The sequence below is a fragment of the Bos indicus genome, chromosome 5 (genome assembly GCF_029378745.1).
Source record: "Bos indicus isolate NIAB-ARS_2022 breed Sahiwal x Tharparkar chromosome 5, NIAB-ARS_B.indTharparkar_mat_pri_1.0, whole genome shotgun sequence".
Classification (NCBI taxonomy): domain Eukaryota; kingdom Metazoa; phylum Chordata; class Mammalia; order Artiodactyla; family Bovidae; genus Bos; species Bos indicus.
Genome location: NC_091764.1, coordinates 53273802 through 53345890, shown reverse-complemented (window position 1 = coordinate 53345890; position 72089 = coordinate 53273802). Strand labels below are relative to the sequence as shown.

General features: G+C 37.2%; 1 protein-coding gene across 1 annotated transcript; it reads right to left on the bottom strand.

The window, feature by feature from the left end:
- Positions 1-37799: 37799 nt before the first annotated feature.
- LOC139183132 (ras-related protein Rab-32) lies at positions 37800-38876 on the bottom strand. The gene has a single exon (XM_070789371.1). It carries the CDS (start codon positions 38859-38861, stop codon positions 38184-38186), a length of 678 nt encoding a protein of 225 aa, XP_070645472.1. The 5' UTR covers positions 38862-38876; the 3' UTR covers positions 37800-38183.
- Positions 38877-72089: the final 33213 nt, after the last annotated feature.

Below are 72089 nucleotides of genomic sequence, written 5' to 3'. Positions count from 1 at the left end.
TGATCACACTATTGTGGTTATCTGGGTCATGAAGATCTTTTTTTGTACAGTTCTTCTGTGTATTCTTGCCATCTCTTCTTAATATCTTCTGCTTCTGTTAGGTCCATACCATTTCTGTCCTTTATCGAGCCCATCTTTGCATGAAATGTTCCCTTGGTATCTCTAATTATCTTGAGGAGATCTCTAGTCATTCACATTCTATTGTTTTCCTCTATCTTTGCACTGATCACTGAGGAAGGCTTTCTTATTCCTTGCTATTCTTTGGAACTCTGCTTTCAAATGGGTATATCTTTCCTTTTCTCCTTTGCTTTTGCTTCCCTTCTTTTCACAGCTATTTGTAAGGCCTCCTCAGACAGCCATTTTGCTTTTTTGCTCTTATTTTTCCTGGGGATGGTCTTGATCCCTGTCTCCTGTACAATGTCACAAACCTCTGCCCATAGTTCATCAGGCACTCTGTTTAGTCCCTTAAGTCTATTTCTCACTTCCACTGTATAATCGTTAGGGATTTAATTTGTCATACCTGCATGATCTAGTGGTTTTCCCTACTTTCTTCAATTTCAGTATGAATTTAGCAATAAGAAGTTCATGATCTGAGCCACAGTCAACTCCTGGTCTTGTTTTTGCTTACTGTATAGAGTTTCTCCATCTTTGGCTGCAAAGAATATAAACAATCTGATTTCAGTATTGACCATCTGAGATGTCCATGTGTAGTCTTCTCTTGTGTTGTTGGAAGATGGTATTTGCTATGGCCAGTGCATTCTCTTGACAAAACTCTTAAACTTTACCCTGCTTAATTCTGTACTCCAAGGCCAAATTTGCCTGTTACTCCAGGTATTTCTTCACTTTCTACTTTTGCATTTTAATCCCCTGTAATGAAAAGGACATCTTTTTGGGGTGTTAGTTCTAGAAGGTCTTGTAGGTCTTCATAGAACTGTTCAACTTCACCTTCTTTAGTATTACTGGTCAGGGCATATACTTGGATTACTGTGATATTGAATGGTTTGCCTTAGAAATGAATAGAGATCATTCTGCCTTGTCTAACTCAATGAAACAATGAGCCATGCTGTGTAGGGCCCTCCAAGATGGACAGGTTGTGGTGGAGAGTTCTGACAATATGTGGTCCACTGGAGAAAGGAATGGCAAACCACTTCAGTATTCTTGCCTTGAGAACCCCATGATCAGTATTAAAAGGCAAAAAGATAGAACACTGAAAGATGAACTCCCCTGGTTGGTAGGTGCCCAATATGCTACTGGAGATCAGTGGAGAAACAACTCCAGAATGAATGAAGAGATGGAGCCAAAGCAAAAACAGCACCCAGTTGTAGATGTGACTAGTTATGGAAACAAGGTCTGATGCTATAAAGAGTAATATTGCATAGGAACCTGGAATGTTAGGTCCATGAATCAAGGTAAATTGGAAGTGGACAAACAGGAGATGGCAAGGGTGAACATCGACATTTTAGGTATCAGCAAACTAAAATGGACTAGAATGGATGAATTTAACTCAGATGACCATTATGTCTACTACTGTTGGCAAAAATCCCTTAGAAAAAATGGTGTGGCCATCATAGTCAACAAAAGAATCTGAAATGCAGTACTTGGATGCAATCTCAAAAACGACAGAATGATCTCTGTTCGTTTCCAAGGCAAACCATTCAATATCATGGTAATCCAAGTCTATGCCCCAGCACAGTCCATAGGCTCGCAAAGAATTGGACATGACTGAAGCAACTGGCCTTTCCACTTCTGCTGAACCATGTGTAGACCTATTTGCTTCATTATCTGATAAGAGCAAGTTTTCCAACTTACTGGATACATGTTCTCTTCTTTTTTCCTATTTCTTCCATAAAGATTTTAGTCTAGGTTCCCCTTGGAATATCTTACCATCTTTTTTGTTTTTCAATTAAAATTTTAGTAAGAAAAAGTGCTAAAATTCTGCTATGACCCTTTATGTGAATTTGTAGCATTGTCTAGGGGCATTTGAATACTTACCCAATTCAATAGGTGATGTCCTTAGGATATATGGACAAGAGTAGAAATTGTCCAAAAGTCTGGAAAATGCAACATTACCATTATTATTCCAACAACTCTGGAGGAACGTAGATTTTTGACATATTCAGGGATTTCTATCCTCCCTCTTATGACCATTTAACATGTTCAACAGAAATTATATTAGTAACTTTGCCTGTGAAAGTGTTAGTTGTTCAGTTATATCTGACTCTTTGCAACCCCACGAGCTGTAGCCTGCCAGGTTCCTCTGTCCATGGGATTCTCCAGGCAAGATTACTGGAGTGGGTTGCACTGCCCTTCTCCAGGGGATCTTCCTGACCCAGGATGAACCCAGGTCTCTGGCGTTGCAGGCAGATTCTCTAGGATATGAGCCACCAGGGAAGCCACGAGGGAGCCACACATATGTTCTATGTGTGAACATATGTGCATATGCACATTTATGTATGAGAAGAACAGAATAACCAAAGTGAGAGATATCAAGTTTAGTATGTGTAAAGAATACACATATGAGGTCATATATGAAAGGAGAAGCTATTTCAAAGACATTAAGGGGGCAGGGAGAGAAGATGAAAAGAAACTTTCATTTCTTAGCAAATAAGGAAGTTTTAAAATTTAAAACTACAGCCTCATTTGCAAAGAGAAAGAGTAAAAACTGCACAGAGGAAAAAGCAATTCATCAAAATGTAGCCAGCATATACATTTTCTGCAGCATACTTGCTTAAATTTTATTTCTTCTGACTGTATTTTCCTTCAAAACAATCCTCCTGTTCACTACAGTTAGAAATTTGAGGTTTGCTCATCTTATTCTTATAGTTCCAAAATTTAGTTCCTGCTAGGAGTGAATTATGTATATCTACATGTTGAGCTTCAGGCACAATATCAAGAAAAAGCAATTGGTATTTCAATTTATTAAATGTATTGCAAGCAAATTTCTGACTATAGGACACCTCTGTCAAGAAAATTAGAGTTTTAGAAGTGGAAACTTTCAACTCTCACACATTTAGACTTAGCTTGTTCTTCACTTGGAAAAAAGAACATGGTGAGGGTACCAGAATACAGTATTTAGTTTTAGGTGGTAGATTAAAAAAAAAAAAAAAAACAGAACATTATTTCATTCAAATTTGACTTTTCTCATATTATATTAAAGTTATCATTTTTGTCTATGAGAAAAACAAAAGTTTTTGCATTTTTGTTTATGAGAAAAACAAAAGTTTTTACATTTCACATAAAAACTCTTATTACAAGTCTAGTATGGATAGCTAACACATTTATATGTCTAGAAATATAATCTGTAAGACTAATTTTCCATGTGTATGGAAAAAGAGTTAGGGTTCGGAGGAATTATGTAGATAAATTGGGCTTCCCTGGTGGCTCAGTGGTAAAGAATCTGCCTGCCAATGCAGATGTGTGCTTGATCCCTGGGTCAGGAAGATTCCTGCGGAGAAGGAAATGGCAACCCATCCCAATATTCTTACCTGGGAAATCCCATGGATATAGGAGTCTGGTGGGCTACAGTCCATGAGGTCACAAAAGAGCCGGACATGACTTAGTGACTAAAACAACAACCACATGTACATATATTATACCTTCAAAGTGAAAAAGTGAAAGTCACTCAGTCATGTCCGACTCTTTGTGACCCCATGGAATATACAGTCCATGGAATTCTCCAGGCCAGAACACTGGAGTGGGTAGTCTTTCTCTTCTCCAGTGGATCTTCCCAACCCAGGTCTCTCACATTGCAGGCAAATTCTGTACCAGCTGAGCCACAAGAAAAGCCCAAGAATATTGGAGTGGGTAGTGGTATCCCTTCTCCAGTGAATCTTCCTGACCAAAGGGGTGAACTAATAAAGAAATCAAAGATTTCTAGGGAAATTTACTAAAACTATATACAACTGGTTATCATATATATGTGTATAAAGTCTGGTCCAAACAGTATATTAGAGTGCATGGAAAGACTCTTTAGTTTTTCAGATGGTATAGTCAGAATAAAGGAAAGAAAAGGTTTGCTTTGAGGAGTTTTTGTTGGTTCTTAAACAGGGCAGGATAATTCTGTGCTTCAGCACTTTAGAACCAACTTTGTCCTGCAGATTATCACAGCTAGAAAAGAGAACACATTGGAAAAGTTAAGATAAGACGTAAAGCTTCTCTCCAAGAAGAGGGAAAACAATTCAGATCTTTTTTTTTTCCCTAAGAGTAGAGTTTTATTAATAATAGTGGAATGGCAGTAGGGGTAGGAGATGAAGGCTTGAGTAACTTAGGCTGGGGAAACCTCATTCAGCAAAAAGAAGGGCACATATCAGCTGAGGTTCAGGAAGTAACATATCCAAGACTATTCATGTTATAAAAATAAGTTTTTAAGTTTCAAACTTTCCTAAAAATTCATGGCCTAAGATCATTATGTTTTCATTAAAATAATATACACTGAACCAAAAGTTGGCATTTAATTTGGAGGATCATTTATATAAAATTGTTACCACCTAAAACCTAGAAAATGTTTATTCAGAATTAAACATTATTTCAGTAAGAAATACCTTTACATTGCTGAGGGTTTGAACACAACATAGTTTTAGAGAAAAAGATGAATATTGCTGAATCTTTTGGAGTTAAGCCTCCAAAGTAGAGGGTGGTAGAGCAGTTCGACAGTTAGAGAGACAATCAAAATTAACTTCATACCAACATATATGTGATAATAGAATATGTACTGTTTGCTTTGTTGTGTTTTTAAAAAATTATATATACCACAGGTGTACATTGTAGTACACTGTATTAAAAACTTGATATCCATATACATTACACATGATTGACACCACAAACCTAGTTACCATCCACCACTAAAGACTTGGCCCCCTTCACCCATTTTGCAGATCCCCCAAACCCTTTCTCCTCTGGTAACCACAATTCTGATTTCAATATCAGGTTTTTTTTTGTTGTTGTTGTTTGTTTGTTTAATTTTTTAATTGAAGGATAACTGCTTTACAGAATTTTGTGGTTTTCTGTCATCCATCAAAAAGAATCAGCCATAGGTACACCCATATCCCCTCTCTCCCAGACTCCCCTCCCTTCTTTCTCCCCTCCCCACCCATCAGCCTGTCACAGAGCCCCTCTTTGAGTTCTCTTGCATACAGAAAATCCCCATGGGCTATCCGTTTTACACATGGTATTGTAAATTTCTATGTTACTCTCTCCATACATCTCCCCTTCTCCCTCTTCTCCTCCCACCTTGTCCATGGGTCAGGTCTCTATGTCTGTTTCTCTTTTGCTGCCCTGAAAATAAATTCATCAGTGCCATCTCTTCAGATCCTATATATATGTGTCAGTATACTCTATTTATATTTCTCTTTCTGACTTACTTCACTCTGTATAATGGGCTCTAGTTTTGTCCACCTCATTAGAACAGATTCAAATGTATTCCTTTCTATGGCTGAGTAGTATTCCATTGTATATATGTACCACAGCTTCTTTATCTATTCCTCTATCAATGGACATCTAGGTTGCTTCCATGTTCCAGCTATTGTAAATAGTGCTTCAATGAATATTGGGGTATAGGCATCTTTTTCAGTTTTGATTTCTTCAGGGTATATGCCTAGGAGTAGGATTGCTGGGTCATATGGTAGTTTTATTCCTAGCTTTTTAAGGAGTCTCTGTACCATCTTCTATAGTGGCTGTATCAGTTTACATTACCACCAGCAATGCAAGAGTATCAGTTTGTTTTTATTTTGTTTTGCTTTTATAAATTTAATGTATCAGTGGGAACATACAACATTAGTCTAAATATTAGTCTCTGTCCAAAATATTTCACTTAGCATAATACTTTCAAGGTCCATATGAATTGTTTCAAATAACAGGATTTATTCATTTTTATGGCTGTGCACTGTTCCACTGTGTATATATCTTCTATATTCATTCATCCACTGATGGACACTTAGGTTGTTTCCATATCTTGATCATTGTAAATAATGCTACAGTGAATATAAGGGTGCATATATCTTTTAACATTTGTGTTTTTGTGTTCTTTGAATAAATACTGATAAAGAAGTACTGGATAAGTCGGTAGCTCTATTCTTAATTTTTTGAGGAATTTACATACTTTACATGCAACAATTCATGATTCATGAACAGTGCAAAAGGGTTTCCTTTTCTCTTTTTTGATAACAGCCATTCTAACAGATGTGAGGTGATATCTCATTGTTATTTTGATTTGCATTTCCCTAATAATCAGTGATGCTGAATATCTTTTCATATGTCTGTTGGTTATCTATAAATCTTTTGAAAAATATCTATTCGGACCACCTGCACATTAATTGGGTTGTTTGTTTTATCTCGGTTAAGTTCTTTATATATTTTGGATATTAACCTCTTAATGGATATATGCTTTGCAAATATTTTTCTCCTTTCAGTAGATTGCCTTTATGCTGTGATGATGGTTTGTTTCACTGTGCAGGAACTTTTTAGTTTGATATAGTCCCATCTGTTTATTTTTGCTTTTATTTCCCTTGCCTTTGAAGTCAAATCCACAATGCTAAGACTGATGTCAAGAAGCTATTACCTAAATTTTCTTCTAGGAATTTTATGGTATCAGGTCTTACATTCAAGTGTTTAATCTAATTTGAGTTAATTTTGTGTGTGATGTAAGATAGTGGTCTAGTTTCATTTTTTTTGCATGTGAGTGTCTAGTTTTTCCAACAACATTTATTGAAAACACTATCCTTTCTTAGCTGTGTGTTTTTAGCTACTTTGTATAAATTAATTGTCTGTACATGTGTGGGTTTATTTCTGGGCTCTCAGTTCTGTTCCTTTCATCTGTATTTCTGTTTTGTGTGTGTGTGTGTGTGTGTGAGTACCATATTGTTTTGATTGTTGTAGTTTTGTAGTATAGTTTTTAATCAAGGAGCATGATACCTCCAAATTTGTTCTTCCTTCTCAAGGCTGATTTGGCTATTTGAAGTCTTTTGTGGTTCCCTACAAATTTTAGGGTTATTTGAGCTTGCTGTGTGAAATATGCCATTAAAATTTTGATAGGGATTGCATTGAATCTGTAGATTGTTTCATGCAGTATTGCCATCTTAACAATGCTAATTTGTCCAATCCATAAAAATGGATTATTATTCCATTTATTCATATCTTCTTTAATTTCTTTCATCTGTATCTTGTAGTTTTCAGTGTATACTTCTTTTCCCTCTGTGGTTAAAATTATTCCTTGGTATTTTTTTTCCTTTTTTTTGCAGTTGTATATGAGATTGTTTTATTAATTTGTCTTTCTTAGAGCCCAGTATAACTGTATAGAAAGACTACAGATTTCTGTATATATGGTGTTAGCTGTGGGTCTGTCATTTATGACCTTTGTTATGTTGAGGTGTTTCCTCTATACCCAGTTTGCTGACAGTTTTCACCATAAATAGCTGTCAAACTTTGTCAAAATCTTTTTCTGCATCTACTGAGATGATCGTATAGTTTTTTTCTTCATTTTTTTTAGTGGGATGTAACAGGTTGATTGACTTGTGATTGTTTAACCATTCTTAAATCCCTGGAATAAAATTCATTTGATCACAGTGTATGATCCTTTTTAATGTATAATTGGATTTGGTTTGCTAATACTTTGTTGAAGATGTCTGCATCTATGTTCATTAGTAATACTGGCCTGTAATTTTCTTTTTTGTTGGTGTTTTTGTCTGGATTTGGTATCCAATTAATGCTGGATTAATAAAATGTATTTGGAAGGTTTCCCTTATTTTCAATTTTCTGAAATAGTTTGAGAAAAGCAGATGCTAAATCTTCATTGAATTCATCATAGATTTTGCCAGTGAAACCAACTGGTGCTAGGATTTTGCTTTTTAGGAGATTTTCTTGATTACTGTTTCAATCTCCTTACTAGTAATCAACTTATTCAGATTTTCTATTTATTCCTGATTCAGTCTTAGAAGATTGCATGTTTCTAGGAATTTATCCATTTCTTATAGGCTGTCCAATTTGTTGGCATCTGAATATTCATAATAGTCTCTTATGATCCTTTGTGTTTCTGTTGTAACTTCTCCTCTTTAATTTTCACTTTATTTATTTGAATGTTCTCTTTTTCTTTGTTAGTCTGATTAAAGGTTTGCTAATTTTGTAAATCTTTCAAAGAACAAATTCTTCATTTCATTGATCTTTTCTATTTTTTTAAATTTTAGTCTCCATTTCATTTATTTCTTCTCTGAACTTTATGAGTTCTTTCAATCTACTAAATTGGGCTTTGTTCTTATTTTTCTAATTCTTTTAGTAGTAAAGCTTGGTTTTGTATTTGGGATTTTTCTTGTTTATTGAGGTAGGCCTATATTGCTATGAACTTCCCTCTTAGAACCACTTGCTGCATCCTGAAGATTTGGCTATGTTGTATTTCTGTTTTTCATTTGTCTCTTAGTGTTTTTCTGTTTCTCCTTTGGTATCTTCAATGACCCATTTGATGTTCAGTACCATATTGTTTAATCTTCCTGTTTTTGCACTTTTGCCAGTTTTTCCTTGAGACTGGTTTCTAGTTTCATACTATTTTTGTTGTAAAAACTGCTTGATATGAGTCCAATCTTCTTGAATTTATTGGTACTTGCTTTGTAAACTAAATGTGACCTACCATAGAGAATGTTTCATGTGCACTTGAGAAGAATGTGTATTCTGATTCATTTCAATATATGAAGAACTGCATTGATATATATATATAATCTGTTGTATCTCTGGTGTAATGCATCATTTAATTCACTGTACCTCACTGATTTTCTTTCTGGATGGTCTATCCATCAATGTAAATGGTATGTTAAAGTCCCCTACTATGTCTCACTGACATTAATAAGTTAAAGGGAGAATTCTAAAATGGTGCCTACCAGCACCAGCATTAGCAAGGTAGGCTGACGACATAAAAATGGTTTCTACCAGTGTCTCACTTTCCGGGGAGCATCCCAACTGGTTCCTGCATCTGGTAAAGTCTATGAGATTAGTAACTACACTGGCTTTTGGATCAAGTGAGCCTGTGTGAAAGCCATTTTAAGAGTGAATTTTCCATTTCTTATAATTCTATATTTTTTCTCCATTGGTTTTTAAAATTAGTTGTTTCGGGGACTTGTAGCAGAATTTTACTGTGGATTGCCACAGCTAGGGTGTAGTTTGTTCCTGTATCTCTGCCTCTCTTGCCTGCATCATTGCTCTCCTTTTATCCTTTGTTTCAAAGGCTCTGTTCATCCCTTTCCAAGGAAATTATTTAATAGGTAGTTGAATTAATAAGTTTGTTGTGTCTATGGGAGGAGGTGAGTTTAGGATATATTATCTTGAACTCTCCTCTTCCACTGCTGTTAAATAACTTATTCCTAAACTGGAAAAAAAAATAATGTAACAAAATTACTTCAAGAGGAAAGTGTTAACTGGCTTGGACAATAGAATGCTTAAACTTCAGAGTTTAATAGTGGTATCATTATGTGAACTGCATTTCCAAAACATGTCAAAATAGAAAACTTATTTCTTTGAAATGTTTATTTCTAAACAATTTAATTATTATTGAAAGTTTTTCCTAAGGAAAATGCAATTGAACTTTGATTACCGACTTCAAGAATCTAATAACTTTCATTTTAGATGAAGCATGGTGTATGCTGTCACAAAACACCGTCATACTATTCTTGTTATTCTCCCTAGCATCCAAAAACAGATTTAAACACAAATCAAACATTTCCTGAGAAAGAAAGACTAATTTAATGAATATTCAGCTGAAAACAAAGAGCATTTTTTCTTGACTATAATACAAGAATTCCCCATAAATTGAGCAAGATAAGGAGCACAGTGGTACATGGTAATATTGTGCATGGTACTGCTGCTGCTGCTACTGCTAAGTTGCTTCAGTCGTGTCTGACTCTGTGCGACCCCATAGATGGCAGCCCACCAGGCTCCCCCATCCCTGGGATTCTCCAGGCAAGAACACTGGAGTGGGTTGCCATTTCCTTCTCCAATGCAGGAAAGTGAAAAGTGAAAGTGAAGTTGCTCAGTCATGTCCGACCATCAGCGACCCCATGGACTGCAGCCTACCAGGCTCTTCCATCCGTGGGATTCTCTAGGCAGGAGTACTGGAGTGGGGTGCCATTGCCTTCTCCATGCATGGCTACTATAGAACAATATTTTAAACTATTTTTCAAAATCCAGTGACATTTAGTAGAAATACTCTCATAAATATGTTATTTCCTATTAAATTACTTAGTGATATCCATGGTTGTATGGCTAACAGTTAAAATTTTACGTGGCTGTAGTTGCTCTAAATTATACATAATTCACTGCAGAATATTTCAACCTGAGCTAAAGAACAGATACTTGGCACAAAATGTGAACTTGTGGGTTCAAATTTGATGAATACTAGGGAAACATATTTACTGCCACTGTGCATATCTATTAAAAAACTGAAATAGATCAATATTCTTAAGAGTTATCCATTACTGTACAACAAATTGCCACAAACTTAGACCCTTAAAGCAATATACTTTAGTATCTCACAATAATTGTGGGCAATGAATCAGAACTTAGTCTTGTTCCCTGGTGGAAAAGTCAAGACTAACTTCTCATCTAAAGATGCAGCTGAGGAAGGATTTGTTTTCAAGCTCACATGGCTGTTGCTTATATTTAGTTCCTTGTAAACTCACCTGGATCACAATAAACTGTGGAAAATTCTGAAAGAGATGGGAATACCAGACCACCCGACCTGCCTCTTAAAACACCTATATGCAGGTCAGGAAGCAACAGTTAGAACTGGACATGGAACAACAGACTGCTTCCAAATAGGAAAAGGAGTATACGTCAAGGCTGTATATTGTCACCCTGTTTATTTAACTTCTATGCAGAGTACATCATGAAAACGCTGGGCTGGAAGAAGCACAAGCTGGAATCAAGATTGCTGGGAGAAATATCAATCACCTCAGATATGCAGATGACACCACCCTTATGGCAGAAAGTGAAGAGAAACTAAAAAGCCTCCTGACGAAAGTGAAAGAGGGGAGGGAAAAAGTTGGCTTAAAGCTCAACATTCAGAAAACGAAGATCTTGGCATCTGGTGCCATCACTTCATGGCAAATACATGGGGAAACAATGGACACTGTGGCTGACTTTATTTTCTTGGGCTCCAAAATCACTGCAGATGGTGATTGCAGCCATGAAATTAAAAGACACTTACTCCTTGGAAGGAAAGTTATGACCAACCTAGATAGCATTACAAAGCAGAGACATTACTTTGCCAATAAAGGTCCGTCTAGTCAAGGCTATGGTTTTTCCAGTGGTCATGTATGGATGTGAGAGTTGGACTGTGAAGAAAGCTGAGCGCTGAAGAATTGATGCTTTTGAACTGTGGTGTTGGAGAAGACTTGATTCATTGGACTGCAAGGAGGTCCAACCAGTCCATCTTAGAGGAGATCAGTCCTGGGTGTTCATTGGAAGGACTGATGCTGAAGCTGAAACTCCAATACTTTGGCCACCTCATGCGAAGAGTTGACTCATTGGAAAAGACCCTGATGCTGGGAGGGATTGGGGGTAGGAGGAGAAAGGGACAACAGAGGATGAGATGGCTGGATGGCATCACCAACTCGTTGCACATGAGTTTGGGTAAACTCCAGGAATTGCTGATGGACAGGGAGGCCTGGGTTGCTGCGATTCATGGGGTCACAAAGTGTCGGACACGACTGAGCAACTGAACTGAATCATTATTTAAATTTATTTATGAATCCTTTTAGCAAAAGTAATATTAGCATTTGGTTATTTTCTACATGATTTGCTTTTAGACTCTACATCCTTCTAACATTACAGTGCCATGTTTTTGAGAGGGTACCTAGAAGTTCTGGATAATTCACTTTTTTCAGTTAATATATTAAAAATTCTTTTATCAAATGAATATAGCCTGGGGGAGTTAAAAGTATTCATTAACATCCATATATGCTAGCATGAAACAGCTTGGAATACAAATCCAGTAACCTCACAAAACCCAGAAGTTTCAGACAATCATCATGCTTGCCTCCAGAAAATGTGCAGGAATATTTGATGCTCAGGACACTCCTTGAAAGAAAAGTTCTAGACATGATATGAGATGACCCTTATTTTTATTAATTTACTAGTTATTCAATATTATAACATATTCTTTAATAATTTTCCTGATGGATGAAATCCTTAGGGTTAAACAGCCCCGATAGGATTTTCAAGCCTGTATTTTAACCCAACAATCACTTCTTGAAGTTTACTGAAACGATGAAGGCTATTCTCTTCTCTTATGAATTTATGGGCTAGAGAAGCTTTTTGGTGTCTACTCCTTGGCAGCTTCAGCTGAAATCTATATTCAGTCCAAAAGCTAAGAGTAATATACAGCACAGAAAAACAAAATTAAAGCACCCTATTCCACAAATACCCCTCAAATATTTAAGGGCATATATCTATATATTTATATCTATATCTATCTCTCTGTAAAATAGCATGATATATGTGTTTTAAAGTGTCTGTTGGAAAACACTCCTCACTCTTTAGCAGAGTTGGCCAATACATGTCATCTTTAGATGGATGTGTGTCTTAAACTAAGGTTTTTGTTTTCGGTATCTAAAGATAAGTAAATTGAAGCAGCGAGCCAGGAGCCATGGGCAAGGCAATTAATGAGAGAGCTAAGCATGAAAATCAAGAAGGTGGAAGGATATCACTTACTCACAGGAAAATACAAGTGCATCCCCTTCCTATTTTGACCTTAACCCAGGTTATAAATTGGATCAGAAATACTAACTTCTAAGAAGACTGAGAAGTAACTTCTCCTTTTTACTCTAAGACATTGACCCAGCATTGATGGACTGAAAAATAGACACAAATGAAACAGGAAGAAGAGAATGGAAAAATAAAAATAAAAAACATTCTTACTATAGTAATGAGAGACTTTCTAATTGAATGACTGATTTACTCATGTTCTCTTCCTTAATTTTTGTACAATCATCTTAGACACATACTGTTATCTCTGTTTTTCTTGTCATTCAGTCGCTGTCATGTCCAGCTTTTTGCGACCCCATGAGCTGTAGCCCACCAGGCTCCTTTCTCCATGGGATTTCTCAGGCAAGAATACTTACTGGAGTGGGTTGCCATTTCCTGCTCCAGGGGATCTTCCCAACCCAGGGATCAAACCCACATCTTCTGCATTGGCAGCTGGATTCTTTACCACTGAGCCACCAGAGAAGCCCCTATCTCTGTTTTACAATAGAGGAAACTAAGCTGCAGAGTTGAGTGACTTCACAAGGGTTCACAGCTGGGAAATGGTTAATACAAAAATTACATAAAGGTCTGTTTAACTCCAAAAACTATGGTCTTAGTTTAATGTGTCTTATTCAGAGATAAATTAAGCACAGACCTTGTTAAGTGACAGTCCACTAAGAACATTTATACACATAATTCTACTAGAAATCTTGAATAATACAAAGGAGATCTCTACAATGTCACAGCAATTTCAGAACTTTTGTGTAGCTGAAGGACATGGATTTGAAGAGAAAACTCCCATGTTTACATATTTTTATAACTTCTTTAGAAAACCCACAAAATACTCTTGAATTTAAGAAGAAATTTCAAGGATATCATTGATAGCCTCTCAGGAGGGTATTGCTTGCTCCTTTGGTAGGGAATTAAAGATGTTGTAATATAAAAGTCAGGCAGCAATTAAGAAGCATGTTAGTAGAAATTCAGATTGAAAATAGCCACCCAGTAGAGAATATGTGAAGCTTTCAAAGAAAATCCATAATATCCTTGGAGAAATTGTAAAAGCTACTCAATGAGTTTTGTTTCAAGGATATTTAGACTCTATTTAGTGTTCTTGTTTATCACATTACATATAAAAGCCTCATAGTAAATGATAGTGGTTTAATATTTTGGACTTCAAATATCATACAGATTAGACAGCAATGGAAAAGCATACAACTTGGCTCCTAGGAGCTCATTTGTTCATAGTTTACTCCTACCTAAGTACTGATATTGTAGAAGTTACCACTTTTGGGGATGGCAGTTAACCTCTTTTAAATTATTATCCTAGAATTTTTTTTGTTTATACAGGTTATATCTATTGATATTAAGCCATTTAAAATATGTATTTATTAATTCACTTAAAATAATACTAGCAAGTATAAAATATTTCAATATACTACTTCAACCAGAAAATAGTTATAGTTTCCAAATAAAAGTACAGTGAAAATAGTGCTGTTTTAAATGTTTTTAAATCTCTTTAACTTATGGCTTGATAGAAGACAGCTGCATTCTGATATCTGCTTCTGCATCCATCCTGGGGCAATGTTTGCAGTAGGCTGAATAATCAATGGTATCAGGGACTAATCTTGAACCTGTAATGTTACCATATCCATATATGTACACATATACATATACATACATGGATAATCTTGGATTATCTAGGTAGGCCCTAAATACAATTACAAGTGTGACTTTGTAAAAAAAGAGGTCAGGACTGATTTGAGCCTTTACCAGATTAGTAATGAAGCATGATATGGAAAATAATTCTTACTGATTAGCAAGGCTGAGTACCTGATCTATTACAGGATCTATAAGCTATTCAATATTATTTTAATAAGTCATAGTCATCTTATATCATTCAGTATCACTATCACTAAATGCAAGCCTTTAAGAACTACGATAGACAAAATTGCTGAACTTAGTACACAAATTAAACTCCTTCTCCCTTATATCATTTTATAAACTCTATGATTCCTAAGATAGAACTAACATCCTATTTATGGTTCTAACTTCTACTTTGACATAATGCATAGTACGTCATGGACCCAAATTAAATGCTTGTTGACCTAAGGTTTTATAATTGATTATTCCACTGCTATGTATAGAAGAAAGAAAATCAATTTTTCCATTACTTCCATGGTAATGTTCAAACACATGGAAAGTCCTTTAGAATCTAGCCTCTGATTATCATACCAGCCTTATACCTGATCACTATTCACTTAAGCAACAATAAAACTGAATTACTATCCTTTCTCTTAAAGCAAAATGTTATTCTTGTCTTAAATCATATAACAAATACTGATTAAATTACCACTGAAACATGAAACATTTTACTAGGTGCTGGGGAAAAAAAAATAGTTAAGTCTGAAACTTCTACTTCTGTCCATGGTAGACCAGCTTTTATACTTCATTCCTCCTGCTGAGAACATTTAGAACATTTTAATAAAATATGAAAACAAAACATAAGAAAATAATTTGAAGACTTTGGAAAACTACCAATTTAGTTGACTTATAGGATCAAAATCCTATCAAGGAAGAATATTCAGGGAAAGGATCTTGACATTCTTGCCTCTTTTTCTCTTGTGGCATTTGCATTTATCAAGATATAGATTACTGGCTGAGAAGCAAAGAAATTGAGCAGATATGTACATGATAAAGAGGACAGGGAAACAAAACATTATAGCTTAAAAACAACAATGATAAACACCCAAAGATTTCACTTCTAGAGGCTACACTTCAGAAAAAGTATATAGAAAAATATTAAACACTGAGCTTCAATTTATCTAAGTCTTAAACAGATTAAAATGATATTCCTTAAGGTAACATACAGAGTCTTAAATTATCTCTACAGCTTATAGTATTGAGACCTCAATAAAATTAATCACATTTGGAAAAGAAAACATTTAAACAAGCAGAAGAAAAATTCATATATCTTAGGCTCAGAAGAGGTCGTTATTTTGGAGTTAACAGAAAATAACTTAAATATAAATATCATTATATTTTAAGAGATTAAAATATAAAGGTTTAACAGAGAAGAAAAAAGGAGGATTGAAAAGTACAGATAAAACTATGAGTCATACAATACCTAGAAAATAGTTCAAACACACATATGAAGAGATTCCCAGGTGGAGAAGAAAAATACATTGGGCAGAAGCAATATTTGAAGAGATAATGTATAAGAATTTTTTAAAAACCCATGTAATCCATAAATTTAAGAAGGAAAAAAGAAGTATGGACCTCAATCAAGATAAATTTAAATAAGATTATGTTGAGGCCCCTGGTAGTAAAATTACTGAAAATCATAATGAGGAGAAAATCTTAAATGCAGTCAGAAGTAGGGGAGGGGAAAGACAGACTATTTTCAAAGGAACAAGATGAAGAATGGTAACTGACTTGTAAACAGAAATAAAGGAACTCAAAATGGACTTTTTAAAAATAAAAGGAAATAACTGCCCATTTTTAGTTCTTTACCCAAAAAAATGACATTCAAAAAAAATCCCCCAAAACAAAAGCTGTAAAAGAATTTTCAAAAACAAAACACTGAGAAGATTAGTTAAGAGAAAACATTTAATGAGTTCTTCAGGCAGATAAACATGGATTCAAAATGGAAACACATAAATGCAGGCAGGAATGAAGAACAAAGGGAGCAGTACATAAGTGGATAAATACAAAAAATATTTGACTCTATAAATTGAGAAAAATAATTACTTTTGAGGTTAAAAGCATGTAGAAGTAAAATATATATGAATAACATAACAAAGTCCAGAGGGAGAGGATTGGAATTAAAGTATTTTAAGTGCTCATAGACATAGAAAACAAGCTTATGGTGACTGAAGGGGAACGGTGACAGTGGGGAGGGATAAATAAGAGTTTGAGATTAGCAGATACACACACTACTATACATGAAATATATAAACATCAAGGACCTTTTGTATAGCACAGGAAACTATATTCAATATATTGTAATAACCTATAATGGAAAAGAATCTGAAAAAGAATATATATATATAATATATATATATATATATATATATAATATGTAAGTATTAAATATATATGGGCTTCCCTGGTGGCTCTGCTTGCAATACAGACCTAGGGACCTATATATATATATATATATATGTGTGTGTGTGTGTGTGTAATAAAACTGAATCCCTTTGCTGTATACCTGAAACTAACGCAACATTGTAAACCCATTATAATGATTTTTTTTTTTAATTTCCAAAGTAAAGCCTACTTCAGTAACCTTTAGAAAAAATAGTATTTTGATTGCCTTGCACTCTATAGGATGCAAAAAGACTATTTTATATAGATGAACATAAGTGTCAAAACAGGAAAACTGTATTTAATGAGCAAATTCATATGATGGAAAAATAAGTTAAACAATCTAAGACAAAAAATAATAAAAATAAAATTTTAAAACCCGATAAATAAAAATTAAATAGTAAGAAGATAGTTGTCAGACTAAATGTAACAGTAATTACCTGAAATGTAAATGTACTGAATACATTAATGGATAAATAAAGATTGTCAGACTGGATAAAAAGAAAATTTAATTATATGCTGCTTTACTAGACACATGTTTTAAATATTATAATCTAGTAAAGTTAAAAGGAAAATCATAGAAAGACACCCATGAAATCTCTAAACAAAAGAAATCTAATATAAAATATCAAAAGCAGCTTTTGAACAGGTTGTAGGTCTTGCATTTTCTGGACAACCAACTCAGATGGAAATTAGATGCAGCTTTTAGGAAGAATACTCTTAGGATGAGCGATTGCAGGGAGAATAAAGGAGGAAGGTATGGTAAAGAGGTTAAGAGGGATTTCACCACAGTTAGAATAGGGACTCAGGCAACTCCGTGTGTGGAATGAAATTAAGAACGTCCCTCAGAGTTGCTGGATTTGGAGAGAGATGACTAAGAATTAAAGGCTTTCTACATGGCTCAGTGGCAAAGAATCTGCCTGCCAATGCAGGCAATGCAGGAGTCACAGGTTCAATCCCTGGGTGGGGAAGATCCCCTGGAGGAGGAAATGGCAACCCACTCCAATATTCTTGTCTGAGAAATCCTATGGACAAAGGAGCCTGGCAGGCTACAGTCCATGGGGTTGCAAGAGTCAGACACAACTGGGCACACATTCAAGGCTAAGAAATATCAATTTCCATCAACAAATTGCTAAATGTAGGCTGGAAGGGAGCTTGACCTTGGGTGAAGAGGCTTACTTAGCTGAAGATTAAAGTCAAGGGTGTCAGAAGCACTTCTGGTAGCTGGAAGAATATCTCCTTCAATCCTGAAGGGGAACTTAAAGAGCACAGCACACTCAACTACACATGCCTTGCTTGTTTAGGAATAGAATATGATGCCATTTAAATGCATTTATTTATCCCAAACATTATGTGTGACTCTAATTTTCAGAATAATCATATAAGATGAATATGTATTCTTATCACAGTCTTATTGATAAGAAAATTGAGAATCTGAAAGGTAAGCAACAAGAAAATATTAAAGTTGGAAATAAAACCTAAGTTGACAGGACTCCAAAGTTTCCATCTTGCTGCTGTATATATTATTTCTAGACCAGTTAGAAATTAAATTAACTTTAAGAGGAATCTCATGGCACAAATTACACATTTAAATGTTAAGCATAGAGCCTACTTTCTAGTTTATTTCCATCTACTTAATCTTTCTGTGTTATCCTTTTCTGAACAAATGACACTTAAATTCCATAAACAGTTTCATTTTAGTCTGAAGGAGAGTGATTCCATGACTTAAAAGCAATCTAGAAGCTAGATTCAAAAGCACTTAAAGATTATTTTGTGTAGGTAAATCCTAAAAGATGATGCTGTGAAAGTGCTTCACTCAATATGCCAACAAGTTTGGAAAACTCAGCAGTGGCCACAGGACAGGCAAAGGTCAGTTTTCATTACAATCCCAAAGAATGCTCAAACTACCACACAATTGCACTTATCTCACATGCTGGTAAAGTAATGCTCAAAATTCTCCAAGCCAGGCTTTAGCAATATGTGAACCATGAACTTCCTGATGTTCAAGCTGGGTTTAGAAAAGGTAGAGGAACCAGAGATAAAATTGCCAACATCACTGGATCATGGAAAAAGCAAGAGAGTTCCAGAAAAACATCTATTTCTGCTTTATTGACTATGCCAAAGCCTTTGACTGTGTGGATCACAATAAACTGTGGAAAATTCTTCCAGAGATGGGAATACCAGACCACCTGATCTGCCTCTTGAGAAACCTGTATGCAGGTCAGGAAGCAACAGTTAGAACTGGACATGGAACAACAGACTGGTTCCAAATAGGAAAAGGAGTAAGTCAAGGCTGTATATTGTCACCCTGCTTATTTAACTTCTATGCAGAGTACATCATGAGAAACGCTGGGCTGGAGGAAGCTGGAATCAAGATTGGAAGCTGGAATCAACATTGCCAGGAGAAAAATCAATAACTTCAGATATGCAGATGACACCACCCTTATGGGAGAAAGTGAAGAGGAACTAAAGAGCTTCTTGATGAAAGTGAAAGAGGAGAGTGAAAAAGTTGGCTTAAAGCTCAACATTTAGAAAACTAAGATTATGGCATCTGTTTCCATCACATCATGGCAAATAGATGGGGAAACAGTGGCTGACTTTTTTTGGGGGGGGCTCCAAAATCACTGAAGATGGTGATTGCAGCCATGAAATTAAAAGATGCTTACTCCTTGGAAGGAAAGTTATGACCAGTTGGTCATAACCATAGACAGCATATTAAAAAGCAGAGGCATTACTTTGTCAACAAAGGTCCGTCTAGTCAAGACTATGGTTTTTCCAGTAGTCATGTATGGATGTGAGAGTTGGACTATAAAGAAAGCTGAGTGCTGAAGAATTAATGCTTTTGAACTATGGTGTTGGAGAAGACTCTTGAGAGTCCCTTGGACTTCAAGGAGATCCAAACTGTCCATCCTAAAGGAGACCAGTCCTGAATGTTCATTGGAAGGACTGATGTTGAAGCTGAAACTCCAATAGTTTGGCCACCTGATGGAAAGATCTGACTCATTTGAAAATACCCTGATGCTGGGAAAGACTGATTGCGAGAGGATAAGGTGGTTGGATGACATCACCGACTCAATGGACATGAGTTTGAGTCGACTCCGGGAGCTGGTGATGGACAGGGAGGGCTGGCTTGCTGCAGTTCATGGGGTCTCAAAGAGTCAGATATGACTGAGAGACTGAACTGACTGATACCCAAAGACAAGCCAGAATGAGAAGTATTAATAATATGAGTTCTGTATGTAATGGGGACTGTTGATTCAATTTTACATTATTCTCAAGAGATTTCAACTGTGAGCATTTCCAATCAAGAGTTTTCAAGTGTGATAATTTCCAATGACCAGCCATCCATTCCAGAGCTACAGTCTTAGAATATATTTCATACTTTGGCTTATTATGGAGAGATTCTGCAATGATCACATTAATCCTCTAAAATTTTGCCTGCACTGAGAAGTATAGATCTCTGCTGCTGCTGCTAAGTCACTTCAGTCGTGCCTGACTCTGTGCAACCCCATAGATGGAAGCCCACCAGGCTGCCCTGTCCCTGGGACTCTCCAGGCAAGAACACTGGAGTGGGTTGCCATTTCCTTCTCCAATGCGTGAAAGTGAAAAGTGAAAGTGAAGTCTCTCAGTCATGTCCGACTCTTAGCGACCCCGTGGACTGCAGCCTACCAGGCTCTGCCATCCATGGGATTTTCCAGGCAAGAGTACTGGAGTGGGGTGCCATTGCCTTCTCTGATAGATCTCTAGGGGAGATTAAAAATATTTATTGGTAACAAAAATGCAAGTTAATTTTCACTTGAGAATTCAAAGAAAAAGAAGTCAAGGTCAGTGATGGAGGTTATTTCTAATAGCATCATATGATTAGTTATTCCCTTAAGAATCAATACATGCATGTGTGTGTGTGTGCTTTAGGCTTCACATATGTGTAAACCCGATGGCAAGGTGATATCACTCTATTGAACATCTATAAACAGGTAGGGTCTTCATTTAGAAAACTGTGTTTTTCTCTGATCATCTGATATGCTTTTTTTTTGTTTTCTGGAAACTGAAGGGCTTTGGCTTTCACTGCTTTCTTTTGACAGAGATGCCACCAGGTATCTATACATCTTGAAGTCTAACACAAAATCAATTGGTGCGATTATGCAATTTAGCTGCATTTGTGGTGCTAATTTATCTACTGGCATCTGTAAATGACTTTATTATAAAAAATTTACAGGGTCCCCTAAAAGCCAAATTAGGTTTGGTAGCAACACAAAAACATTATCAACCAGGGAAATCTCTAAAAGCACCAGCAAGCAAGGAAACATCAAGTAATGTCTAGAAAGACATAAAATGTGATATCAATTCATTAAGTGCTGACTATTGTTGTTTTAGTTGAGATCTGAGTAAAAGTGTACTGCTGGAGGGTTTGCCAAGTGTCTCTACTGGGAGCCAATTTACCTTTTCTTCTCTCAGATACTTCACAGCAAGGTAACTAGGGCCTGCGGTTATTAGCAAGTTACTGATGCCAAAGTTCAATGATTGCTCAATGAAGGAGAGGAAACAAATTTAAAAAGATAAGCCTTTATATCACAGTTTCAAAATAAATATATACATATGTATATTTGGTGCACTTTGAACATCAATCAAAAAATAAAATTAAAATGTTTTTGATCAAAAAGCAATGAGCACATGTATACCTGTGGCGGATTCATTTTGATATTTGGCAAAACTAATACAATTATGTAAAGTTTAAAAATAAAATAAAATTAGAGAGAAAAAAAAAAAAGATGTCAAGAAAAAAAAAAAAAAGCAATGAGCCTTCAAAATTCATACAGAAAGTAACTTACATATTAACAATGTTGATATTTGAGCTGCTAATGCCAGTGGCAAAGTGAGATACTCAAAGAACAAAAAGGTAGGAATTAAGTTTATGTAAAGGCAAGAATAAAAGTATTTATTTGGATCTCATAAATTCTGTCAGATTTAGTTACAGACATAACTTCTGTCTTATGAAAGTCCTGCTAAAATGTTAATTTGACAAGAAGCATAAAGGTTATTTGAGCTGATGTCCTCATTTAAAAAAAACAACAACAACATTCAAAAGTTTAATGGTTGCTCCACTTGTGGTTGAAATTAAAATCAATCAATTAACCAATGTCCTTTCATCAGTTGTCTTTCTTTCAATCATATTTAGCAATAGAAAAAGTTTCTTCCTTTTTGAGCAATTTTTAGCTAAAGGAATTTATTCACTAAACAATGGTCTTTATTTAAAGGCCAGGGACAGACTTAAAATCTTAGAATTATACCTACCACCAAACTTCAAGAAAGTTCACAAATACAAGCCACTGAGCAAATAAAAAGAATGGCTTATGAATGGGCTGGAGAAGGCAATGGCACCCCACTCCAGTACTCTTGCCTGGAAAATACCATGGATGGAGGAGCCTGGTAGGCTGCAGTCCATGGGGTTGCTAAGAGTCAGACACGACTGAGCGACTTCACTTTCACCTTTCACTTTCATGCATTGGAGAAGGAAATGGCAACCCACTCCGGTGTTCTTGCCTGGAGAATCCCAGGGACAGGGGAGCCTGGTGGGCTGCCGTCTATGGGGTCGCACAGAGTCGGACATGACTGAAGCAACTTAGCAGCAGCAGTAGCAGTATGAATGGGCTTTCAAAAAGAACATGGCTCATTCTTCACATGGCTTAAAGGGCCAATAAATTCAAGATTTATTAGATCAGAAATGTTGGTCTTTGATCTTTAAGTGAAAACACCACAGTAGCCTAAGTTTCAAATTTGACAAATAGGTGTTTCTAATACTTTATGAATGTGAGGAGAGAGACCTCAAAGGTTATGAGACAAGCTAACAATGTTCTTTATAGATGAAATCTAGCTATTTACATTGATTTTATTTCCAGAAAAATTAATAACCAATTGGTATGTAAACGGAAGGAACCCTCACCTTAAATACCATCTTCAGCTAAAGACAAACATGGTTTGGAGGCTAGTGGTTTGGGACTTCAAAGCAGGGGTGGGGGAAGTAATTGACATGATGATAGAAAGCAAATGTTGGTAATAAAGTGTTTGTTGGGCTTTTAGAGACAATTCAACATAGAAAGGAATAACAGGCTTAACAGACTTTGTTAGGTTCGTCCCCTTATACAACAGGTGTGTGTGTGTGTGTGTGTGTGTGTGTGTGTGTGTGTGTGTGTGCGCACTATGTGTGTCTGTGTGTGAGCCTGCTAGTCTTCTCTGTCCATGAAATTTTCCAGGCAAGAATACTGGGAGTGGGTTGCCATTTGCTACTCCACTAGCACAGCTGAGTGAGTGAGTGAAGTGGCTCAGCTGTGTCCAATTCTTTGCGACCCCATGAACTATAGCCTACCATGCTCCTCCATCCATGGGATTCTCCAGGCAAGAGTACTGAAGTGGGTTGCCATTTCCTTCTCCAGAGGATCTTTCCGACCCAGGGATCGAACCCAGGTCTCCCGCATTGTAGGCAGATGCCTTACCATCTGAGCCACCAGGGAAGTAGTTTATACCAAAGTTACCCATGGTGATAGCTCCCTTCCTGGAACACATCTTTTAGGCACTTTAGGGGAAAGTCAGACTTCCCTGTAACTCAAATGGTAAAGAATCTGCCTGCGAGGCAGGAGACCAGGGTTCAATTCCTGGGTTGGGAAGTTCCTCTGGAGAAGGTAATGGCAATCCACTCCAGTATTCTTGCCTGGAGAATTCCATGGACAGAGAAGCCTGGCAGGCTACAATCTGTGGGGTTGCAAAGAGCTGGACATGACTGAGTGACTAACACACACACACACACACAAAGGGGAAAATCAAAGTTTATTCCTCAGTCTCTTGGATCATAAAGATATGGAGCCTAAAATAATCCTTATGCCAAAGAAACATTTTGGGGTAGCAAATTTTCCTGCCCTACATGATTTATTTGACAATTGTATGTACCTGAAGTGAAACTAATGATCAGGGAAGGAAAAAAAATCATTATTTAGCTTGGTGGAATCAAGGACCACTGTATGGAAGCGATGTCTCTGATCAAGAAATTGAAGTAAGATTGGGTGAAAAAATGAGGGTATCCTAAGCCATAATTTTTTTGCAGCACAATCACCTGAAGCCAGCTGACAGAAAATGGTAACTTAATACCAGTGAATTCAACCACAATTTATCCTGATGCTGTGTTTGACTAAGATACCGAGTGATATTTTACCTATAGTCAATCACTTTTTAATGTTTTAACATCTATTCAGATACCATTTGGGCTTTTGTAAAAACTTTTTTGAGGATAATTTAAACTTTTATATGTATCACTTTTTTTTTTACCAACTTAAGAATGAGAAGATTTTATATATCAGGATAAGAGTTATTTTTTCCCATTTATATTTTCTTTCAATCACATTATTTATATGTGTGAATCTGTATGATACTGTAGTCAAAATTTAATTACTTAAATTTTACTTTTTCTAAAAAAAAGTCTCAGTGAGTGATTTTTTTTTTAAATTGCAGATATTTAAAAGGTGTTCTTTTCAGGAAAATTAGTCATTTGTCAAACTGATGATTAGATAGAATGATACAAGTTAAATTTTAGTTTGGTTAAATAATTAGAATTTAGTTAAACTTAAATACACTCTTTAGGACCACTAAATATATTTAAAAACAAAACTCAAAGACATCTGGTCAGTTTTTTTTTTTTTTTTCAAGTGATTTAAAATAAAGTCACATTTTCTTATTGCTTTTGGTTGGCTTGTGAAGTGTCAGATGACTTCAATGGAGGAGGTCAACAGGAGACCTGGATCAGCAATCTTGATCCTTGAGATAGCAAGTGAAATTTTGCAGACTACCGCTTTGGGCTTAAGCCGAAAGCAAAGTTTATTAATGCATGAATGCATTCTCAGAGGGAGAGCAGGCTGTTTCTGCAAAGCAAAACCTACCCTCCTATACAGGCATGAAAGTGTTCGTAGCTCAGTTGTGTCCAACTGTGTGTGATCCCATGGACTGTAGCTTGCCAGGTTCCTTTGTCCATGGAATTCTCCAGGCAAGAATACTGGAGTGATACAGCAAATTCCCGTTGGCTATCTATTTTTATATGTGGGCTCTGTAATAACCTAGAGGGGTAGGAATAGGCAGGTGGTGGGAGGGGGATTCAAGAGGGAGGGGGCATATGTACACCAGTGGTTAATTCATGTTGATGTATGACAGAAATGAAACCAATATTGTAAAGCAATCATCAATAAATTAAAAATAAATTGATATTAAAGAAAAAAAAAAAAAGGATACTGGGGTGGATCACCATTCTCTTTTCCAGGGGCTCTTCCCAATCCAGGTCTTCCATACTGCAGGCAGATTCTTTACCCTCTGAGCCAACAGGGAAGCCCTGTAGAAGCTTAAGGGTGTTTATATGGAGTTGTTTTGCAAGGAGGTGGGTGTGATCATGGGTGAGTGACAGGTGGTTGCTATTTGAGTGACTATTCTGAGTTCTGTAACAAGTTCATTATTGCCTATGCCCTTACTTTTGATACACTAATAGAAACCCACCTGGAGGAGAGCAAAACCATATATAGATTTTATTAAGATGTTAGTATAATGATGCTGGGAAAGATTGAAGGCAGAAGGAGAAGGGGACAACAGAGGATGAGATGGTTGGATGGCATCGCTGATTTGATGGACATGAGTTTGAACAAGCTCCAGGAGTCAGTGAAGGACAGGGAAGCCTGAGATTGCAAAGAGTCAGACATGACTGAGTGACTGAACTGAACTGAACTGATAATGAATTTGGGTTTACTAGAGGTTATATTCCTGTCCAGCCTGGGCATGCACAACCTGGAGAAATTCTCCTCTGTCATTGTGCTCCCTCTTTATCAGGACAAGTTGACCAGACCAGAGTTTCTGGTCAGACCACCACCTGACCAGAGTTTCATATTTCTGGGTGGGGTGCAAGGGAGGATCTCTGGATAGTTAGGGCCTAACTGGACTAGTCCCCTCTTGTCTTTAGCCACCATCACCACTTCGCTGATAATGTCTAACTACCTAACACTTTGTAGTGTTCACTAAATTCAGTGTTGTTTGATTAATATGTGGAAGGAGGTAAGTCAAAGACTACGCTATCTTATGATGTTCTAATTCAAGCTAACCAGTACAATTTTACACTGCCAAAATTGTAAATTTTTAGTTTATATAAGAGCATATGTTACCATATCATATTCATGTTTTAATAACTGTATTTCAATATAACTTATTTTGTTTACAGCCAAATGTACATCATTTTATGTATTTAAGATGATTATCTGAGGAGAGTTTCATGGACTTCATGGGGCTGTGATTGCTATTACATGTGGTTGAAATAAACAAAGCCTCATGTAGTATGAGGGCTTCCCAGGTGGCGCTAGAGCTAATAAAACCTGCCTGCCGGTGCAGGAGACATAAGAGATACAGGTTTGATCTCTAGTTGGGTAGATCCCCTAGAGAAGGAAATGGCAACCCACTTCTAGTATTCCTGCTTGGAGAATCCCATGGACAGAGAAACCTGGCGGGCTACAGTCCACAGGGTTGCAAAGAGTCAGACACAACTAAAGCAACTTAACATGCATGTAGTATGATACAGATAACACTCGGCTTAAAAATGTGCTAGACTCCAGGGGACCTTTGAAAGATAAAAATAGCCCAAAGTCCAGAAGGAAAGCACATTTTGGCAGTTACCATTAGCAAAGTTCATGTGTGATTGAATGGGAGGAATTCTCCTATAACTCTTTATTTGGTCCTAACTCTGACTTGGGTAACTCAAACTTTCTAGGCCCCTTTTCTAGTGGAAAATGTTGTATTTTTGATTATTCTAAAATTGCTTTAAATGTAGTTATATGTTTTCTGATTTAACATTGAGCTAGGAGGAAATGGGGGGTTCAGACAGGAATGCATATAAGGGTGGATTCAAATTGCAAGAGTGAATTTTGAGAGATAGGCTCACCAAAGGGGATGAATGACTTATTGTGGATCTGGGTCTCCAGGAAGAAGTCATAAGAGAAATGTTTGAAAACGAGTTGAGTGAGAATTTATGTCTATTTTAGGGATTCTATCTTTCTCCCTGGGTATTACTTTCTATTATAAAAGAAATATATTACTTTTGTTACATATCTCTGCATACCTAAGGCTTACAAATTTATGCAAATTATCAGGGGAGGAAGCTATTCCCTGTGGATAACTGAACTTTAGCCAGTATGCTAAAGGAACAATTAATTGACCTCTACCTTCCAAAGCACTGAATGCATTAACTGAATTTTCTGAATTACTGGTCTTCCCTGGTGGCTATGATGGTAAAAAATCCACCTGCAATGTAAGGGACCCAGGTACAATCTCTGGGTCAGGAAGATCCTCTGGAGAAGGGATTGGCAACCCACTCCACTCTTCTTGCCTGGAGAATCCCATGGACAGAGGAACCTGGCAGGCCACAGTCTGCGAGGTTGCAGACACAACTGAGCAACTAAACACACATGCCTGATTATTCTTGGGATTAGACTTCCTGGTTTAGACATTATGTGTACATTAAGGAATACTATTTCTGAGATAGTACTAGTGCTTTTATTTGATTCAGAAATCTAAGTTGTTCTTAAGGCGTTTTATAACTAGCATTAACTCTTCTACCTCAAAGAGGTTACCTTAAGTTGTGAAAATGTTTAAGATGTGACTTTTGGATTGCCAAGTATTTTTCTTGAGAGTGCTATCTGGTATAAAATGATGCATGACTGTTTAAACTATATATGTGTAAATATCAGAATTACATTATGAACCTCTGACATACCATGAAATGGTTCAGTACCTCTCATCAAATATCTCAGAGAAGGCATAAATCAAGCTTCCAAGAGAGTGGCTAGTATTCAGGAGGAGTTCAAAAGAGTCAAACAAAGCTACCAGAAGATGAGAGAGTAGCATGAGCCATCGCATTTCTGGTAACAAGCTACTCAACCATGAGACCATTCAGGCTGCAAATTGTCAGACATTTAGGTGAGGTCACTCTGGGCCATCCAATCACAGATAAGATAACCCAGAGAAGAACTACTCAGCCAATTTGGAGAATTATGAAAATAATGAATGTTTAATCTTTGATGCCACTTAGTAGTTTATTATACAATAAAAGCTAACTGAAGGAAGGATAGTAGAATCCAGTACTAGTGTTAAGGTGCTAATTTTTTTGGTAGTGCTGACATTTTTAAAATTTGTGTTTTGCTTAATTTTAAAACATGCTTAAGTGTTAATGAGTAGAAATAAATCTAGACAACATGTCTATGTTCCAGGAAAGAGAAGTGTATTTCTAGTGAACTCTAAATGAAAATTAAATAAACAGTGTCTAAATAAGAAAAATTGGATGCAGGAAGATCTATAGTAAGAGAAAGAAAAGCAAATGGATTGTTCTGTTCGGGTTTGGTGTTGGAAAGCCAAGGTAAGAGTTATTTGTTCACTTTCTATTTCCTTGTGAGGTAGGGTATATGTAGGGCCATCCACTGAATCTGAGATGAAGGTAATTCAGTGTTTTAAATCCACTGAATCTGCCTCATAAAATATAAAATAAATATAGGACCTGCCTTCTCACTTAAAATCTTTGAAATAAAATTATTTATATTTTGGCTGAATTTAATGGTACATCAAGCAGGCAACAGAGCATGAGATGGTTGGATTGCATTACCAACTCAATGGACTTGAGTTTGAGTAAACTCCAGGAGATAGCCTGGCATGATGCGCTTCACGGAGTCACAAAGAGTCAGACACGACTCAGCAATGGAACAAAAACAAGCAGGTAATTTCAGTGCCAACAGATAAGGCAGAAAAGGAAGGAGTCAGTTACACTAAAATTCCCAGAAAACTTTTATTCTTTGTTGTTATATTTCATTATAGTTGATAAGAGGGATCAATTTCAGAAGTCTGATGGGACAGTGATGAATAGGAGTCTAGTGTCTATGAAACCATCCCGTTCCTTATGTTTCTGTTCTAATGAGTTCCATGGACATGCACTGATGCTTTCATCACTCTTCTCCATGCAAGTATCACCTTTGTTAGTGAAAACAGGTTCCACATCTTTTAATCACTCTATCAGCAAAGAAGTCATCGTTCTTGACTTCATGGGGTCACAAAGAGTCAGACACAACTCAGTGATGGAACAACAACAAGCAGGTAATTTCAGTGCTAGCAGATAAGGCAAAAATGGAAGGAGTCAGTTACGCTAAAATTCCCAGACAACTTTTATTCTTTGTTGTTATATTTCATTATAGTTGATAAGAGGGATCAATTTCAACATTAATCCATTCCAACATTAATCACTTTGCAGCAATAAGGAAAAGTTGAAAAGGAGGGATTATGTGGCATTTTAATAGTATTATCACTAATGTTTCCTAGGGAAAACCATGAAATAAGAGCACATAAATGTTTTTATTAGTTTCTTGGCTCTGCTTGGTTCAAACTTTCTTATGAAAACTTTGGGGAAAAGTTTAGACAGGTTTTATTGTTACTTTAAAATTTGGCATGTAACTACTATCCATTTATTATGCATGATTCTGCTAATGAGCACTCTCTACTAGCAAATGAGTAATGGTTCATTCCTTTAACTTTTTTTCCCCTCCACAATTAAATATAAAATATCTGAGAGAGAGACTACATAAAAGATATGAAACATATCCAAAATGACTCAGGATAAACTATACCTCAACTTTCTACCCCCAGCTGAGCTCTTTCCATTACTTGGCTATGTTCTGTTCAGTTTGAACAATTTGTTATTACCTATGCCCCAACCAGTAATGCTGAAGAAGCTGAAGTTGAATGGTTCTATGAAGACCTACAAGACCTTTTAGAACTAACACCCCAAAAAGATGTCCTTTTCATTATAGGGGACTGGAATGCAAAAGTAGGAAGTCAAGAAACACCTAGAGTAACAGGCAAATTTGGCCTTAAAATACAGAATGAAGCAGGGCAAAGACTAATAGAGTTTTGCAAGAAAATGCGCTGGTCATAAGAAACACCCTCTTCCAACAACACAAGAGAAGACTCTATACATGGACATCACCAGATGGTCAACACCGAAATCAGATTGATTATATTCTTTGCAGCCAAAGATGGAGAAGCTCTATACAGTCAGCAAAAACAAGACCAGGAGCTGACTGTGGCTCAGACCAGGAAATCCTTATTGCCAAATTCAGACTTAAATTGAAGAAAGTAGGGAAAACCACTAGACCATTCAGGTATGACCTAAATCAAGTCCCTTATGATTATACAGTGGAAGTGAGAAATAGATTTAAGGGCCTAGATCTGATAGATAGAGTGCCTGATGAACTATGGAATGAGGTTCATGACATTGTACAGGAGACAGGGATCAAGACCATTTCCATGGAAAAGAAATGCAAAAAAGCAAAATGGCTGTCTGGGGAGGCCTTACAAATAGCTGTGAAAAGAAGAGAAGCGAAAAGCAAAGGAGAAAAGGAAAGATATAAACATCTGAGTGCAGAGTTCCAAAGAATAGCAAGAAGAGATAAGAAAGCCTTTTTCAGTGATCAATGCAAAGAAATAGAGGAAAACAACAGAATGGGAAAGACTAAGGATCTCTTCAAGAAAATCAGAGATACCAAAGGAATATTTCATGCAAAGATGAGCTTGATAAAGGACAGAAATGGTATGGACCTAACAGAAGCAGAAGATATTAAGAAGAGATGGCAAGAATACACAGAAGAACTGTACAAAAAAGATCTTCACAACCCAGATAATCACAATGGTGTAATCACTGACCTGGAGCCAGACATCCTGGAATGTGAAGTCAAGTGGGCTTAGAAAGCATCACTACGAACAAAGCTAGTGGAGGTGATGGAATTCCAGTTGAGCTATTCCAAATCCTGAAAGATGATGCTGTGAAAGTGCTGCACTCAATATGCCAGCAAATTTGGAAAACTCAGCAGTGGCCACATGACTGGAAAAGGTCAGTTTTCATTCCAATCCCAAAGAAAGGCAATGCCAAAGAATGCTCAAACTACTGCACAATTGCACTCATCTCACATGCTAGTAAAGTAATGCTCAAAATTCTCCAAGCCAGGCTTCAGCAATATGTGAACCGTGAACTTCCTGATGTTCAAGCTGGTTTTAGAAAAGCCAGAGGAACCAGAGATCAAATTACCAACATCCTCTGGATCATCGAAAAAGCAAGAGAGTTCCAGAAAATCATCTATTTCTGCTTTATTGACTATGCCAAAGCCTTTGACTGTGTGGATCACAATAAACTATGCAAAATTCTGAAAGAGATGGGAATACCAGACCACCTGATCTGCCTCTTGAGAAACCTGTATGCAGGTCAGGAAGCAACAGTTAGAACTGGACATGGAACAACAGACTGGTTCCAAATAGGAAAAGGAGTACGTCAAGGCTGTATATTGTCACCCTGTTTATTTAACTTCTATGCAGAGTACATCATGAGAAACTCTGGACTGGAAGAAACACAAGCTGGAATCAAGATTGCGGGGAGAAATATCAATAACCTCAGATATGCAGATGATACCACCCTTATGGCAGAAAGTGAAGAGGAACTCAAAAGCCTCTTGATGAAAGTGAAAGTGGAGAGTGAAAAAGTTGGCTTAAAGCTCAACATTCAGAAAACGAAGATCATGACATCCGGTCCCACCACTTCATGGGAAATAGATGGGAAAACAGTGGAAACAGTGTCAGACTTTATTTTTCTGGATTCCAAAATCACTGCAGATGGTGACTGCAGCCATGAAATTAAAAGATGCTTACTCCTTGGAAGGAAAGTTATGACCAACCTAGATAGCATACTCAAAAGCAGAGACATTACTTTGCCAACAAAGGTTCGTCTAGTCAAGGCTATGGTTTTTCCTGTGGTCATGTATGGATGTGAGAGTTGGACTGTGAAGAAGGCTGAGCGCCGAAGAATTGATGCTTTTGAACTGTGGTGTTGGAGAAGACCCTTGAGAGTCCCTTGGACTGCAAGGAGATCCAACCAGTCCATTCTGAAGGAGATCAACCCTGGGATTTCTTTGGAAGGAATGATGCTAAAGCTGAAACGCCTGTACTTTGGCCACCTAATGCGAAGAGTTGACTCATTGGAAAAGACTCTGATGCTGGGAGGGATTGGGGGCAGGAGGAGAAGGGGAAGACAGAGGATGAGATGGCTGGATGGCATCAATGACTTGATGGACATGAGTCTGAGTGAATTCCGGGAGTTGGTGATGGACAGGGAGCCCTGGCGTGCTGCGATTCATGGGGTCACAGAGAGTCGGACACGACTGAGTGACTGATATGATCTGATCTGATCTGAATATGTCTTGAAACTTTTAGCTTCATTATATGTACAATTGTCATTCCATCTGCTAAAAACACCCATTTGCCAAAAGCCTAACCTTTTTCTAAGTGCTGGTGATAATGTGACTTTCATGACATCATCTCCAATACTCATAACAAAAATATTTCCTTTTATTCCAATAGCATCATGTATACTTTTGAATTATGCATAACATTGTCTATTGAATTTATTTTATTTCTTTATTGAAGTATAATTGCTTTACAATGTTGTGCTACTCTGCTCTGAAAGTGAAAAAAGTGAAAGTGTTAGTCATTCAGTCCTGTTTGACTCTGTGACCACATGGACTGTGGCTACAAGCTGTCTGTCCACTGGAATTCTCCAGGCAAAATTACTGGAGTGGCTAGTTATTCTGTTCTCCAGGGCCTTTTCCGGCTAAGAGATTGAAAATGGGTCTCCTGCCTTGTAGGCCGATTCTTTACTTGGAAAGCTCTGCTGTGCAATGAAGTGAATCAGTTATATGTATACATATATCCCCTCCCCCTTAGGCCTCCCTCCTAAACCTCCCATCCCACCCATCTAGATAATCACAGAGCACCAAGCTGACCTTCTTGTGCTCTATAGCAGGTTCCCACTAGCTACCTATTTTACACACAGCAGAGTATATATGTAAATCCTTATCTCCCAGTTTATCCCACTTTCCCCTTCCTCCCCTGGGTCCACATGTCCAACTGCTATGGCAGTTGATTGCTTTATAAGCTCTGTTCATCCGGAGAGTGGGACAAATTTAGATAGAATCTCTATTATACGTAGGGATGCATCTCTATTCCTGCCCTGGACATCCATTTGAATTTAGAAGTAATTCTTTACATAGCATATATTCTACTGCTTAGTAAGTTCTCTGAAGTAGATCTTTGTACCTTTATACCTTGTCTTAGCCAAGACCATCTTAAGCCAGCTTCTACCCAGTTCACCTTCTATCCAAACGTACATAATTTAGCCCAATCAAGATCATCAGTTCCCAACAAAGGTTAGCTAAACCATTCAGCTAATTTATAAAAAAAACAAATGAGAAAAAAAGATTATTGATTTAACACACAATACTTTATGATGACTGATTTTATAATAACAGTTAACTGCTATAGCAGTTGATAGCCTTATAAACTCTGCTTATTCTAATGAGTCAAATTAGCTTTGTTTCATCTATGTTGACTATATATCCTCATGACTATTTCTCTTGACATCTTGTTTTTGGTGTCCAAGTTATTTCTATTAGAGACAAAGATTACTCAGAGCTAATCCTTAGGTGTTCCTAACAATTGCCTAGCTTGCACTCTGGTTTTCTGGCCAGTTTTTTCCAGGGAGGCTAAAGATCTTTTGTATGTCAAAAATTTTACTAGCATTTTCCAGGTACCTCAACTCCTCTATGGGCTTTCCTGGTGGCTCAGACAGTAAAGAATCTGCCTGCAATGCAGGAGACCTGGGTCAGGAAGATGCCTTGAAAAGGGAATGGCTACCCACTCCAGTTTCTTGCCTGGAGAATTCCACAGACAGAGGACCCTGATAGGCTGCAGTCCATAGGATCACAAAGAGTCAGACAGGACTTAATGACTAACACTTTCACTTTTTCAACTCCTCTAAAGATAAGTTAATCATGTGATTAACTACACATCAAGTGATTGACTGAACACTTTTTTTGAAAAGACCCTGATGCTGGGAAAGATTGAAGGCGGGAGGAGAAGGGGATAAGGGGACCACAGGGGATGAGATGGTTAGATGGCATCACCAACTCAATGGACATGAGTTTGAGTAAACTCCGGAGGTTGGTGATGGACAGGAAGGCCTTGTGTGCTGCAGTCCATGGGGTTGCAAAGAGTTGGACACAACTGAGCAACTGAACTGAATTGACAACATTTTTGAGCCTATACTCTGGTCAGAAGACTGTCTAGATGTTAAGGTTTAAACATGATGAATAAGACATGATCCCTCTCTGGGGTTTTGGGATGAATGTGGTACTTACTACTCACATATAGTGATTAAGAGGTCTGCTCTGGTGTCATAATCTGGAGTTAAATCCCCAGTCAGCTACTTACAAAGAGATGTACTTAAACAATTTACTTCTTTCTGTTATATAAAATAAACTTTGAATTAAGTGTACGAATCTGAGAAATGAGAATAACTATAGATGCTATTGAGGATTACTTTGAAACTTAAATTGAAACACTGCATGTAAAATACTTAGCAAAATACCTGACACACAGTAAGTGTTCAACAAATGTTAGCTATTATTATAAATAATTAAACAAATTTCAATGTGATAAATAGCATGCTGCTGCTGCTGCTGCTAAGTCACTTCAGTCGTGTCTGACTCTGTGCGACCCCATAGACGGCAGCCCACCAGGCTCCCTCGTCCCTGGGATTCTCCAGGCAAGAATACTGAAGTAGGTTGCCATTTCTTTCTCCATGCTAGAGATATGCAAAAGTAATTTTGAGAACACAGGGTAAATTATTCTGCCTTGAAAACTCAGGTAAAGCTAGAGAAACAGGTGATGTTTGATCTAGAACTTAAGAGAATGAAATGAAAGCTGGGCAGAAAAAGCAGGAAAGGCAATTCCAGATATGATATTGGAATAATCATAAGCTGAAAAATGTCCTCATATGTGAGGAACAGTATTTTGGTATTGTTAGAACACAAGATATTTGCATTGATTGAGGGTTAGAGATCAGTATTACTACTTTGAAATTGAGTGTAGGAAAATAAATAATTTTCATTATATAATGAACACTTTACTATGAATTAAGGATTGTGTCACATTCTTAGGCTGTAAAATTTCAATGACACTGAGGGATTGTAGTAAAAGAGTTATCCCATTTCTTTGATGAGAGGATGACAAACAGATTTATTACTTACCTAAGTTCACTGTGTCACCAAAACAAAATTATTTATAGACACACAGCAATTTTGTCTACTGTGATTTTGAACTCAAAATTTGAAACCAGGAAGCATAACTTCAGAAACCATACCATCTCCTGGACCATAAATAGTAGCTAAGGATATTCAATTTTATATATCAATACCTAATTAAAGGTAAAAAAAAAAAATTTACTTCCTGTGTGAGCACAGGAACATGTACACATATGAATCCAAGTAGCAAATTATGTTAATATATATGTTTATTAATTGCTAAGTTGGATAAAACCATTAAGGAAAAAAACTATCTGACCCTCCCTTCACATTTTTATATTTTTCCTTGTATAAATTAGAAATATAAACTTTTAATCTCAATTTGGCACAGCCTACTATGGGGTAGTCAACTGGTGATGTGATTTATTAATACACATTATGGTTTTCATTTTTAGATGAAATGTACATTATTAGTTTATTTAGGATAACTTTAAGATTATGTTCCATTTTTATACTAAATTTGAATAGTTCTTTGGATTTCAGAAAAAGGAACTGAATTATTATTCTGTTAAGATAATAGCTTTGACCCTCCGGCCAGACAGAATTGATGTCATATAATCAGCCCTTGACTATACTAAAATGTGTTTCCAAAGCCAAAATGAAATAGAATAAACTAGCAAAGCTCTTACCCGACTCTTTCTTTATCTGCAGGCTGCCAGGCTCCTCTGTCCATGGAATTTCTTAGGCAAGAATACTGAAGTGGGCTGCCATTTCCAGCCACAGGGTATTTTCCTCACCCAGGGATTAAATTCACGCCTCCTGCATTGGTAAGCAGATTCTTTATCATCTGAGCCACCAGTGAAGTCCTTCTATCCTATCCTAATCAGCCCTTGACTGTATCAACGTATCTTACCAAAACTAAGATGAAATAGTATAAACTAGCAAAACTCTTACCTGACACTTTCTTTACACTGATTTATATTAACTTGCAGAAATTTCATTGGTCTTTCTTTGACTTCTCATCAAAAGTAAATTTGATAGCTAAGTCTGTTCACTGAAATTCTATAAAATTTTTCCTAAGAATATAAAATTTCTTATTATTAAAATGTATGTACTGCATTTTGTATAAAATCTGTGAACAAAAATTGGATGTGAACAATATGATACTGTCATTATTAGGAATTACTATATAAAAATATAAATTTTATTTAATAGAATCAGACAATTTTCTGCCTCTACAAGTAGAATGGCATAGAAAAGTTCCATAAAAATTATATTATTTTGCTTTAATCTATCAAAAATATATCTACTTTTACTTTTGTCCCAAGAAACATAGAAGAAACTGATTTCCATGGAAGCAAATAATGGTAATAATATGCCATTACATGGTATACTCACTGTAAAGTAAAGGTCACTGCCCAAAGTCCAGTCATCTTGAATTCCATCAAATATTGGGAAAAAGTGAATACCTAAATTCTGGTCCATTATGTCCACTGGGGCCCTGGAACATACATTTGGAAGATGAGGGCAGATGTTTGCTGATTTAAAATGAATAATGCATAGATAGAGGAAGCAAGTTATTTGAATTTTCTCATTGGAACTTACTTCCAGTTGAATAGTATATAAGCAAACATAAAGTTACTGCCTATTGAGATTTTCCTGTTTGTAGACTACTTTCAAATAGATTTTTTGACATCAAGAGTGAGGAATATTCTGGTCCTGGAATTTCAATGTGTTGTTTTTCCTTCCCTTTTGTATATGTAGAACAAAATATGATTAGTATTGTTGGTCAGTGGATAATAGACCAAAAGCAATGAGAGAAACATCTTTCAAGGTCTCTCTGCCCATCATCTCCAGTATACTACATCAAACTGTGAGTCAGAATGCTGCTGCTGCTGCTAAGTCGCTTCAGTCATGTCCGACTCTGTGCGACCCCATAGACGGCAGCCCACCAGGCTCCCCCGTCCCTGGGATTCTCCAGGCAAGAACACTGGAGTGGGTTGCCATTTCCTTCTCCAATGCATGAAAGTGAAAAGTGAAAGTGAAGTCGCTCAGTCGTGTCTGACTCTAGCAACCCCATGGACTGCAGCCTACCAGGCTCCTCCATCCATGGGATTTTCCAGGCAAGAGTACTGGAGTCAGAATAACAGGAGGCAAATTATCATGATGCATTAAAGCCCAAGTCACACAATGTGATGCCACACCATAGTAAAAAAAGAAGCTATCACTGAAATTCATTTAATGAAACCTAGAAAGCCATGGTTTGAAGATTTCTTTCAGCACTGTATTTATGTAGGAATGTGTACATGAGAACTGTATACTTACATTAAACTCATAATTTAATTAAATATTACTTATATTGAATGGTGTTTCATTTAATGTAAGTTGGTTGAAAGAAAGTAGAATCACTAGAATTAGAGAGTTATGCTCTGTTCAGTTATTGCTAAGAAAGAATAGTGCATACTGAGGTGATAATTTGGATACTTTACACATTAAAAAAAGGTTTTTGTTGAAACAGATTTTTAAAAGGTTAACTTTTCATTTTAATTTTACTATATTTTGTGGCTTACTTATTTAGTTACTAATTTCATCCTGCATATGCAGACAAAACCAAGGTTAAAGTGAAAAAACAAGTGATAATAAAAATGTGTGAGAATCATCCATGTGACCAGAACCTATTTAACCCTTACATCAGCTCCAGAAAATAAGTTCTGTGGTATTCATATTACACAGATAACAGGTACACAGAGATTAAGAAAAGTACCAAAGTTGCCCAGCTAGAATTCAGGCTCACGTGGTCTGACTCCAAAGCGTATGTTCTTTTTTTTTTTTTTTTTGAGGCTGCAGGGAAAGTTTATTACCACCCAGTTTTCACACTGAAAGTCACAACTTGTAAGTCTTAACAAATACTGAGCAACTGTTATTTTAAAAGTTGTTGAAAAGGACGTCAGCATTATCCTGAATATGATGGCAACAACAGCAGAAGCCTAAGTGCTCAGGGTGAAGGGGTGGAGCCATTGGCAGGACTCCTCCGCCAGGGTCCTTTTCAAAAAGTCTCAGGCTCCTGGGGTGGCATCATTCATTTTCAGGCGCAGCCCTGGGCAGATTTATAGAGCAACACATCCACCATCTGCAATCCAGTTTCAGGACCTTGCTTCCAGTCAGTCAGACTGCACCCGCAGGAGAGAAGCAGATGCCAAGTCAGCAACACTGGGTCTTGCTCTCTTTTTTCACAGTCTCCTCTTCCAGTTTAATCCTGCCATCGTTTTCTTCATTAGGGAAGCTTTGGTGGTTGGCAAGAATGTTCTCCACCAGGAACCGGGCTGCTTCATCGATGTTGACATTATCCTTCGCAGAGGTTTCAAACCATCCTGTGAAGCCATGTTCTTTGCAGAACTGGTCCATCTGGGAAGGAGTCTGGCCACTGTCCTTTTTCTGGTCACATTTGTTAGCTAAAAGGACAGCAGGAATAGGGCTGCCGTTTGGAAGATGTACTTTACTATCCAGATCACTTTTCCATTTTAAAACAGCATCAAACGTGGAACCTCTCGAAATATCAAAGACAATGAAGGCACCAACAGCTTCTTTGTAATATACTCGGGTCATGTTGCCAAAACGCTCCTGTCCCGCGATGTCCCATAGCTGCAGGCGCACCAGCGTCCTGCTGTCCCAGTTGAGGACCCTGAGGGCGAAGTCCACCCCGATGGTGGCCCGGTAGTGCTGGGAGAAGAGCTGGTGGACGTAGCGCTTGATGATGCTGGTCTTGCCCACGCCGAGTTCGCCGATGACCAGCACCTTGAAGAGGTGCTCACTGGTCTCCGGCGGCGCCGCGGCGGCGGCCGCCCCCCGGCCCGGGTCCCCAGCTCCGCCGCCAGCCATGAGCGCCCCCGACCCCGCACCGCCGGCCGGCCGCTCTCGGCGAGCTCCGGGGCCCCGCCCGGCCGCGCCCTCCTTGCGGCCTCCTTGCGCCCTCCTTGCGCCCTCCTTGCGGCCTCCTTGCGCCCTCCTTGCGCCCTTGCGGCCTCCTTGCGCCCTTGCGCCCTCCTTGCGGCCCCGCCCGGCCGCGCCCTCCTTGCGGCGCTCCGGGAGCCCCGGGAGCCCCGCGGTGTATGCGGCGCCCCGGGAGCCCCGCCGTGTATGTTCTTAACTACTATACTTGGCTGCCTTAAAATTACACTTGAACTCCACCATTTTTTCTGACATGTAGAATTCAACAATGAAGGAAAAGAAAAGAGAAGTTTTATATAGACAAATTTGAAAATACAAGAGAGCAAATTCTACCCATGCAAGTAATAGGTGTATTTCAGGATTTCTGTAATACTCTGAACATAATTTTCTGAATATCAATAATAACCATTAATCTGAATATATGCATATTTTGCCACCTTCTAAATTCTTTGCACATATGGTCTTTACTTTTTCTAATATTGCTATGCACTATTGCATGAAGATAAAAGTTTAATTTCAGGTGAAATTAATTTCCTAGATGAATTAAAATAAAACAATGTTTTCAAAGTAGTGAAAGAAATGTAATTTATGCTAAGAAAAATTGTGACAATATATATATGTATATGATAAATATATTAGCATAAAAAAAGTTCTGTCATGCAAGGAGTTAATTAGTCTGATTATTTATTGAGCACTTATTGAAAAGAAGAGGAAAATGAATTAGAAAATGCATCTTCATTAATCATTCATTAATCAATTTATGACATAATTTAAAAGCCTCCTCACTATACTTAGGCATTATTCTCAGCATTTATGATACAAAGGAGAACCAGAGAGACACAGTGCCCATTTTCATGGTATTAATTATCTATCTCACAGGAAATCATTAAAATGGTACAATCAAGAAATGTAAAGGCCTGTTCTAGGAAGATAGATTAAAAGAAAGTTCAGATGTGAAAAATATTAAGGAGGAAATGATGAACTTCAAGAAATAAGGATCAAAAAGACAGAGGGTAATAAAATCAACCAAAAGGAAAACTTGGAAGAAAACATTTTAAAACATTATTTATTTAAGCATTCCATAACAAATTAGATCTTAATGACTGTAAGTGTATCTAAAAGTAATACATATTATACATGAGATTCTAGAATCACTCAAATTTGGGTGATCACAAGGGGCAAAATTTGTTATCAGTCTTCTATTATGTATGCATTTTTTTCTTGAGAAACTCAAAGTCCTCTCATCTTCCACATACCCATTAGGAATAGCAATGAAGAAATATTTGAGAGTTCAGTGGATGATATAAGGGAATCTATTAGGTTGGTGCAAAAATAATTGCAGTTTTGCATTGTTGGACTTTGCAGTTTAGTATTGGAATACATTATTAAATAAATAAGCTTATGTTATACATTATTTTAATGCACATTTCTTGTTTTACCTTTTTTGTTAATAACATTGCTTGCTGTTTATTTTATATTTATTTTAGACTAGGGAAATGATGGTAGACAAAAAATCAAATTCAAGTGATTTTCTTATTCAAGTTCAAAAGAGTCATAAAGCAGTAGAGACAGCTTGCAATATCAACAAATGCATTTGACCCTGGAACTGCTAACGAATGTACAGTGCAGTGGTGATTCAAAAAGTTTTGCCAAAGAAACAAGAGCCTTAAAAATGAGAAGTGCAGTAGTTGGCTATCAGAAGTTGACAGCGAACAACTGAGAGGATCATGGAAGCTGATCCTCTTACAACTACATGAGAGGTTGCTAAAGAACTCAACATCAACCATTCTATGGTCATTGGCCATTTGAAGCAAACTGGAAAGGTGAAAAAGTTCAATAAGTGGGTACCTCATGAGCTGACCAGAAATTAAAAACAAAACAAAACAAAAACATCATTTTGAAGTATCATCTTTTCTTACTCTATGGAACAGCAACAAATCATTTCTTGGTTAGATTGTGATGTGTGATGAAAGTAGATTTTATATAACAACTGGCGATGACTAGCTCAATGGCTCGACTAAGAAGAAGCTCCAAAGCATTTCCCAAAGTCAAACTTGCATCAAAAAAAGTGGGGAAATCCACTAGGCCTACCAGGTATGACTTAAATCAAAGCCCCTATGAATATGCAGTGGCGGTAACAAACAGATTCAAGGGATTAGATATAACAAACAATGCCTGAAGAATTATAGATGGAGGTCCATAATATTGTACAGGAGGCAGTGAACAAAACCATCCCAAAGAAAAAGCAAAACAAGAAGACACAGTGGTTATCTGAGGAGGCCTTACAAATAGCTGAAAAAAGAGAAGCAAAAAGCAAGGGAGAAAGGGAAAAGTACATCCAACTAAGTGCAGAGTTGCAAAGAATAGCAAGGAGAGACAAGAAGGCTTTCTTCAATGAACAGTGCATAAAACTAGAAGAAAACAACAGAGGGAGAAAGACTAGAGATCTCTTCAGGAAAATCTGAAATAAGGGGATATTTCACTGAAGGATGGGTGCAATAAAGGACAGAAATAGTAGACACTTAATAGATTCTGAAGAAATCAAGAAGAGATGTAAAGAATACATGGAAGAACTGTACAAAAAAGATCTTAACAAACTGGATTACTACAATGGTGTGGTCTGGCTCAGTCACCCAGAGCCAGACATTTTGGTGTGAAGTCAAGTGGGCCTTAGGAAGTACTGCTGTTAATAAAGCTAGTGGATACAATGGAATGCCAGCAGAACTATTCAAAACCCTAAATTATGATGCCATCAAAGTATTGCATTCAATATGTCAGCAAACCTGGAAGACCCAGCAGTGGCCACAGAACTGGAAAAGGTCAATCCTCATACCAATTCCCAAGAAGTGTAGTACTAAAGAATATTCTAACCATTGGACAATTTCACTCATCTTTACAGTAAAAGCATCTGCCTACAATGTGGGAGACCTGGGTTCTATCCCTGGGTCAGGAACATCCCCTGGAGAAGGAAACGGCAACCCACTCCAGTACTGTTGCCTGTAAAATCCCATGGATGGAGAAGCCTGGTAGGCAACAGTCCATGGGGTCACAAAGAGTCAGACACAACTGAGAAACTTCACTTTCTTTTATTTCCATGCTTAGTAAGATCATGCTTAGAATCTTGCATGATAGTCTTCAGCATTATATGAACCAAGAACTTCCAGATGTCCAAGCTGGCTTTAGAAAAGGCAGAGGAACCAGAGATCAAATTGCCAACATATGCTGGATCATAGAGAAAGCAAGAGAATTCCAGAAAAACATCTACTTCTGTTTCATCTACTATGCTAAAGCTCTTGACTATGTGGATCATAATATACTGTGGAAAGTTCTGAAGAGATGGGAATACCAGACCATCTTACCTGTTTCCTGAGAAATGTGTGTGTGGGTCAAGAAGCAACAGTTAGAACCCTGTATGAAAGGACTGATTGGTTCAATATTGAGAAAGGAGTACAGCAGGGTTGTCTGCTGTCACCATGTTTGTTTAACCTATAATGGGGTCACTAAGAGTTGGACACGACTGAGCAACTTCACTGTCACTTTTCACTTTCATGCATTGGAGAAGGAAATGGCAACCCACTCCAGTGTTCTTGCCTGGAGAATCCCAGGGACAGGGGAGCCTGGTGGGCTGCTATGTATGGGGTCTCACAGAGTCAGACACGACTGAAGCGACTTAACAGCAGCAGCAGGCTAAGCATATCATGAGAAATGCTGGACTGGCTGAGTTACAAGCTAGAATCAAGATAGGGGGAAACACTGACAACCTTAGGTATGTGGACGATACCACTCTATTGGCTAAAAGTGAAGAGGAACTAAAAAGTCTCTTGATGAGGCTGAAAGAGGAGAGAAAAAAGCCAGCTTAAAATTAAATATTTAAAAAAACTAAGATCACGGCATCTGGCCCCATTATTTCATGGCAAGTAGAAGGGGAAAAGGTGGAAGTAATGACAGACCTCCTCTTCTTGGGCTCTAAAATCACTGCGGATAGTGACTGCAACCATGAAATCAGAAGACAACTGCTTCTTGGCAGAAAAATGATGACAAATCTAGACAGTGTATTGAAAAGCAGAGACATTACTCTGCCGACAAAAATCTGAATAATTAAGGCTACGGTCTTCGTAGTGGTCACATAAGGTTGTGAGAATTGGACCATTAAGAAGGCAGAAAGTCAAAGAATTGATGTCTTTAAATTGTGGTGCTGGAGAAGACTCCTGAGAGCCCTTTGGACAGAAAAGAAATCAAAACAGTAAGCTTTAAGGGAAATGAACTCTGAATACTCTTCTGAAGGACGGATGCCGAAGCTGAAGCTCCAGTATTTTTGTCATTTGATGCAAATAGCTGACTCATTGGAAAAGTCTCTGATGTTGGGAAAGACTGAGGGGAGAAAGAGAGGAGGGGCTCAGAGGATGAGATGGTTGGATGGCACAACCAATGCGATGGACATGAACGTGGACAAAATTCAGGGATGGTGAGGTACAGGGCGACCTGGCATGCTGCAGTTCGTGGGATTGAAAAAAGTCAGACACAACTGGGAGACTGAACATACACACACACAGTAATGGGAAAGATAAAGTATACACTTATTTTTTTAATTTAATATATTTTTACACAGTAGATATAGCAGCTGATAAAAATTATCATACACAGGTAAGATGGATGGATAATACACTATAATAGATATCAACTAAAATATTTTATAATACAATTTAAATGCTCAATAACTGATTATTAAAATGCCTGTTGGGGTTTACAATGAGCAGCTTCTAGAAAATTATATTTAGAGCATAGCATTCAAACACTTTTAAAATAAGCTCTCCTTCATTAAATGGCAGGAAAACAGTGGTCATTGTATTATGACCAGTTCTTATTTAAAATCCTTAGTTTACAGAAGCAGTCAAAAGTAGCCTATTTTAAGAACTCTGGACACTGTTAGTAATAACTCAGATATCTTATAACAAAAATAACCATAAAATATTAACATCATCTTCCACAAATTATATACATACTCAAGTCTAAGCAGTTTGTCTATTTTCCTTACAACTAGCTTTCTCTAATAGGACAAGTAGATGATGTCTATAAAAACAATTTTCTTGTTTCCATATGCATTGAAGAACAAAAATTATTCACCAATAATCTCAAAGTACAACTACTTTTCATTTCCTTTAAATAAACAGTAATTTTAATAGATTTCAATGCTCACATTTGTTACATTTTTTTCTATTTTTGAGGGATTCTAATCATATATTTCTGTGATATTTGTAGCTTTATGCCAATAATATCTAGAATTATATATTATATGTGTGTTGTATCAAATTAATCTCTATGAATATTAATTTTTACATTAATACTATGTGTACAGTCTCAACTTATTTAATGAGAAAAAAATGCCCAGATATAAAAAGGCAGTGCTGCCATCTGGAATATTTTATAAATCTGATTTTTAAGTCATTATTTTATTTTCTCCAATGTGTATATTTTGTGTTCTCACCTATTACATTTTATACTTGATATATGCATTCACTCATTTTAGGCATTCTTAGTTTTATTTCATAGCATGAACAATTTTATAACCTCTCCAGTTATGCTTATAAAACATACTTTAAGTGCTTAGTTTATATTTTCCACTAAATCTACTTTATAGAATAAATGTATTTTAGCCTGTTACATTTCCTTTAGAGTAGCTGTGTTATTCAGGTGTCTAGTTACTCTACCTGTGAGTTCATGTTCACCTGTGAATAATATATTTTGAGGAAATGTCAAAGACCTGGACACAGAATGTGCTTACAGGTAAATATATGTGGTAGAGCCTGAGCCATGTATGCAATCATGTTAATTACTACTTTTGCTGTCCTTTTACTTTTTCAACACCTATTTCAGGGTTACAATTTGAAACCTTTTTGGAGTAGAAAAATGGGGAGAAAATAAAAACTTTAATACACCAACCATCTGGCTCTGGAAGGGGAATTGTCAAAGATTATCTTCTGTGATGATATCTAAAACATATTTTGTTATTCATTAATTCCTCATCTTAGTAGAGCTCTTGGGCTGCCCTGAAATCAACCACAATTATGGAGGAATTGGCCATTGATGATTTCTGATGAAGGCCAGTAATTTTTTTCAAACTTCTCTCCTCATGACTCCTCCTAGGAATCAAGGTTGAAGTCTCTAGGTTTTGTCTTGTATATATATATATATATATATATATATATATATATATATGAGTGAGTGAAGTGGCTCAGTCGTGTCTGACTCTTTGTGACACCATGAACTGTAGCCTACAAGGCTCCTCTGTCCATGGAATTTTCCAGGCAAGAGTACTGGAGCGGATTGCCATTTCCTTCTCCAGGGGATCTTCCCAGACGAGGGATAGAACCTGGGTCTCCTGCATTGAAGGCAGATGCTTTACTGTCTGAGCCACCAGGGAAGCCAATATATATATATATATATATATATATATATATATATATATATATATATCACAAGGGTTCTGCCAAAGTGAGTCTCTTAATATTTGACATAGGGAATCATGGATGAACTAACCTTAAGAAACATATATATTAGAATTTGAAGTTAAATTACATTTCTCTAGAGGGAGTTTGGAAATAGTTGGATATAAAAACCTAAGAAATTATCAATAAAATATTTAGAATAAAAGCAAGGAAATAGAGAATCAAAATAAAACAATTGCCAAATAGATAATGCTGCTGCTGCTGCTGCTGCTAAGTTGCTTCAGTTGTGTCCGACTCTGTGCGACCCCATAGACAGCAGCCCACCAGGCTCCCCCTTCCCTGGGATTCTCCAGGCAAGAACACTGGAGTGGGTTGCCATTTCCTTCTCCAATGCAGGAAAGTGAAAAGTGAAAGTGAAGTCGCTCAGCCATGTCCAACTCAGCCCACCAGGCTCCTCCATCCATGGGATTTTCCAGGCAAGAGTACTGGAGTGGGGTGCCATTGCCCTCTCCAAAATAGATAATAGGCATGTATAAATACTCATCAACAACAGTGGAATACATCTTCTTCTCAAATGCTTATGGAACTTCTCCAGGGTAGGTCACAAAACTGTTCTTAAAAGGCCTAAAAATACAGCCAACACACATAGTATCTCCTCTGACTATAACAGGATGCAGCTAGAAAACAACAAAAGGAAAAGTAAAAATTCATAAACATGTGGAAATTAAACAACATGCTCTTAAATACCCAGTGATTCAAAGAAGAAATCATAAGGGGAATTGGAAAATACAGATGAATGAAAATAAAAGTGCAGTATACCAAAATATAGGGATGCACTAAAAGCAGTGCTCAGAGGAAAACTTACAGGTATAAATGTCTACATTAAAAAAGAAGAAAGATCTTAACTCAATAACTTAACTTTACATTCAAGGAAAAAAAAAAAAATAGAAATCTCAATGGATCGATAACAAGAGACTGAATCAGTAATCAAAATCCTCCTGACAAAGAAAAGTACTGGAACAGATGACTTTCATAGTGAATTCTACTAAACATTTAACTAATTATTAACACCAATCATTCTTATACTTTCCAGAAAATTTGAGAGGCAGCAACACTTCCTAAATCATTCTATTATACCAGCATTACTCTGATACCAAAACAAGATAAAGACATGAGAAAATAAAAGTATAGAATAACATCCCTTATGAATGTAGATGCAAAATCATCAACAAAATATTAGCAAATAAAACCCAAAAACATATTAATAAGATTATTAACAATGATCAAGTAGGATTTATCCTAGGACATCCAAGAGTGATTCAGCACAAGAAAATCAATCAAGGTACTGATACTGATCAGCACTGATCAGTACAGTACTGACTGTACTGATAAAAGTATGTGTGTGGGGGGAAACTATATGATTATTTAAATTGACTTAAAAAAGGCTTTTGAGAAAATGTAACAACCTTTCATAATAAAAACTCTCAGAGTACTGAATATAGATGTAAAATTCCTCAACATGATAAAAGGTATTTATGAAAACTCCACAATTAACATTATACACAATAATGAAAGACTAAAGATTTCCTGACTATGGTCACAAACTCAGACGCTCATTTCACCCCTGCAATTCAACACCATGTTAGAAGTTTTAGCCAGAACAGTTAGATTGGAAAAAGAAATACACAGTAGAAAGGAAGATGAAAAACTTATCTCTACTCATAGACAACATGATTTTATATATAGAACCCCCAACCCTCAAATTCCCAACAGAGCTTATAGAGCTAAAACACAAATTCAGCAAGGTAGAAAATCAACACACCAAAGTCATTTGTGTTATGGCTCTGGCAGTAAAGAATCGGTCCACAATGCAGGAGATCTGGGTTCTCTTCCTGGGTCAGGAAATTCCCATGGAGAATGGAATGGCTACCCACTCCAGTATTCTTGTCTGAAGAATTCCACAGACAATGGATCCTGGACGATTACAGTCGCTGTGGTCGCAAAGAGTTGGAAGACTGAGAGACTAACACTATCACCCTAGCAATAAATAATACAAACTGTAGATTAAGAAAGAAATTATATTTACATTAGCACCTGAAATAATTAAATAATTAGAAATAAGTATAGATGTGAAAGATTTATATGTTGCAACTAGAAAATACTGCCAAAAGAAGTTAAAGAAGCCCTAACAAATGGAAAGACATCATGTTCATGGATTGGAAGAGTTAATGACCAAAGCAATACACAGATTAAACACAACCATTATCAAAATTCTTATATGTATACATATACATATATATTTTTTTTTGCAAAAATAATGGAAAAGCCAGTCCCCAAGTACATACAGAGTCACAAGTGCTTTGACTGAATAAAACCGTCTTTAAAAAGAAGGACATTTGAAGAACTCACTTTACAATTTCAAAACTTCCTAGAAAACTATGATAGCTTAAAAAGTGTGGTATGAGCATAAAGACAGACACATAAAAGATTAAGGAACAGAATAAAGAGCCCAGAAATAAATCCTCAAAAAATGGTAGGTTGATTTTTGATGACAGCGTAGAGACTCTTCATTGAGAAGGAACAGTCTTTCCAAAAAATGGTTCTGGGAAAACCCAACATCTACATGCAAAAATATAAATTTGGACCTTATCCATATTCAAAATTTAACTAAAAATGGACCAAAAACCTAAACTTAACTTCTAAAACATTAAATCCTTAAAGAAAACATTGGAGAAAATCTCCATGATATTGAATTTGTCAATGACTTCATAGACATGACCCCAAAGCACAGGCAACAAGAAGAAAAAAAATGGAATGAATTTTGTTAAAATTAAGAACATTTACATATCAAGAAAACAAAAAGAGAGACTAATGAATGAGTGAAAATATTTCACATTAAGTGTGAAATTCATATCCAGAATATATAAGAACACCTAAAACTCAACAATAGACAACCCAAATCAAAAATGGTCAGTAGAGTTAAAGAGATATTTCTTCAAAGAAAACATACAAATGACCAATTGCTCAACATCAGTAGTTATCAGAGAAATGCAAACCCAAACCACAATGAGATACCACTTCACACCTATTAGAATGGCTAAATAATATAAATAAATAATACCAGAAAATAACAAGTGTTGGTGAAGAGGAGAAAATGGAAGATGAGGCTTCTCTGGTGGCTCAGTTGGTACAGAATCTGCTTGCAATGTGGGAGGCCCAGGTTCAATTCCTAGGTCAGGAAGACCCTCTGGAGAAGGGCAACCCACTCTAGTATTCCTGCATGAAGAACTACATGGACAGAAGATCCTGGTGGGCTACAGTCCATTGGATCACAAAGAGTTGGACACAACTGAGCAACTAAGCACATTACAGAAGCTGTAAGTCAAGAATACATGCCCAGCATACCTGACCTCCTACTTCAGAGTCTTTCCTCAGACTGGCATCAATGAACCGTCTGGTACTGCAGTCCAGTACTAACACTTCCACTTTTATATATTGCTGAAGAGACTGTAAATAGTGCAACCACTGCAGAATATTTTGGCAGTTTCTCAAAAGATTAAACATAGAAGTACCATATGACCCAGCAATTCTACTCCAAGGTTTATATCTAAAAGAACTGAAAGTAGGGATTCAGAGATATCTGTACACCAATGTACATAGCAGCATTATTCACAATAGCCAAAAGATGGAAACAACCCATTATCTGTCTTCAGATGAATGGATAAACAAAATGTGGTATACGCTTCATTGGAATATTATTCCAGAAAAATAATTAAACCTTAAAAAACATAAAAAAGTAATTAAATTTAGATGTATGCTACATAAGCCTATAGTATTTTTGGCTAGTGAAATAAGCCAGACATAGGACAGATTTGCATGATTATGCTTACCTGAGGTGTGTAGAATAGTCAAATCCATAGGGACAGAAAGAGCAGTGGTAACTTGGTCTCAGGGTGATGAGGTGTTTATTTTTAATGAGCACAAACTCTTTTGGATGATGATGAAAAAATTTTGAATAGAAATAGTGGTGATGATTGCATAATATTGTTAATGTATATAAAGCTACTTAGGTGCACAATTATGAATAATCAAAATGATAAATACTACATATATTTTCCCATAATAAAACAACAAAACAACACATACTTATAATCTCCTAGTGGTTCCTAAGTCTTCCCTGTTGCTCAGATGGTAAAGAATCCACCTGCAATGTGGGAGACCTGGGTTCAATCCCTGGATTGGGAAGTTCTCCTGGAGGAGGACATGGCAACCCACTCCAGCATTTTTTTTTCTTTCTTTCTATTTTTTTTATTGAGGTATAATTCCTTTACACAATTGTGTTGTTTTCTGTCAAACCTGAACATGAATCAGCCATCAGATCAGATCAGATCAGTCACTCAGTCATGTCTGACTCTTTGCGACCCCATGAATGGCAGCACGCCAGGCCTCCCTGTCCATCACCAACTCATGGAATTCACTCGGACTCAACGTCCATCGAGTCAGTGATGCCATCCAGCCATCTCATCTTCTGTCGTCCCCTTCTCCTCCTGCCCCCAATCCTTCCCAGCATCAGAGTCTTTTCCAATGAGTCAACTCTTCTCATGAGGTGGCCAAAGTACTGAGTTTCAGCTTTAGCATCATTCCTTCCAAAGAAATCCCAGGGCTGATCTCCTTCAGAATGGACTGGTTGGATCTCCTTGCAGTCCAAGGGACTCTCAAGAGTCTTCTCCAACACCACACTTCAAAAGCATCAATTCTTCGGCGCTCAGCCTTCTTCACAGTCCAACTCTCACATCCATACATGACCACAGGAAAAACCATAGCCTTGACTAGACAAACCATTGTTGGCAAAGTAATGTCTCTGCTTTTGAATATGCTATCTAGGTTAGTCATAACTTTTCTTCCAAGGAGTAAGTGTCTTTTAATTTCATGGCTGCAGTCACCATCTGCAGTGATTTTGGAGCCCAGAAAAATAAAGTCTGACACTGTTTCCACTGTTTCCCCATCTATTTCCCATGAAGTGGTGGGACCGGATGTCATGATCTTCGTTTTCTGAATGTTGAGCTTTAAGCCAACTTTTTCACTCTCCATTTTCACTTTCATCAAGAGGCTTTTGAGTTCATCTTCACTTTCTGCCATAAGAGTGGTGTCATCTGCATATCTGAGGTTATTGATATTTCTCCCGGCAGTCTTGATTCCAGCTTGTGTTTCTTCCAGTCCAGCGTTTCTCATGATGTACTCTGCATAGAAGTTAAATAAACAGGGTGACAATATACAGCCTTGACGTACTCCTTTTCCTATTTGGAACCAGTCTGTTGTTCCATGTCCAATTCTAACTGTTGCTTCCTGACCTGCCTACAAAGGTATACATATATCCCCTCCCTTTTGAACGTACCTCCCATCTCCCTCCCCATCCCACCCTTCTCGGTTGGTACAGAGCCCCTGTTTGAGTTTCCTGAGCCATACAGCAAATTCCCACTGGCTATCTATTTTACATATGGTAATGTAAGTTTCCATGTTACTCCTTCCATACATCTCACCCTCTCCTTCCCTCTCCCCACGTCCATAAGTCTATTCTCTATGTCTGTTTCTCCATTCAGTTCAGTTCAGTCGCTCAGTTGTGTTCGACTCTTTGCGACCCTATGAATCGCAGCACGTCAGGCCTCCCTGTCCATCACCAACTCCCGGAGTTCACCCAAACTCATGTGGAACAAGTCGGTAATGCCATCCAGCCATCTCATCCTCTGTCATCCCCTTCTCCTCATGCCCCCAATCCTTTCCAGCGTCAGGGTCTTCTTCAAGGAGTCGACTCTTTGCATGAGGTGGCCGAAGTACTGGAGTTTCAGCTTCAGCATCAGTCCTTCCAATGAACACCCAGAACTGGTATCCTTTAGGATGGACTGGTTGGATCTCCTCGCAGTCCAAGGGACTCGCAAGAGTCTTCAGCAGCACAGTTCAAAAGCATCAATTCTTTGGTGCTCAGCTTTCTTCACAGTACAACTAGTTTCTTCATTGCTGCCCTGTACACGAATTCTTCTAGATTCCTTATATATGTGTTACAATATTTATCTTTCTCTTCCTGACTCACTTCACTCTGTATAATGGGTTCTAGGTTCATCCACTTCATCAGAACTGACTCAAATGTGTTCCTTTTTATGGCTGAGTAATATTCTGTTGTGTATATGTACCACACTTCTTTATCCATTCATCTGTTGATGGGCATCCAGGTTGGTTCCATGTTCTAGCTATTGTAAATAGTGCTGAAATGAACAGTGGGATACATGTGTCTTTTCAGTTTTGGTTTCCACAGGATATATGTCTAGGAGGGGGATTGCTGGGTCATATGGTGATTTTATTCCTAGTTTTTTAAGGAATCTCCATACTGTCTTCCATAGTGGCTGTATCAATTTACATTCCCACCAACAGTGTAAGAGCTTTCCCTTTTCTCCACACCATCTCCAGCATTTATTGTTTGTAGACTTTTTGAGGATGGCCATTCTGACCAGTGTGAAGTGATATCTCATCGTGGTTTTGATTTGCATTTCTCTAATAATGAGTGATGTTGAGCATCTTTTCCTGTGTTTGTTAGTCATCTGTATGTATTCTTTGGAGAAATGTCTGTTTAGATCTTATTCCCACTTTTTGATTGGGTTGTTTGTTTTTCTGGCATTGAGTTGTATGAGCTGCTTGTATATTTTGGAAATTAATCCTTTGTCAGTTGTTTCATTTGCTATTATTTTCTCCCATTCTGAGGGTTGTCTTTTCACCTTGCTTATAGTTCCCTTTGCTGTGCAAAAGCTTTTAGGTTTAATCAGGTCCCACTTGCTTACTTTTGTTTTTATTTCCATTTCTCTAGGAGGTGGGTCACAGAGGATCTTGCTTTGATTTATGTCATCGAGTGTTCTGCCTATGATTTACTCTAAGAGTTTTATAATTTCTGGTCTTACATTTAGGTCTTTAATCCATTTTGAGTTTATCTTTGTGTATGGTGTTAGGAAGTGTTCTAATTTCATTTTTACATGTAGCTGTCCAGTTTTTTTTTGGGGGGGGGGGCTGCAGAAGGCAGCCTCCGGGCCCTGTAGGCATGCGCACTTCTAAGCACCCACGCAGCTGCAGCTGCGGAGCGCACGGCCAGGAGCAATGCTCACATTCGCTGTCCAGTTTTTGAAGCAACATTTATTGAAGAAGCTGCCTTTGCCCTATTGTGTATTTCTGCCTCCTTTATCAAAAATAAGGTACCCATGGGTTTATTTTTGGGCTTTCTATCTTGTTCCATTGGTTTATATTTCTGTTTTTCTGCCAGCATCATGCTGTCTTGATGACTGTAGCTTTGTAGTATAATCTGAAGTCAGGAAGGTTGATTCCTCCAGCTCCATTCTTCTTTCTTAAGACTGCTTTGGCTATTTGGCATCTTTTGTGTTTCCATATGAATTGTGGAATTTTTTGTTCTAGTTCTGTGAAAAATGCCATTGGTAATTTGATAGGGATCACACTGAATCTGTAGATTGCATTTGGTAGTATAAACATTTTCACAATATTGATTCTTCCTACCCAGGAACTTGGACTATCTCTCCATCTTTTTATGTCATCTTTGATTTCTTTCATCAGTGTCTTATAATTTTCTATGTACAGTTCTTTTGTCTCCTTAGGCAAGTTTATTCCTGGATATTTAATTATTTTTGTTGCAGTGGTGAATGGGATTGTTTCCTTAATTTCTCTTTCTGATTTTTCATTGTTAGTATATAGAAATACAAGTGATTTCTGTGTATTGATTTTGTATCCTGCAACTTTGCTAAATTCACTCTAGTGATTAGCTGTAGTGACTTTCTGATACTATTTTAGGGTTTTCTATGTACAGTATCATGTTGTATGCAAACAGTGAGAGCTTTACTTCTTCTTTGCTGATCTGGATTCCTTTTATTTCTTTTTCTTCTCTGATTGCTGAAGCTAGGACTTCCAGAACTATGTTAAATAATAGTGGTGAAAGTGGACACCCTTGTCTTGTTCCTGATCTTAGAGGGAATGTTTTCAGTTTTTCACCATTGAGAACAATGTTTCCTGTGGCTTATAATATATGGCCTTTACTATGTTGAGGTAGGTTCCTTCTATGCCCATTTTTTGAAGAGTTTTAATCATTAATGGGTACTGAATTTTGTCAAAGGCTTTTGCATCTATTGAGATGATCATATGGTTTTTATCTTTCAATTTGTTAATATGGTATATCACATTTATTGATTTGCATATATTGAAGAATGCTTGCATCCCTGGAATAAACCCAACTTGATTATGGTGTATGAGCTTTTTGATGTATTGCTGAATTCGTTTGCTCAAATTTTGTTGAGGATTTTTGCATCAATGTGATATTGACCTGTAGTTTCCTTTTTCTGTGTGTGCTGTCTTTGTCTGGTTTTGGTATCTGAAGTTATCTCCATCATTTTAACTTCCCGCTCACTGATTCATTCTTCTGTTTTAGATATTCTGCTATTGATTCCTTTTAGAGTATTTTTAATTTTAGTAATTGCGATGTTTGTCTTTGTATGTTTATTCTTTAATTCTTCTAGGTCTTTGTTAATTGATTTTTGCATTTTCTCCATTTTGTTTTCAATGTTTTTGATCATCTTTTCTATTATTATTCTGAATTTTTTTTTCATGTAGTTTGCCTATTTTCTGTTAATTTATTTGGACTTCTGTGTTTCTAGCTTGTTCCTTCATTCCTTCATTTGCGTAGTATTTTCTGCCTTTCCTTTCTTTTGCTTTTTTTTTTTTTTTTTAAACTGATTGTGTTTGAGGTCTCCTTTTCCCAGGTGTCAAGACTGAATCCTTTCTTCCTTTTAATTTTTGCCCTCCTAAGGTTGGTCCAGTGGTTTGTGTAAGCTTTGTACAGGGTGAGATTTGTGATGAGTTTTTGTTTTTGTTTGTTTGTTTGTTTTGCCTCCAATGGGCAAGGCTGAGTTAGGGTAATCCTGTCCGCTGATGATTTGGTTTGTGTTTTGTTTGTTGTTTATATGTTTGTTGTTTACATCCTTCACAGGGTGCTACTGTTGGTTGAATGATTCTGGGTCTTGTATTCAAGTGGTTTCCTTTGTGTGAGTTCTCACTAGTTGATACTCCCTAGGGTTAGTTCTCTGGAGAAGGCAATGGCACCCCACTCTAGTACTCTTGTCTGGAAAATTCCATGGATAGAGGAGCTTGGTGGGCTGCAGTCCATGGGGTGGCTAAGAGTTGGACACGACTGAGTGACTTCACTTTCACTTTTCAATTTCATGCATTGGAGAAGGAAGTGGCAACCCACCCCAGTGTTCTCGCCTGGAGAATCCAAGGGAAGGGGGAGCCTGGTGGGCTGCCGTCTCTGGGGTCGCACAGAGTCAGACACAACTGAAGCGACTTAGCAGCAGCAGCAGGGTTAGTTCTCTGGTAGTCTAGGGCCTTGGAGTCAATGCTCCTGCTCCAAAGGCTCAGTGCTTGATCTCTGGTCAGGAACAAAGATTCCATAAGTGGTTTGTCATGGCATTAAGTCAGAGAAGGCAATGGCACCCCACTCCAGTACTCTTGCCTGGAAAATCCCATGGATGGAGGAGCCTGGTAGGCTGCAGTCCATGGGGTCGCTAAGAGTCGGACACGACTGAGCGACTTCACTTTCACTTTTCACTTTCCTGCATTGGAGAAGGAAATGGCAACCCACTCCAGTGTTCTTGCCTGGAGAATCCCAGGGACGGCAGAGTCTGGTGGGCTGCCGTCTCTGGGGTCGCACAGAATCAGACACGACTGAAGCGACTTAGCAGCAGTAGCAGCAGCATGGCATTAAGTGAGATTAAAACAAATATCCCAAAACAAGAAACCGAAGATGAACCCCAGACAAATGGCAGTTACAAAATCAGGCAAATAATAATCAAAATAATGGAATATACATGTATACACATACACCCATGAGCAATGTTAAAACAGTCCAACAAAAATAAAGTACGGTAGATGACTTGTCAAACAAAGAAAATCAAAAAGTATATTTACCAGTTAAGAATGAAACTAAATAAAGCACAAAGTGGAATACAAAACTAAATCAAGGTGCCAATTGGGGAATAAAGCAATGAAAACAAAACTAACAAATATGTTGAAAGGAAAGGAAAAGAAAGAAAGAAAGAATAGATATGCAAAGTTAAATAGAGGTATATGAAGATTTATATACATTAAAGATTAACCACAAGGTGAAAAGAACAGTAGGAAAGGTAAACAAAGGAATAAATGTAGACAAAAAATAATAAGTTTAAAAAATTAAAAATTAAAATGATAAAAAAGAGAAAAAAATGGAAGAAAAAAGGAAAACAGGTAAACTCCACAGAACTGTAAAAGCCCAACGTAGAGGCAGAGGTTTATAACAACACTAAGAAGTGTGATTGAATATACAAATATACATATACACTCTAAGCAAGATCGAAACAGTCTAACAAAAATAAAGATTGACCCAGCAAACAAAGGAAACCAAAAATTATGTCTACCAGAACAAAACTAACTAAAACACAAACTGGAAAACAAAACTAAAGCAAGGTGCCAATTGGAGAATAAAGCAATGAAAATAAAACTACCTGATATGTTGAGAGGAAAGAAAAGAAAGACTAGATATGCAAAGTTAAACAGAGGTAGATAAATAAGATTTATATACATTAAATACTAACTGCAAGGAGAAAAGAACAGTGGGAAAAGTAAGCAAATGAATAAATGTAGAAAATAGTAATAGGTTTAAAAGTTTTTTAATTAAAATTTAAAAAAGAGAAAAGAAAAAAAGGAAAATCCCCAAAACTGCAAAAGCCCAAGATAGAGGCAGAGTTTTATAACAACAATAAAAAATATAATTGAGAAAAAAAAAAAAAAAAAAGCTTAATTAGATTTCATAGCGCCAACAAAATCAGCAACTACAACCGAGGAGAGAAAATGAAAAAAGAAAGAAAGACAAAAGAAAAAATCCAAAAGAATCTACAGAACAAGTCAAAACATAATAATAATAAATGTTTTTCTTGAATCAGTGCTGTCAGTGTCCTTTCCCTCGCTGGGAGTCACAGTCCACCTCACCTCCCTAGGATGCCCTGAGACACTGTGCTGATCTCTGGACCTGTTTTGGGGGCAGCTCTGAGTCTAATCTGGTCCTACTCCTCTGTGTTCTTACCTCTAATGTCCACAGCTATCAGAACGAGTGCATTTTCTTTTGTGGCCATTCTCAACGACCTTTTATATATTCCAGAGAGACAGAGGCTGCCTAGTTGATTGTGTGGATTTAATCTGCAGCTTGTACAGTTGGTGGGAAGGTTTTGGGTCTTCTTCCTTAGCCACACTGCCCCTGGGTTTCAACTGTGGTTTTATTTCCACCTCTGCATGTGGGTCTTCCACTGGGGTTTGCTCTTGAGGCTGCCCTGGAGGACTTGAGTTTGCTCCTATGAGGGCCAGGTGTGGAGGTGGTGCAGCTGCTTGGGTCACAGGGGTTCTGGCAGCACCAGGTACTCAGGGAGATGGTGGTGAGGGCAGCAGGAAATAAAGTGCTTTAGAAGGGTATGGCAGCCAGTATTGGTCAATATTGGCTCCAGTATTCTTGCCTGGAGAACTCCCCTCCCTGACAGAGAAGCCTGGCAGGCCACAGTCTACAGAGTCGAAAAGAGTGGGACACTACTGAAGTGACCCTGCATGCATAGATGCAAGACTTGTTTTTGGCCTGTGGCTGCTCTACCCCAGTAAGAGTTGAGCATGAAGGTGATACAACTGCTTGGCTTGCAGGGACCCTGGCAGCACCAAGTGTGCAGGGATACGGACTGCCTCTGCTCCAGGAGTTATGGGCCTATCAGAGTCTTTTTTCAAGCCTCTTGTAGCTGGCAATCAGAAGGCCTCTTTTGCCAGTCTTTCTCCATTGCTCCGCCCATTCAGGAACTTAGATGGCTCCCTTGCCTGGGGTCCTTCTCCGCTGTTCGGTTTGTCAGGCACATAGAGGGCCCCACCCTGGTTGGGGTCCTACTCTGTAGATTGGGCGCTTCAGGCACTTAAAGGGGCATCCTGGGTGGGGTCCTACTCTGTAGTTCAGTGCATCAAGCGTTTGATGCACCAGCCTCTCTGTTGTTCACCTGCCAATGCTGGTGTGTGGCGGGGAGAGGGCTATGGTGATAGCTCCACCTGCTATGCATGACCCAGCAGTATTGCCATGCTTCCATGGTTGTCCAGCTTTCCTCCAAAGGCATTTCCCACCACAATCTCCTCCCTCACATCCCCTCGATACATCTCTCCACAGTCAACAGCAGCTCTTGCCCGAGGACTGCTCAACAATCCGTAAACTCCAGCTTCCAGCCACTGCACCTTCCAGGGGATCTACATCCCTGTCCAGGGTATGTATGGCTGCAGGAAGGACTGTTTGATTCTCATTCCATTTAGGCTGCCACAGGCCAGCTGTTTCACTCTCAACCTTAAATGTTTCTCCTCTGACTCGGACAATTGCCCTGATGTGGGGATCGGACGCCTGCTTCAGTTCCCCCATCCGCAGGTCCAGTCCTACTAACACTCTCGTTTTTCCCCCTAGTCCCTTCATCCTATGGAGTTTTGTGTGGGTCTATGTATTCTTTTCTGCTGGTCGGGTCCTCCTGTCTGCTCTCAGCTGGTGTTCTGCATGTACTTCTGTGTCTGAAAGTGTATTCCTGATGAATCCATGGAGAGAGATGTACTCCATGTCCACCTACTCCTCCATCATCTTCTCACTCCAGTGTTCTTGCCTGGAGAATCCCCGTGGACAGAGGAGCATGACAGGCTACAGTCCATGGGATCACAGAGTCAGACATGATTCACATGGGGTGGTTGTTGACTGGTTCAGTTACTTCAAGGTTGTTGGATTGAGACACTTGATTCCTTGCTCACCGGTGCCCATTCTTAGTCCCTTGCCACATGGCTTTATAATGTAGCCAGAAAGAAAGGGAGAGCCTGATAGAAAAACAGAAATCACAGTCTTTTGTAACCTGATCAAATGAATGACATCTCACCATCTTTGTCATATTATATTGCTTAAAACTAAGTTACTAAGTCCAACCTACTGTCACAGGAAGAGGGTTACAGAAGCATAATGTCTCAGGAGGCAGGGTTCATTGGGGGCCATCTTGGAAGTACAAATAGGTTGTATCAAATAATGCTACAATATGTGGATGAAAATTATTACTGTATTATTGCATCACTATATAATAACAAACCAAATGTTTCTGAATATTTGGCAATATGTAGCCAAAGATTCAGATCATAGACTTGAAATATTCATCTTTAGTCTGTATTTTTCTTGTGCCACAAAACAGCCATAAAGATAAATACACTTACTTCAATACTTCCACCATTTCTTTTTGAAATATTAGAGCATTTTGCATGTAATCTTACATAAATGACATTTTTTGAAAGATGTTCAAACTATCTGGCCTTCTGAGAATCTGATTGCTTTATTATTGAACATCAATACTTTTCTCCCAACAATTTGACATGCCATTAATTGTGACTGTAAATCTGTGCTAGATCCTTGTAGAATTGTAATTGATGCCCAATGGTATCTAGCTAGTATCTTAAATTGTTTATCAATGTAGTTAATTATGTCTTTGAATAATATACAAATATATATGCAAGTATATAAATCTATGTATATATAATTTGTGCATATTGATGATAAATAGATTTATTATCTCTAAGCAAAAGGTGATAAACCCTTAAACTCTGCCTCAGTTCTTAATAAAACATTTTTTCATCCCACCAGGCCTCTAAGCTCTGATTCAACTGAGTAATTTACTCATATTTCTATAAGATTTAAAATATACATGTCTTAACTGACTATCAAGTGCCTGCACAGGCTCTAGAGTTAATTCCTTGAGCAAAGTCTTATTTCATTTTACTTACAAACTGTGAACTTTGGGGCAATTTACTTAGTAACCCTTGATCTTAGGTCTTCTCAGATGAAAATGTGATTAATAACATTTTCTGCTAGATAGGGATATCATGAGGATAAAGTTGGTTAAATATTATAGAAGTTCTTAGAACAGTTCTATTATATCTCTATATAAACACATCTAGAGATAGAGATGGAGAGATAGCTATGGAGGTATAGAGGAATGATTGCTTAAAGCAAAAATAAAATGTTGCAACAAATTTGTTTTGCTTTTCTATATCTCAGTTCCTTATGTTTGGAGCTCGTTTTCAGCTTGGTGTGGGTTAGGGGTGGGGATCAAGAAAGTCAAAGCAAGTTTAATGAAACACTTGAGCTTTCCAAATAAATATAACAGTAGTTTTTCACTAAAGCAAACAATAATAAAACATTATTTTAGGTTAAACAGTATCTTTTGGATAATTACTTATCTGATTGAACATTTAAACTTATTTTCATGGTTATTTCTCTCTTCTTAATCACTTATTTTTTCTTGCCAAATAAAACATATTTAAAATCTCTAATGATATAATTAAGCATTATAGTTTTCTCAGGGACAAAGTGATATTTTTCTTTTTTTTTAAATTGTTCATTCTGATAAGGTAGAGAAGTTTCAGGGGCTCCTATTTAATCTTTCCTATTTCATTTTCCCCATGAGATGGTTCAGGGGCCTAAAACAGGAATTCTGCCATTACTGAGTTTGTATATTTCAACTATGCATTCAGAAATAAAATGGTAATTTGTATGAAATATTAATGTATTTTATTATCTCTTAATTCTTAGTGTGTGTTTAATAATCTAGAAAGCCTTAGAATTTCCCTTTTCTCTGTGCTCATTCTGACAATGGTCTTATATTTCATTATGGGAAGGCAGGAAGAAAGACTTACAATATATAGTTGTGGGGGGAACTGGGGTATTGCTTAGGGTGACCTAGCCACATTGCTTTCAAAGAATTCCAAGTCTATGGAGTGGCTTACTGTGATTACAGTGTAGTTCTTAGGAGCAAAAACCCTGGGACATATTGTCTTGGCTAACACTTGTTCTGTAACTCACAGGTTGGGTAAGTTTAGGCACTTAACATTTCAGTGAAATAGTTTCTTGTCAGTAAAATGAGGTGTGTGAACATTTACCCTGCAGGTTTGTTGTGAGAATTAACCAAGTTAAACAGACAGTTGACTCCTAAACAACATGGGTTTGACTGAACAGGTCTATGTATACAGATTTTTTTTCAATAAGTCATGCTACATGATCCTCAGGTTGAGTTGAGGGTGCAGAACTGCAGATAAGGATGAACAACTACAGGACTTGAACATATAAATATTTTATTCAATTTTTTTGAAAAATTTATTGGAGTATGGTTGATATATAATGTTAGCTTCTGCTGTAGAGCCAAGTGAATCAGTTATATATATACATACAACATACATATATATATTCTTTCTAAAGTTCTTTTCCTATATACCTTATTACAGAGTATTGAGTAGAGTTCCCTGTGCTATATAGTAGGTTCTCATTAAATATCTATTTTATACAAACTGCACTGTGTATATTCAATCCTGATCTACCAATTTATCCCTCCTTCCCCCTTCCCATCCCTACCCCTGGCAAGCAACCTAAATGTCCACCAAGAGAGAAACGGGTAAAGAAGATGCAGCACATATTGATATACACTGTGGAATATTTCTTGGCCAAAAAAATGAAATAATGCCACTTGCAGCAACATGGATGGATCTAGAGATTTACATACTGAGTAAAGTAAGTCAGACAGAGAAAGACAAATTATGGTATCACTTATATGTGGAATCTTAAAAAAATGGTACAAATGAACTTAATTATAAAACAGAGGTAGAGTCACAGATGTAGAAAACATCAACAGGTTTTGGCATCCATTGCCGGTCCATGAACCAATGGCCGGGGATAATGGGGAAACTGTATACCTCTCAGGGAAGGGATTTTAAAGCCAGCCAATCCTTGAGACTTCCCTGGTGGCTCAGAGGTTAAAGCATCTGCCCGCAATGCGGGAGACCTGGGTTCGATCCCTGGGTTGGGAAGATCCCCTGGAGAAGGAAGTGGCAACCCACTCCAGTATTCCTGCCTGGAGAATCCCATGAACAGAAGAGCCTGGTGGGCTACAGTCCACGGGGTCGCAAAGAGTCGGACACGACTGAGTGACTTCACTCACTCACTCAGTCCTTCAGAGGCACAGGATTCCTTGGACAGCTGACTTTAACAATTTCCTGTGAGTTTGTCAAACATTATACTATTCTACAGTCAGACTTCCTTCCCAAGGTCTGGTGACCATCCAAGCTTCTCCAGGATTTCTGTCCATTTGTCCTCACAGGCAATGAAGCTAATAAAATCTTTGCACCTTTAATTGTCTTGATACTTGCTTCTCAGAGAATATGGAGCAAAGGACTTGCTATCAGTTGAGTTAACCAGGAAGGAGATTCTGAGATGAAGATTAGTATACAGTAAGCTAATTGGGCATTATTCTTGAACTCTATATCTGTGAGACGAATAAAGGGAGCATTAACAGGGCAGAGATAAAATAGCCTTCTTCAGTGATCAATGCAAAGAAATAGAGGAAAACAATAGAATGGGAAAGACTAGAGATCTCTTCAAGAAAATTAGAGATACTAAGGGAATATTTCATGCAAAAATGGGCACAATAAAGGACAGAAATGGTATGGACCTAACAGAAGCAGAAGATATAAAGAAGAGGTGGCAACAATAACAGAAGAACTATGCAAAAAAAGGTCTTCATGACCCAGGTAACCACGATGGTGTAATCACTCACCTGGAGCCAGACATCCTGTAATGCAAAGTCAAGTGGGCCTTAGGAAGCATCACTATGAACAAAGCTAGTGGAGGTGATGGAATTCCAGTTGAGCTATTTCAAATCCTAAAAGATGATGCTGTGAAAGTGCTGCACTCAATATGCTAGTAAATCTGGAAAATTCAGCAGTGGAAAATTCACTGGAAATTCAGAACTGGAAAATTCACAGGACTGGAAAAGGTCAGTTTTCATTCCAATTCCAAAGAAAGGCAATGCCAAAGAATGTTCAAACTACTGCACAATTGCACTCATCTCACACACTAGCAAAGTAATGTTCAAAATCCTCTAAGCCAGGCTTCAACAGTATGTGAACCATGAATTGCCAGATGTTCAAGCTGGATTTAGAAAAGGCAGAGGAACCAGAGATCAAATTGCCAACATCCGTTGGATCATAGAAAAAGGAAGAGAGTTCCAGAATAACATCTACTTATGCTTTATTGACTATGCCAAAGCTTTTGACGGTGTGGATCACCACAAACTGTGGAAAATTCTGAAAGAGATGGAAATACCAGACCACCTGACCTGCCTTTTGAGAAATCTGTATGCAGGTCAAAAAGCAACTATTAGAACTGGACATGGAACAACGGACTGGTTCCAAATTGGGAAAGGACTACATCAAGGCTGTATATTGTCACCCTGCTTATTTCATTTATATACAGAGTACATCATGTGAAACGCCGGGCTGGATGAAGCATAAGCTGGAATAATGATTGCTGGGAGAAATATCAACAACCTCAGATATGCAGATGACACTACCCTATGGCAGAAAGCGAAGAAGAACTAAAGAGCCTCTTGAGGAAAGTGAAAGAGGAGAGTGAAAAAGTTGAGTTAAAACTCAACATTCAGAAAACTAATGTTATGGCATCATGTCCCATCACTTCATGACAAACAGATGGGGAAACAATAGAAACAGTGAGAGACTTTTTTTTTTTTTTTTGCTCCAAAATCAATGCAAATGGTGACTGCAGCCATGATATTAAAAAATGCTTGCTCTTTGGAAAAAAAGCTATGACCAACCTAGACAGCGTATTAAAAAGCAGAGACATTACTTTACCAGAAAAGGTCTGTCTAGTCAAAGCTATGGTTTTTCCAGTAGTCATATATGATTGTGAGCCTTGGACTCTAAGAAAAGCTGAGCAGTGAAGAATTGATGCTTTTGAACTGTGGTGTTGGAAAAGACTCTTGAGAGTCCCTTTCACTGCAAGGAGATCCAGCCAGTCCATCCTAAAGGAAATCAGTCCTGAATATTCATTGGAAGGACTGATGCTGAAGCTGAAACTCTAATACTTTGGCCACCTGATGCAAAGAACTGACTCATTTGGGAAAGACTCTGACACTGAGAAAGACTGAGGGTTGGAGAATAAGGGGACGACAGAGAATGAGATGGTTGGATGGCATCACCTATTGATGGACATGAATTTGAGCAAGCTCCAGGAGTTGATGATGGACAGGGAAGCCTGGTGTGCTGCAGTCCAACAAAGAGTTGGACACAACTGAGTGACTGAAAGGAACTGAATTGAATGGGGCAGAGGAAGAACTGAACTGAATGGGGCAGAGGAAGAACTGGGGCTGCATGGCAAGATCAACAATGGTACTGGCAGAACTGATCAGGAACTCACAGTCTGAGACAGTTCTTTAGATATGCCCAGTTTATAATTTAGTGGCTTGACTTCACCACTTCATCTGTCAGTCACTGCACATGGATAATCCCTGAGAGTGGGCTGTGGCTTTTTGATTCACTATCAATGCATTATATGAATATATCTTAGTTTCTAATCCAAAGATGGGATTTTGCATGTTTTCATATAACATAATTAAGTAGACTACATTGGGGCTTTATCTTTTCAAATAGTAAAAATATAAATTGAATATTTCAATTAGTATTTATGAAAATATTTTAGGAAATACATATTTATTATAGAAATTTTAATTCATCAATGATTTCTGATATGAGACATTAAAAGCTTCCACTAATTGCCTTTATCAAAGGTAACATTTTGTTTATTGTGCTACAAGACCATATAATAAAGTATTATTAATCTTTCATACAAAGTATTAAAAAATCCTAGACTGGAGTACTTCTACAATTTAATAGTTTCTTCTATAGTACTTTTATGGCAAGATCAAATAGATGCTAGACATACTCTTTATAGCCTTGAAAACAGAGTATAGAATGGTACTCTGTAACTCTAAGAACTCAAGAATTCTTAGGGCTTCCAAACAGATCTAAAATACTAGGATCATTTAGTTTATCCACTATCGTGTTACCTAATATAAACTGCGACTAACCAGAAAACCCGAGGATATTTATATCAAGTAGGATTCCTTTATATGTGAACATTTTCCTGGAGCTTCCAATACTTAACCTAGTTCTGTTGTTGTTCAGTTCAAAAGTCATGTCTGACTCTTTGTGACCCCATGGACAGAGGAGCTTGCCAGGCTCCTCTGTCCATGGGATTTCTCAGGGAAGACAGCAAGACTGTTGGAGTGGGTTGCCATTTCCTTTTCCAGGTGATCTTCCTGACAAGGATTGAATACGTGTCTCCTGCATTAGCAGGTGGATTCTTTACCAATAAGCCATCAAGGGTTTAGGTGCTGTTAATTATCCTGTGAGCTCATACAAATAAGACTCTGTTCCTACTTATTTGCATGTGAGTTTAGCATTACTATTTTTGTAAGAGCTATTATAAAAACAAAGGCAGTTTTTAAAATGCATACAATGAGGGTATAATGTTATAATGGATGTTCTGAAAGAATGTTCTAAGACTCTGACATTAAAATGGTTGAGCAGATGCTTCACCAACTTTTAACTTTGATTTGTTATTAATAATTATTCATTGGTCGCCATTCTCCTATCTCTGATAGAGGATGATAAGTACTTCCAAATATCAAAGTAATCATTTTTGTGCCTCCCATAAATACAAGGATAACTGAACAATCAAGACAGGGTAAAGGCAGAGAAGTATTTTATTACAGGCCACTTCAAAGATCAGTTTGTACTGCCCATAATAACAAATTTAAATGAGTCTGCTATTAGCAATTGCGCTGTTACATTATGCATGACATTTGACTATTCATAGAAAAGAAAATGCACTGTATTCCATTAGTGGTTTTCTATATGAGTGTAAGACTACAAATTATGGGTGATGTTTAGGCTGATGTGTTACTCTTTTGCATATTTATGATGCTCCTGTCACATTCATTATTAATATGAATGTAATGTGAAGGACTAAAGATCAATACAATTTCTATCAGTTTCAGATTCTGTGTTTGTGCTCAAACTCTTATGCAGATATGATAGTGTATTTACATTCTGCATTTACACATGATCACAAAAGAAAGACTCCTGTGCTTTGCCTTATATCATAACTGGTAAAACAAAAGTGTATAAGTACACCACAAAGTAAGTTAAAGTAAATGCTGTTATTTCTGAAATCAGGAAACGATGACACTCTACAGTGGCTGGCTATTCTCTTGATTCAGAATCATATTTTCTAGGAAGATAAGCACATATTTTTTATTCAAAAATATGGATCTGTTTTTATGGTAAATATTTCTAAGGTAATTTTATAGAGTGTGGATTTAATGGAGAGTTTCTGGCCTCTGAGAAGTTGATCTTTCCCTTTATTCTGTCTGAGTATAAAGATTTTTGTGTCACATGCTTCTACATGATTGGACCCTTAAGAAAACTTAAAATTCTGGGATAGATAAGAACAGAATATATCTTACATTGTCACTGTGCCTATCATAAATTAGATTTGGGACCTTTCCGATCGCAAGAATTTATAAATTTTCACAGTGAAAATAAATTATTGAAGATTTTGCTTCCAACTTTGACAGTATAAGACCACAAATGCTAGATAATTTTATTTTTTAAGAAAGAAAAAAAGAGGCAGGAAAAACAAACAAACAAGCAAAAATGTGTGTGAAGTCACTAAAATATAGTCAGTACTCAGGCCAAGATTTAAAACCCAGACATATTGAGGTCACCTGGATAGTTGCAGGCATTTTTTTCCTCTTAGTAATTTTGGCCATCAGAAAGCAGGAACTTTGAGTCTGTAGCAGTCTCACTGTTACCATCTCAGCCAGGACTTGAACGAACACCTCAAATAAAAGTCAACTACAGCTGATGTCAGGATGCAAGCTTATTTAAATGTTTGAATATTAATCACGCATCTCACTACTTAGGAAAATAAATGAGAAAATTGATATTTAATGCATAAACATATAAAATTCAGCTCAGTCATGGTTCAAGAAAACAAAATTTTAAAAAAGTCATACAAAAAAATCTAGGTAGTCAAGAGTAGTAGGGTCATGCTTCATTTAACAAACATATAGCTTTTAGATGATGGAACATGTTTTGAGAATAAACAACATACAAAGTTATAATTCTGGAAGAAACACAATTTTATATTAAAATACATAGGAAAAGAAAATAAATGATTATGGCAGAGTAAAAAAAAAAAAAAAAAAAAACATATAGCAAGTACCATATTCAAAGGTAGAATCATGGAGTATTTCTCAGGAAATTAGATAAGTCTATTTGTTAGCATTATTTATATTTTGTGTTATTCTGACAAGACAAATAAAAACAGATAAGAGAAAGAGAAAAAGACAAAAAACTGTCTTAACACAAGGCATTACTGTTTACATACGTGTAATACATGTAAACTATTAGAACTGTTAAGTAACTTTAGCATAGTCATTGGATACAATGTCAATATACAAAATTAAATTGTATTTCTATACATTAGAAGCAAGCTATTAGAAGAAATAAAGGAATACTTTTGTAATAGTATTAAAATTACCAAATATGTTTGGAAATAGCTATTTAAGATGCGCAAAACTCTAAAATACATTTCTGACAAGCATTAGAAAAATGAAATAAAGTTTTATCCTTCTTATGAATTAGAACACTCAAGTGTAAAAATGTTCATTCTTTTAAAACTGATCGATGGATCCAAAGCAATTTAAAATAAAATTCTTAGAGTATTTTTTTTTTTCACCTGAGAAAACTGACAAAATGAATCTAAGATTCATATGGGAAAGCAAAAACAGTAAAGAAATTTTGTGAGGAACAACAAAGTTGAAGGACTTGCACTGTATGTTATAGAGATTTATTCCCAATTTTTTATAATTAACGGCGTTGAAGTAAGAATTAAAACAGTAGACAGATGAGAAAGAAGAGGCAGACCTACTTGCATAGATACAAATCTACTTCTATAGTCTTCTCACTTAAAACAGTAATTGCCACTGTTTATGCTGGATCAAATGAATATTTTGACAGGGAAAATGAACCTTGACTCCTGTCTTATGTCGTACATGAAAAAATCAATTTCAATTGAATTGTAAGCCTAAATGGAAAAATAAACTAACTTTTAAAGAAAAAATACTAGAAGATTATCTTCTGCTTACCTTGGGATAAATGACTATGTCTATAAAATAAAAACTATAAAAGAGCAAAAATTAATAAAAGGAAGTATTGATTAAATGGATATCACTGAAATTCAAAATTTGAGCTTATACAATGCTGCAATTAAGAAAGTGAAAAAATAGGGAATAAAATGATATATTTAGAATACATGTTTCAGACCAAAGATTCATATACATTAGCATAAAAAGATTGTTACAGATCAATGAGAAAGGACAGACTATGTAATAAGAAAATGGGAAAATGACTAAAAATGCTTTTCAAAAGAAGATATTAAGATTAAACCTAAATATACTAAAAGATATTAAACAATACTCATAATGACCACTTTTGAGTTGGCTAAAATATTTGTTCAGATTTTGCCATAAGATGGTTGCCATTTCCTTCTCCATGGGATCTTCCCTACCAAGGGACTGAACCTGTTTCTCCTGCATTTCTCGCACTGGCAGGCATATTCTTTACCACTGAGCAACCTGGGAAGCCAAAAATGGTATGGAAAGACCCCAAAACAAATACCTCCCCCAAATTTAAACTAAAAAAAAAAATACAAAGTGTTGATGTGATTGAAATTGCAACGAATATAAAGTGTTGATGTCACTGAAATTGCATTCATTGTCGGTAGATTTGTAAATTGGCACAAGCACTTTAAACATAGTAAAGCTCAATGTGTTCATATCTTACAGCAATTTCACTCCTACATATGAATCTAAAGTATATACATGCAGCTTTACCTCAAAGGATGTGTATAAAATTGTGTAAACCAGCATTATGCATAACAGCACCAAATTGGAAATCATCTAAATTCCATAAACAATAGAATGTGCAAATAAGCTATGACATATGTTCATATATAATATTGTTTGGTAATCTAAGTAAATTTCCACTATACGCAACAGCACAGGTACATCTCACATATCACTATCACATGCAAAAATATAGATGATTTTCTAATTATAAATACCAATGAAAGAAGCCACAATTAAGAATACATACTGTGTGATATCATTTACATAAATTTCAAAACCAAGAAAAATTTATCTTTGCTCATAAAATTCAGAACAATTGTTCTTTGGGGTACAGTGTCAAGGAAGGAGCATAAACAGTTTTTCTGCTTTTCATGCTGATTTTTCTATACGTTGATGTGAGTGGTTCTCACCCAGGAGTGTTCACATTGTGAAAATTAAAGAAGCTATACACATTTCAGTTGGTGATGGACAAGGAAGCCAGGTATGCTGCAGTCCATGGGGTTGCAGAGTCGGACATGACTGAGCAACTGAACTGAACTGATACACATTTCATGTAAACATTTTCCATTCTACACAATGTATTTCAATAAAATATCATAAATAAAACATTTATCTAACATTGTTTTGAGGAAATTGTTGCTATTTAAATAATGGCCATATTTCCCATTTATATTGGGAAATATAAAACCATACAAGAATATGTGTTCTTGGATGCTACACTGTCCTACCATAACATTTACTTCTGTGAAAGATATCAGAAGAAGAAATAGTTCACAGTCTCTCTCTTTCCTCATCCTTATATATCATCTCATATCTATGGAAGGGAGATATTTTGAAAAAAATCGTAATACACGTCTTCAAAAATAAAGGCATTTTTATTATAATAATATAAACACAATAATATATTTCAACAAAGAGAATGAGAGAATGAACTATCTCTCCTAATTTTTGCTATCAAAACTGTAATCTGGCTTTAATTATTTCAAATGCGAAAGAGCATAGTTTCTCTAAGATCTCCTAAGTAGATTTCCATAAAAATCAATTGTCCTTGTGTTATTCAAGAGTACTTTGCTTGTTTCTATATTATTATTATAATACATGTGTAGTTCTGTTTAATTTCATCTTATTTGTTTCAGTGCCTTCTCCCTCATTAAGTGTATGCTTTATGTAAGACAAAAACAAGAACAAAGATGAATATGTGAAGTTTCTGTCCCCTCACTTTTTGACTTTACATGAAAAAGCATATACCTTTAATTTTCTATTGCAGTGAAAAATCTATAATAAGCACTGCCACTTAAATGGAAGAAAGATACATTTGGACAAAATGGATCATGGGGGGAATCATGTGAGTGAGTGATGGTTTGAGCTTGATCCAAGAATATAGTAAGTTGTTCCTTTGTTATTTTATTTAGTCAATTATTTAAGATTTATTGAGTGTTTCTAAATTCCTGGCACTGAGATGGATGCTGGAAATACACTAATGAATAAGATTCAGTCTCTACCATAGACAAGTTCAGAGTTTCAGGATAGAAATCCATGTCTTGATACATAGTCACAGCAGAGTGGAATGCATGTGAGTTATGTTTCAAGGGCTCTTTTTAGAGCATAGAGGAAGGAGCTGCTGCTGCTGCTGCTGCTAAGTCGCTTCAGTTGTGTCCGACTCTGTGCGACCCCATAGACGGCAGCCCATCAGGCTCCCCTGTCCTTGGGATTCTCCAGGCAAGAACACTGGAGTGGGTTGCCATTTCCTTCTCCAATGCATGAAAGTGAAAAGTGAAAGTGAAGTCGCTCAGAGATAGTGGCTAAGTTGTCAGTAGACTTAAAAACAACATCAACTATTATGTATATTTTAACTTTACAACACATAAAGCACTTCACTAAACTTTCCATACATGACTCCTCTCGTTTGTGCCTAGACTAAATCTCTTCAGCAGGCATTATTACTGGATTTAATGGATGAGGAAACTGAGACACAGAGTCAAACTGGCTTGCCTTAGGACACAGAATTATTAATTCACAGATCCAGGCTTAGAAACTGAAATCATCTGATTTCAAAGCTCTGACAATACTATATGAAGCTTTAATTATATAGTCTCTATGAACATACCCTCAAGTGATGCTTTTTCACCTGCAGGCATTAGAAGCAAAGAATGAAAAAAATTAACAAAATTCTGTTGCACTGAATATAGATAGAGCTCAAAATTCTCAATACAGGCTATGGACACTATTAATTTCTCAGAGTTACACTGTGTATTAATTTCTGCCTCAGAGAAGTCTTTAAAGAAAGAAACTCTGAGCACATGGCAGGTGGGTGAGAAGCTGATTATTATTTTGAACTCTTTATCTGATAAACTGCTCATCTCCATTTCACTTTGTTCTTTTTCTGGGGTTTTGTCTTGTTCTTTCATTGGAAGGTAATTTTTGTCTCCTCATTTTGCCGAATACTGTGTTATGTACTGGGCATTTCATTTATGTCTCCTGATCTTGAGAGTGTGGCCTTATACACATGGTGTTCTTTGGGGCCCAGAGCATGACCTTCCCTGATGACAAAGCCGGGCACTCCAAGGTTAGCCCCTGTGTGGGTTGCGTGCACCTTCCTGATGTGATTAGGCTGCAGATGCTGTGGGTGTGCTGCCTGGGAGGCCCAGCTGTGTCCTTTGCTGGTGTGTAGGGCTGGTGCCCTGGTGCCTCTTTGGAGGGGTGGCAGTGCTGACTGAAGAGCCCACCAGTTAGTGTGGGGCAGGTGCTGCTTAGGAGGGATCAACTGAAGTGGGTGGGTCCTGAGTGGGAACCCTTGGGTGGGCTTTCTGCACTACCTATATAGATGAAGAGAAACACAAGTGGTGTCCACAATTGCAAGGTCAGCTAAGTGGAAAAAGAATAAAAAAATAATAAGAATAATAGTATCCACCATTGCCTCTGTCCTTAGAGAAAGTTCTACCAGTTCCATGCCACTCTGTTACCTGCCCTAAAATCAGTCAATGAATCTCCTTGTGTGGCCTGTACACTTTCCAAGTGGCTGTCTTGTTGCTAGAATTTGGAGATAGTCAGTTTGTGGATAAGTCCTTTAAGAGTAGAGTTTTGGTTTCCCACAATCCTCTGGCTGTCCTGGGTATAAGCTGTACTAGATTTCAATGCCAGATATTACAGGGGTTCCGCTGAGCTTGGGAGCCCAACATGGGAGGACCTTTGTGATTTTGAGATCCCTCCTACTTGTGGGTCACTGTACTGGGGTGTGGATTATAGTTAGACCACATCACTGCTCCCAACCCCTGCTTGATGTGGCATTTTCCTTATGTTCTTAGTTGTAGAAAATCTGTTCTGCTAGTCTTCATGTCATTCTCAGATGTTCTATATGAAGTTGTAGTACTGGTGTGCCCATGGGAGCAGGTGAGCTCAGGATCTTCCTACTTCACTATTTTGATCTAGACTTACACCATGACACTTTTAACTTAAAGCTAATAATGCATGCAAATGACGTATAGTGAATAAATAATGCCCTGCAAATGATACACATTTGATATACATTCACCAACAAGACTCTTCAGAAGCTCAATACTTATTGATGTTAAAATATGAAAAAAATCAACATGTTCATTTAATATCATTGTAAGTTTTTTAAGAAGCAAGAGAATATACATTTGGCATGCATGGTATATGCTGATTTTTTTCATAATTTTTTAGACACATAATTGTATATTCAGTTTCCACTTTCAAAAAAACATATCTTCCTGTTTTCAGGATCTGGGATTAACATATAGGATTACTAAACTCAGGACACA

What these genes read in the sequence shown, in the direction of transcription:
- LOC139183132 (XM_070789371.1), bottom strand. Translation starts at nt 38,861, where the DNA reads ATGGCTGGCGGCGGAGCTGGGGACCCGGGCCGGGGGGCGGCCGCCGCC.